The following is a 72,089-nucleotide window of genomic DNA, read 5'->3' on the forward strand; positions in this document are numbered from 1 at the left end:
AAAATTGAAAAATCAATTAATATTTAAATTATGATATAAAACTGATTTATTGGTGATATTGATATTTTATTAATTTAATATTTAGATATTAAATAAATATTATTTTAATTAAAAATCAATTAAAATTAGTTTTATTTAAATTAATTATTTTGAATTCATTTTATAAAATTAATTTAATAAAATGATTTTTTGAAATCATATAAAATTAATGGGTTTTTCCAATCTTTGGGAAAAACCCATTAACTACATTTGATGGAATATCATCAAATTCCATTTTCATTTTGGTGATGATCTTCAAGCTGGAGCTGCCCACCATACAACCTTGTACATTTGCATGGATTCTGCCTATATAAGCTCCATGCATGAAGAACATTTAAGCATTCTGAGTTATACTTTCTCAAGTGATAACCTTAAAATCCTACCGACCCCTCATATTTTCTTCATCAATTCAACTTGATTTGATCTTTCCACCACACGTTCCAGCTTGAGCATAGTAGAGAAGATCTCAGTGGTAGTCTTCTTGAAGTTTCAAGCTTTATCTTGGTGGATTTCAGCTGAATTTGTGAAGGAAATCTTCAAAAGTAATATGTGTTTCAAACCCTCTTCTGAATATCATATGAACAGCATGCTTAAAACTCAAATTAAATGTAGTTTAAGTGCTTATTGATTTTGAAATCTTATGTTGCATGATATTGTATTCCTACAGTTATAAGGGTGGAGAACTATGGAAACTTAGAATTATATTGCTAATCATAGTTGTTCTATAAATGCTATTCAAACTTCTTATAGACAAGCATCTTCATCATTGATTGTTGATTGTATGATAAAAGATTGTAGTCGTTGTGACCGCTTGACTCCGGATGATATTATGATTCACATGCTTACTAAATTTGGGATAAATGTTAGCTACTATAAAGCTTAGAGGGCGAAAGAATATATTATGAAGTCATTGATAGACTTGTTTAACTGATATGATTTATCAATGATGTTGGTTTATCAATGATATATTTTATAGTAAATGAATATATCATTGGTCTATCGCTAATATTTGGTCTAAGTGATAGATCTAATGTAAAATAGAATGTAATTTTTTTTATATATATCTTTTTTCTATCTTATTGCTGATTCATTCACTACATATAAAACTGATTCTGAGGGACATTTTAAGTATTCTTTCATGGAAATTGGATCGTGTATTGAGGGGTGGAAATATTGTAGGCCAAACATAGCAGTTGACGACACCTTTTTGAAATGTAAATATGGTGGAACTCTTTTGACGACGTCAACAATTGATGGTAACAATCAGATTTTTCCTCTTGCCTTTAGTATTGTAAACTCCAAGAATGATGCATCATGGAGATGATTTTTTGATAATATAAATATAAATTTAGGGGATCGAGAAGGTTTAGTTATTATATCCGATCGACATTTAAGTATTCCAAAAGGTGTTCAAAATGTTTTCCAACGGTTGAATATTGTGTTTGTTTGCAACACTTTTGGAGAAGTTTGAAGATGACATATAAGGACTCATCTATTGATAGTATGTTTTTTAGATGTAGACAAACATATACTATTGCTGATTTTGAGCTGAATATGAGATGGATGGAGGCTATATATCCTCACATACGAGACTATCTTAGAAATTTTGGTTTCGAGAAGTGGGCTCGTATATATTGTAGAAGGAGAAGATATCAAATGATGACTACAAACATTTCAGAATGTTTAAATGTAGTTCTAAAAGAGCTTAGAAATTTACCTGTCGCATCACTACTCAATTCAATTAGACAATTACTTCAAAAATGGTTTTATGATAAAGTAAAACTGTATATTGTATGAAATCTATTTTGACTAGCTGGGCTGACGGGAAATTACAAACACAACATCAGATATCAAGAAGCTTCACGGTAAGAGTTACTTGTTTTCATGGGTAATATAGCATAATTTGTCAGCGATTGAGTTCTATCAGTGATAGAATTCTATCATTGATAGACTCAGATAGTTGGATCTTAATTAATTTATTATCTATGTGTCATTTTTCTCAGGTTAATACAATTAATGATGTCAAATTTCAAGTAATTGATGGAAGCAATCATTTTATGATACATTTAGATTTCCAATCATGTACTTGTCGTGTTTGAGATCTTGATGAAATTCCATATACCCATGCACTTGTTGCTATCCATGGATGCAATATGGATACTTACTCATTTGTTCATAAGTATTTTTTGACAAGCACCTTAATTTCATGTTTTGTTGGTTTTGTCTGTCTAGTTGGGAACCATGCTAATTGGAAGCCTATAGGGATTGACATGAGTATATTACCTCTAATTGTTAAGCGTCCAGCAGGCCCACCTCGAAAACAAATAATATAATCAATTGGCAAGCAAAAAGTTAGACAAATTGCAGTTGTTGTTGTCGTGTTGGTTATAATCGTAGAACGTGTAAATTTTCTTCATTTATACAATGATGCAACATTTACTATCAATGTGATCTTTATAGATGTGAACGTGTAGGTTACGAACATTTTTAGAATGTTATAGGGTTTGCCATTTTTACCATTGCTTTGATTGTTATATTGTTCATACGAACATAACATTTTGCTTGAGAAATATATAACCTTTTTTTTCCATTTTTTGTCAATAGTGAAGTAATGTGAAGTAATGTCACTCAAAGTACAAAATTTAGTCCTTTGAACTTTTTCTCAATACAAAGTATAGAATTTCCTATAGAATAAAGATGCAAAATCAAGTACATACAAAAGAAAGTAACATCAATTTTAAGTATTGTCACTGTGCGTTCTATCATTGATATTGGTCTATCATTGAAATTGATCTATCACTGACCATCTATTACATAATACCAAGAGTTTAGTTCTTAGAATTTTAAAATAGAAAGCAGAAAGGGATATAATTTCATATATTTATATGTCAAATATAACTACATATGAAGTTACTGTGAGTAATTTCAAGCAATGTCACTGTGATTTCTATCACTAATATTGGTTTTTCATTGATATCGATATATCACTTATCACCAATTACATAATTACAAGATTTTGGTCCTTACAACTATAAAAATAGAAGCACAAATGGATATAATTTGCACTGATTCAACTAACGATCCAACAATGTCCTATATTTATATGACAAAAATGAATTATATGTGAAGTCTATCATGGATCGTTTCTATCACTGATACTACTAATGTATCCACAAAAACTAGGGTATAATATCCCACATCCCACAATATTAAAGTACTAATAGCCATATCCCGTATTCCACTAATATCCCATATCCACAAAAACTAAGGTCTAATAGCCATTATATTAAACTAAGTCATAACTACATTATTACATTTGAGAGATTTTTAGGTCAAAATTAGGGGCAATGTCCTTGATTCTAGGAGAATTTCTTGTTTGTTTTGGAGAAGCTTTCTTTTCATCTTTTGCATTCTTTTTGTCCTTTGCATCCTTTTACTCTTTTGCAATCTTCTCGTCGTTTGCATTCTCCAACATCTTCTTTGATGATTTTGGTTGTCTTTCGGTCTAACATTTTTCAGCATTTGTCGTTGTATTTTCCTTTTGTTCAATAACTTGAAATGTCAATACTTAATTATAATTTTATAAATATATGATGAGTCTAACAATCATAAAGCAATAAAGGGAATGTGACAATTGTTATACCTTCACTTTTTTTGCTTTTTCATGCACCATTTTTACTTTTTTTCATGTACATTCACTTCTTCCTCTTTGTCTTCAATCTTCTATAATATAATATATAAGTGTAGAAATGCACAAAATTGTAGATGTCAATGTACTTTTTTTATGTTACTATTGGACTCCAATAAAAAGATTACAACATTCTATCAATGATGAAACCTATCACTGATAGTCTTCAATGAGTAGCACACTTCAGTATAAAACAGAATGGCAATAACCTACTATTTAACTAGATGAGTACTTTTTTTCCTTCAGCAATAGTGGTTTCTTCTATTTCCTTCTCTTTCTCACAATTTTATTCACGCATCTGTAGATATTAGTATATCGTCAGTAAACTATATGTACTTTATATAGTACTCTATCATTAGAACAAAAAAAAACAAAAAAAGTAAAAGAACTAAAAGCCTTAAATAATTTTACCTCTTTTTCCTTGGCACAAGTAGTTGCATATTCAACTATTTTGTCAATATTAGCATCAACACTGGCATCTATCATTTCTAGACTCACAGATAGAGGATGATTCTTATCAAAGCACTTTTGAGTTTGTCTTTCACTTTTCTTTACAATTTCCATTAGAGAATGTAATAAAGTGAGAATCTCCATTTGTCCTTTTTAAGATCTTCAACATCTTCTTTGTGTTGCCTTTTAAGACCTTCAATATGTTATTGTAAAGAAAATATTCTTTCACCAATCTTTTTATCTTTTTCTACAACATTTTCTCCTTCCTCCAATATTTTTTTCCTCCATTTCCATTGATAGACTTCTTTATGTTACTTTGTTGTTTCCCAATTCAAGATTCTTGGAAATCCATTTCCTATTCTTTTTGTATATCCCTCAGAAAGTTTAGGAAGTATTTCATATGCCCAATAAGCTAAAACTATAGGGAATCCTTGCAGATAGGCAGCTGGTTTGTTTTTACTCTTAATAGAGTTCTTAAGAAACTCGACAGTAAGACTATAAGACAGTCTTCCCCTTGGATAATTCCTAAACTTTTCCTCATCATTCAACATCTTGACATGGTTCGAATCCAAATAATTATGGCGTTGTTTTGGAATCAACAAGTTTTATAGCAAATAAAGATTGGTAAGTTTTGCTATTTTTCTTTCATCACTGTAGTGACTAGAAAAATAGTCAAATGCACTATTCACATTTTTCCTAGTGATGTTAGTAAAATTTCTAAAAAATTCTATCTTTTTCTTTTCAGTTTTATCTAAAACATCTTCAACAGGGTATTCATCACAACTTAATCCAGTAATCAAACAAAAAATTCCTCAACCCAAATTCTACCATGTTACCTTCATTGTTGAGAAGAATATTGTTATCAGTAGACACACATTGTTTTCTAATCAAATGTGCTAGAAGTTGTAGAGGTACTTTGGACATTTTTAAACCTAGAAAATGTCCAAATGGTCCTTCCTCAAATAAAGATAGACACATAGAATCTAAACCTCTAATATGGTCTATCACTTTCAACTTGACATAAACTGTGACTTTCAAAGTGGAGTTCCAACTTTCTTTAGTGGTTTTTTTTTTTTTTTTTTTTTTTTTTTTTTTTTTTTTTTTATTTAAACAAAAAAGAAAATGTATGTTATAAATATTCTAAAGAAAAACTTAGAAATAGATATATAGTAAATACATAGTTAATACCTTCTCTTTTTTCATCTTTTTTTTTTTTTTTTTTTTTTGCTTGATGGTTCTTCAACTTCTCAGGTTCTTTTTGCCCCCTTTTTTTGTTGTTTGCTTTCCATAATTGTCAATCTGTTAGAATAGTAATAACCACTTCAATTAACAAACTAAACACTTAAAATTTATCACTTATGGAGCTAGTAACTTATAGACTTGAAGTAGTGAAATCTATCAATGTGAAACTTATCATTGGCACATTTTTATCATTGATAGACTTGAAATGATGAAGTCTACTAGTGATAATCTTATCATTGATAGACTTCACCACTTCAAGTCTATCAGTGATAGAAACTTGTCACATATAGACCATAATCAACAACATATTCAAAGTTTAAAAGCAGGCTAGTAATAGTTTATCAACTAAACAATAAATAAACAGAAATGATACTATAATTTTTCTTCATTTTCATGGAAAATAAATCCAACATGCTCAAGTCTATCAATGATAGCAACTCAATGGTAGACACTAATTAACAACAAAAAAATAATAATAACAAACATCAGTGAAATTGTATATTTACTTACATTGCATGAATATACATTTAACGTCCATTATGTATATCAGTGATAGGACTTATCACTGATCAACTTAAATCAACAATACCAAAGAAAAAACAATAAACCAAGCATTTACTTACTCATGAAAAACAAAAACAAATTAAACATTCTTCAAGCTTATTGGTGACAGAAATCTAACACCGATAGACCTCAAACAAAAACACATTTGTTTATCAGTGATGACAGAAATCCAACATGCTCCAAATCTATCAGTGATAGCAACGTATCAATAGAAAACACTAATAAAAAAAAAAAACAAAAAAACAGCAGTGAATATACATTGAAGACAAACAATAATAAAAATTTAAAGCAATAATAACAAATAATAGCAATAATAACAAATAACAGTAGTGAATATTTAAGTTTATAGAGGACAGAAATCTATCACCGATAGACCTCAAACAAAAACACATTTGAAGTTTAAAGCACACAAACAATAATCAAACAATTAAACAACAAAAAGGAAAAAAAACAGTCATGCAACTATACTTTTCGTTAACTTTGAATGTGATTTCACAGTCGTTTTCAGTGAATAATCGTCGAAAATAGTAGGATTATTTTTTGATTTCCAGATTTTAGAAGATAGGGTTAGGGTTTTGAAGAAGATTGAAAAAAGTAGTAGAATGGGTCAATTGAAGAAATTAGTAGAATCATCGATTTCAGTAAATAATCGTCGTTGAAGAAGATCTGAAGAATTTGAAGATCGGGTTAGGGCTGCTACAAATTTCCTTGTTTTTACACTTAACAGAGAACATGGATCGTGGATTCATGGGCTAGCAGGATACCGGGTCGTGGGCCTATTATATTTTGTTGGGTTTTATGTCCTAAAACTTGTGGTTTGTAAATAATAAAACTTATTCTGAAAATTCAATAAGTTGTTAGTTGAATATATGAATTGCTTATTTCGTTTTAGAAATAAATCCAATAAACTAAAAAGATCCATGACTATTACATGAGTACTTGAACTTTATGTAGAGACATAAAAATGGATCAAGTTCGAGTAAATAGTCAAAATGATCTATAGTATATGAATAAGGTTGGATATCTTATTCTAGTAACACTATTGGATGCGGCCCACTCTGTAGTTGTTACTAGGAGTTGTAAAGTGCTACAGACGATGTTCCTGGTTCGTACATGTTATGACATGAAGAGTGGGGGCATCCTGTGTAATGGATTTGTACAAAATCGGACCACAAAATCAGTCACTCTTACTTTATAACGTTGTTTACTGTTTAAGACTAACTATTTCAAAGCGATGACCTAGGTAACTTGACCTTAATCCTGAGCTAACTATGAACTCCTATTTATTCGGGATTATGCTTTGATTTTCATAGGTAAGGGTTGGCTCAATAGTACCGGCTCAATAAACCTCCATTTCAGGGGTAAGAACGGGTAAATCGTTGGGGACATAGGGTGCAAGATGGAATTCACTCCTATCCGCTTTTAAGGATAGTAGAGATGTTGTTCCCTTAAGTGCTGACTCTGAGTCTTGAATAAGAGGCCCCACCCTCTCATTGGCCCGAGAGGGACTTGGTTTGTTGACCGAATCACAAACCAATTGTTCTTTAGAGGATCAGTGGGACTTAACAAACAAGAGGTAATCTCAGGGGTAAAACAGACATTTGATCCAGCCGTTATAACGAACAACTTGTGAAGGGTTAACTTACTAATCATGGTTATATCGAGTGGACATAATATATCTACAATGAGGGGAGTGCAACTATGGGCTTTAGTGGAGTGACCCATTAGTTAAGAAACGAGGGTTAATTCGATGTAAAGAGTTTAACCAATTAATCTCAGATCATTGGAGCCCATGATATGTAGGTCCACGAGGTCCCCCTACTAGCTCGTAAATGGATTAGCCTTAGAGTAGCGTGGTAAGTTAATTTGAAACGTTATAATTAGGATTAAGGGAATAATAACTATATGTGCTATAATTATGCGTTTAATTTTGGAATTAAATGGAAATGGAGAATTAATTAATATTTAAATATGATTTAAATATTAAATTCATGAATTCAGGGATTCATGAGGTGGAATTTGTGTAAAATTAATTTAATATTTGATATTAAATTAATTAGAATTAATTAAATTGTTTAATTAATTATTTATTACTAAGTTTATTAGAAAATTAATTAATGAATTAATTTTGTAAAATCAATAAAATTTTCAATTTTTGAAAGCAAATTTATTTTTGAAATCAATTTGAAAATCGATAAATTGGAAAACTTGAAAAACACAAAATGGAAAAAGTGGGAGAACTCCATTTTCACCGTGTAGTAGCTCACTCAATATCCACCTTGTAGTAGCTCACTCAATATCCACCTTCTTCTTGAGTCAATCTCCAACCATGAGGTGCTCTTCATGCAGCTATTTTTTTTTGCATGATGGTCTTACAATAAATAGGAAAGATTGGACTGAGAATCGTGCATGCAAACTTGTAATTGTTGAGTTTTGCTTAAAACTTGAGAGGTTGAAGATGGTATTCTTCAAGTTGCACCAGTAAGTTTCTTCTCCAAATTTCCTTCATTCAAGCTTATTTTGAGTCCCACAACTCAATCTAAGACTCCAAAAGAATAGTATGGAAGGTCTTGATGTGGTTCACAATAAGATTTGAAGAAGGTTTGCAGCTAAATTCGAGTTTCAAGAGGTTCTACAAAGGTATGTCTTGAAACCTTCTTATTATTGTATGAACATGCTTTATTTATAGCCAAAATTAATGAATTAGAATGCTTATTAATCCTTCTTGCTTCCACTACATGCTGATATACTCCTACATATTTCCATGGGCTTTTTATTCTTTTTGTATGGGTTGTACTTAAATTTGTCTATATTTATAATTTTTTTTTGTTAATGCGATATTTACAATTAGTTTGGCCCAATAGTCTATGTTTGCAAGCAACCTACTTTATCTAATAAAATAATAGGTATTTTATTCGATATTCAGTTGCATTAACCCACAAAAAATCAATAAACTTAGATCCAAAGTTATCTTCTATAACTTAAACATGTATGTGGAAACATACATATGGATCATGTTTAAGTGATAACCTAAACGGTCTCTAGTAGACGGATAAGGTTGGGTACCTTATCCTGGTGACACTACGAATACGGTCTGCTTTGTAGTTGTTATAATTTTTGTAAAGTGCTACAAATGATATAATCCAAATCATTCATGTGGAGACATTTGAATGGGAGTATTCTATACAAAGAGTTTATATAAGATTGGACCACATAATGAATAGTCTCTCTGTATAACACCATTTCTAGAAAAGACTTACATTTCATGAGAATGACCATAAGTGACTTGACCTGAATCCGGAGTGAGTTGTGAACTCCTACCTATGAAGGCGGTCCTTTGATCTGCATGGGTGAGAGTGGACAGTTTCGTCGACTCAATGTACCTACCATTTTAGGGATTCGTCTTATTAAGGAGTTGGGAATGCAGCTACACAAGAAGAAATTCACTTCTTCCCTACTATTAGGGTAAGTAAAGAAATTGCTCCCTTAAGGGCGGATTTTGGACTTGAATAATGTGGCATCACACCTTCTCCTGGCTAGAGAGTGGTTTGGTTATAGTTGGAATATAACTTATTGTTCATTAAAGAGATCAGTGGTACTTAAAGAGTTAGATATAACTATAGGGGCAAAAAGGTAATTTTGGCTCAGTTGTACTTACGAGCAATTTGTGAAGAGTCAACGCACTGTTGATTGGCTATATCCAATGCACACAAAAATATATCTATAGTGCGAAGAATACAGTTGTTGGTCTTTAGTGGAGTGACTAGCAGTTAATGGAAGTTGATTAATTTAATTAAAGAGTTTAAGTAATTAATCAATTACCATTAAGGTTTCAAACTATAGGTCCATAAGATTCCCTCGTTCAAGTAGGATTAATGAGAATCAAATTAATTTTGGATTAATTTGAATTGTTCAAATTAATTGGGAATTAATTATATAAGATATAATTAATATATTGTTTATGATACATTATAATATAAAGTTTTAATGAGAGAAATAAATATTTAAATATGATCCAAATATTAATTATATGAATGTGATTCATATAAAAACTATAGGTTAAAATTAATATGAATATAATTTATATTAATGTTATAGTTTATATGAGAGATTGATAAATTATAGATTATATTATATGTGATATAATATAAACTATAGGTCATATGTTATATATGATATAACATATGGTTGATTATTTATAATAAGTTAGTTATTATAAATTATTTAATTCAAAATTATAGATTTTTAATTTTAGTTTTGAATTTTTGAAGTACGTGAGAGGGAGAGTTAGTTTTAATAACTCCATCCCCATTGCCTTGAATCTCTCCCTGCTCTTCTACAACGTGAAAAATCACAAAGAGTTAATATTTATTACTTCATCCCATTTTTCTAGAGGTTTGAACGATTGCTCTCTGGGTCAATTCTATGTGAATGTTTTTTCCTCTCAACAAAATCCCTTCTAACAAAATTAATTCCCCAGAAGCTCACTCTTCTCTAGTCGATTCTCAACTCTTGAGAATAATAGGGAAGAGCTCCTGGCGGTGTCCATTGACGTTGCTGTGATCATATGGTGTCCATTAATTTGAGGGAGAGTCCGATTTGTTCATGATTGGAGAGGATTCGTGAAATTTTTTTGGTCTCAAAGGGTAAGATCCATGAATCCCTATCTTCCTCTCTATTTTTCTTTAGAAGGCATACTGTACAAATTAGCAATTGTTTTTTATCCTATAAATTTTTGGTTGCTCTCAATTTTCTGTTTTGGTTCTCAAATTGAAACTAAAATCGTATGATGTTCACACGCTTTCGTTGGGGATTCAATCCTTTAGTAGCATGACGTAAGATTTCTCTAGGGAGCCTCGTATTAGTGAGTATGCTGTCTCATGTGTCTGCCATGCTTTATCATAGCTTATATTGACTATAATTTCTCCTTATGTCATCAATAATGTGATTCGGCTTGTACACAAGATCGATACCCCAAATTTTATTCGCAATCATCTTACCAATTAGTGAGGCGATTGCATGCCTGTGATCGTTCCTTATTAGTTGTCGAGAGCATGTGTAGACATTGCAATATTTCGAGATCCCAAATATTTGACATTCGTCCATACCTACGATGCGTAGTCTTCATTGGCAATCGTCACTTTTACATGCAACCAAAAGCAAATCCTTGCACGAATTAAGAACGAAATTAAAAGTTTTCTCTGATTGAAAACATGTACAGTTCCTCCTTCAATGCCTTCTTTGGCAAGAATATTCCCCCTTCTTTGATAACAGTTTCGATTGGGAGCTGTCATGCCATGTATGGATAAGGGTGCGGTGTGTTGGGATGTTGGTGCCCAACTGTGAGGTTGAAGGAGCACTGGTACGAGTGTTTCATCGTGCAGTTGCATTTGAGGGTTCGGGACTCATTTAAGGTGGGATGTGATCTATAGTCATGCGTTGACCCCAACCCACTAGTACCACTCTAATATTGGTATGTATCGTCACTGAGAGGATGGATATAAGCATCCCATGAATTTTCATAGTCGTCTCTCCAGTTGGTAGTTTCTTTGCATTCATCATGGGTTGCCTCATACCATGAATCATGGAAGTCACAGTAGACATGATTATCCAAATTCACAGTCTCATCATACACTGAATCATTGTTATGCAACCCCATAATCATCATCCTCGGCATTTTTTGTTCATTTCGGGTCGTTGTTATGCATATTTGGATTGTCGATAGATGCTCGTGCGCTAGGATGAACTTCACATCGTCATCATCCTATATATATGTAGTAGAGGGGACGGTTGCGCAAAATTTTCCTTAATGGTGATTTCAATATCGTATTCATTAATTCTATACTGGACGCACTAAAATACGAGTTACTAATTCGTTGTATTTTATTGTTGTTGGAACTAGTATCCCTTTCAACGTTCTAGAAATGTAGCAGTTTCTATCGTTGTTCCATTGTCCACCAAACTGAATGTACAAATCTATCCTGCAATACATTATTCATTCAGCTATATCAAATTTAGATTTTGAAATATTGGTGCACATGTTCTTCAAAACGACATACCTTGCTGATGATGCCATCTTGAAAAAACTTAGAGACAGTATTGTTGATGATTGAATTGTATTCTTCAAAATGGTTGTTTCACGATAATATTAGTGGATACAAATGTTAGGACATCCTTGGAGTAATGAGTTATTGTGGTTGGAGGAATAATTTTGTATAATTAATGTGAAATTTAGTTGATTTGAAATGGATGAGGATGTGCGTGGATTGTAATGTCACGTCACGTTATGGGTTAAATTAATGGTTGTTGAGAATCTCACATTGAAAAAACTAAGGAGACTCACACTCTTTATAGGATAGATGAGTTACTCCTCTCATTACCAATTGGTTTTGAGATGGAACCCCATATTATCTAACATGATATCTTCTTTGCAATATGAGTCACTGTTCTATTGCATTTCAATTTTTGTATTTTATTTTGTACTATTGTTATTAACTTATATGCTAAATTTATCTATATCCTAGATTTTTTTTTAAAGAAAAAAAATGTATATTTAATATATCAGCATTCTCGTTTTTTAGAAATATATATATTAAAAAAATATATAAAAAAGTGACGTATCCTTAAATGTATCCGTATCTTAGGTTTTTAGAAATTGATGAATCGACGTATCCGATCGTATCCTTATCGTATAGCCGTATCTATATCCTAGAAAATTACAAAAATAGCTATAAATACAATTTTTTTATACAAAGAATAGCTGTAAATACACAAAATTAATCTTTGTAAAAATAGCTATAAATACAGAAAATAAAAAAAAATGTTCCCTTGTTTTTAATTAAATGTTTGCTTAATTTTTTCAGTGTAATGAATCTTTATAAAAATATTATAATGTTCTAGTTCCATGAATGAATTGAGACCAATTCTGAACGAAAGCTACGTGTAATATTTTCTAATATGGCATAAATTTCATGCAAAGAAAGTATAAGTTGGTACCTTTTCAACATTCTTAACATATAAATAAAATGAAAAAAGTCTTTAAATTGTTTTTAACAAGAATCAAATTTTCAATCATTATTTATCTACCATATAACCATATGTCCCTAAAACCAACTCATAAGTAATTGAGTTTTGACCGTTTTTTAAAAGAATATGTTGAAAAGAATCAGTTATATTTTACAAATTGAAAAAAAAATAGAGTTTTTCCAATTTTCGTCATAAAAAGGTTAAGAAAATATGTGTATAGTTGAAAATTAATCAATAATAGCAAAGCAAAAAAAGCAAAAGAACGAAAAAAAAAATAGAACCAATTTTTTTTTACAAAAACTACACTAGATACTCTAACTCAACACAACTCAACTCTGCAAGCCAAACACAAACTTTCATACTCAATTAAATTCAATGCAGCACCCCAAACACAGACAATAATTATCAATTCAATTCAACTTTGTACACGAAACACAAACAATTTAACTCTCCAGATAATAATTATCAACTCAACTCAAGTCAACTCTCTGCTTTTATCGTGCACCAAATGTCTCATAAGTGTTTAATTTTGAAAATAAACCATTTTGGAAAGAAGTTTGAAGTGTTTGGCTACAACCATAGTATTAAATTTCATCAACATGTTGCTATGTCCAGTGATATTCTACGTTTTGATGGGTTCGACATTGACATGAGAGAGAATCGATATTTTCATTATATCGTAGAAAAATCTATGAACCATAATAATTAAGCAATAAAATATCACTAATGTAAATATAATATAAATAATAGACATGTTAACTTGTTTAAAAGTCATAAAATATTTAGAAAAATTTTCACAGATGGAAAAAATGTCAAGTTATTTACAGAAATAGCAAAAAAAAAAAAAACATTGATAGACACTACTTCTACCAACCTACATCAAAGAAGATTAAAGTTTTGCTATTTTGTGTAAATAGTTTCACTTATTTTTCTATTTTTTAGAATCCTCCAAATACTTATTTCATAAATTTAAATTTATTTTTTTACTTTTTTGTTTTTATAATTTTTTTTTTCGAAATATCCATCAAAATAGAAATTGTATTGATATTTTCATCAAAATTTTCGTAAAGTTAAGACCTCGATATTTTTGGCAATATCGACACTTTAAACATTACATACAACTCAAAATAATTTTTTAAACACTATCAAAATGTATTTTAAACCGTTTTCATCAAAAGAGTTTAAATAAAAATGACTTTTTTTCAAAACATATTTTTTTTTTCTACTACTAGAGAGGCCCTTCATCTCGATCACAAGTCCCAAATCTTTTCCATTTTTTTATTATTAAAAGACTATTTTCAAATATAGTAAAATAAACCAAAATATTTACGAATATACTAAAACATCACATGCTACCAGTGGGATAGACATTAATAGACATCTATAAGTATCTGTTAATGTCTATCATTGATAGATAATAGTAATCTATCGGTGTCTATTAATATCTATCAATGATAGATAATAGTAGTCTATCAGTATCTATTATTGATAAACTGTATCATTTTGCTATATTAAACAATATTTTCAACTGTTTTCATTTAAAACAATTTCCTTTATTAAAATCATTTTTTAAGATTACATCACTCTTATACTTAACTCAATTAAATTTAATAGCATAGAATAAAACAAATGAACTACATGACAAAACCAATAAGAAGCAATCAAATTGTGTCCACAGACTCAAATCCATATATAAAAGTTAAAATAGTTGGAGAAAAGGAATATATCATTTAGCTACAAGAAGGCAGTTTGGATGTTTTCTTATTTTCTTCCTTTTTTGTGAAAGAAGTTTGGATGTATTCTAAATTAGGGAAGAACTAACTAAGTAAATAAATTGAATTAGGAATTTGTTTGATACAATTCACGCGTGTGTTGCTTCTTTTAGGCGTCATTTCCCCACCAATTCGATAACTTCTTGAGCTGATGGAAACAACTCATAAATACTATGGAAGTGTACAAGTTTATCGAGTAATTAATCTTCTTCTTCATTTTTATTTTTTATATTTATTAAAGAATTTTATCTTTCCTTCTATCTCTAGTTTGTACACTTATCCAGTAACTCAAAATTTCTATTTTTTTTTTCTATTTTTCACATTTATCGAGAAACTCCATATTATAACTTTATACCTCGAACATAAACTTACTAACTTCGATATATAAACTCCAGACTTATTAATTCCACTTAGTGGGCCAAATGACTTTTAGAAGGTGTTTGGCACACCAACATAGGTTGAGTTGAGTTGGTAAAAATTATCAACTCAATATTTGTCCCATCAACTTTAAATGTTGGTAGAGTTGAGCTGGTTTTTTTTACCAACTTACTCCAACTCACCCTCACTCTCCCCCCAACTCTCTCCTTGTCTGCAATGTTTTCAATAGCTATACCCATCAGCCACCGTTGACGACTACCGCAACCACACTGCAACGACTAGCTTTGCCAATCAACTTCGACGACCAACTCCATGCTCTGGCAACTACCTCCACGATCAACTCCAATGACTTCACACAAGCAACTTCGATGACATACTACGACGACTATCTTCGCTCGACCAACACCGATGACCAACCCTAGACTCTGACAACCACCTTTAGTAACTAACTTCGGGCTCCAACAACAACCTTTGACTACAGCTCCGATAAAGACCATCTTCGATGATCAACTTAGATGAACACCACACCTATCAACCAACACTAACATTCACCTCAGACAACCAACTCCGATGAAGACCACCTCTAATAAGACCTTTAATAAGAACCCTATTTAGTCTTGGTGTTGGATCTAATTCATTCTGAAACTTTGAAAGTATGTTATAATATGCTTGAGTTTAATTTGCATTTAACTTTTATTCTAACCTAACTATAGTTTGTTATCTTACTTGTAGGGTCCAATCTAATTGCACAATTCCTCCAATAATTAGTTTGATGTTCATTAGTTTTAAGTGCGGAGTCTACTTTTTATAGTCCAAAATTTGTTTAATTGTTGGGGAACAATTTGTGGTGTATCGAGTGTTATTCATTGTTATGCATTTTTTTTACATTTACATAAACATTTTTGTGGATATTATTATTTCATCTATAAGTGGCAAATTAGACTTAACCATAAAAACCAACTATAAAAAATGTTTGCAAAAAATGAGTTTGCACAAAAAAAAAAAAAAAATTAGTTTCGTTGTATTAGTGTAAAATGTAAAGAATCAAATGTTTGCACAAAAAAAAAAAAAAAGAATAAAATCATTGATCATATAAATTGAAATTCATATTTCACAAATGGACAAAAAGCAAGATAAGAATTTGTTTGTTTGTATGTTTTTTTTTTTTTAATTAACATTTATGTTTGAGTTAAAATTAATTTAGAGTTAAAATTGAGAGTTAAGAATTAGAGAAAATGTTCATTTTATTGGAATATGACATGTCTTGGGGATGTAGATAAAATTTCTATGCAATTGAGTATTCAAGTTGTGTGGTGAAAATATGTTACATTTTTCAGAAAGGAAAAATAAAAAAATTGTTAAATTTTTAAGCTTCTTAGTGTTCATGATAGAAGGCAAAGTAGTCGTGAAAAGTTTTCATTTGTTTGGAATATGTATGGTGTTTAGGAAGGGAAAAAAATATGTTACGTAATTTAGTGTTCAAAAATTGATTTCAAAATTTTTGTTTAGCATATGTTTACTTTGTAAGAATTTGTTATGTTTAAGAATGGGAAAAAAGAATAAAACATTTTTTAGTGTTAAAATTTTTAGGAAATATGTTTTTAGTTGAAAATTTAAAAAAAAAAATAGGGGAAAAAGTTCAAAACAAAATCAATTTCGTTTAGAAAAACTGTATTAGATACTCAACTCAACTCAATTCAACTTTGTACCCTAAACACAAACTTTCTAACTCAACTCAACATCCCAAATATAGACATTCCAACTCACTCAACTCTACATCCCAAACATAGACAATTTAACTTCATAGATAATCTAACTTCCCACATAATTATTACCAACTCAACTCAACTCTGAGCGCCAAATGTCCCCTTAGTTCCCTTTATTATTAGCTTTTTAATTTGAAATATTATATTAATTTTCATATAAAGAAAAATAAATCAAGTTATTTACAAATATAGCAAAATGTCACTATTTATCAATGATAAACCACGTATCAGTGATAGAAGTATAATAGTGATTTGTCACTGGTAGATAGTGATATTTTGCTATACTTGAAATTAATTTTTAGCATTTTTACCATTTAAAATGATTATTCTTAATTTATTAAAATTATTGTTATATCTCGTCTAATTACAACACGTCTTTGATCCTCTCAAAAAATAAATAAATAAATACATACATGTCTTTGATTAAAAGAACAGAAATGTGAATGTCTCAAGTATTTAATACTTTCTATGTCAAATACTTTAAATTCAACACATGAAATTAACCAGAAGAAGACAATTAGAAGAAGAAGAAGAATCAAAATAATTGAGATTTTCACTCAAAATTTAACGTTATTTAGAAAAAGACCAAAATACTCTTACATATCTTAACTTTGATACATGGTTATCACTATCTATTGACATCACCACTATTGGGTGCCACGCTGAGTAGTTGACTATTTTCGTGCTCACCAACGACCCGTGTTACCTCTGAAGGAAATCGAACATGAGGATTTCCATGAGTAGCAGAAATATCATTCCAAATTACAATCATGTATGAACATTACAATTACAGTCATAAATAAAAACAAACGGTTATGCATTCATTACAAAAATTACAGTATGATAATACAAGTAGTCAAGGAGAAATCTACACACTTTTGTAGACTCGTCGCCAATGCTCCTGGATCACGAACGCTAGAACACAGCAACCTCGAACACTCGTCCAACACGACCGCTACACAGTAGGAACACCGCACACTCGAACTCAGCGATCGCCTCAGTCACGAACATCCCAATAGCACGAACGACCTCCACAGAACCTCGACGGTGTCGAGTTGAGTATGACACCACCAAGAAGGCTACCTTGGTATTCTCGATGTGAGAATCCAGAGTGTGGGCTCTGTGTGGACTTGGTTTGAGGCAGATGACGGAGGATACAATAATCGTGTAAACGATTGAGCAAGTGAGAGATGTCTGAACCTATCTATAGGTTGATGGCGATCGTCTAGCAAAAGCTAAGCGATCGTTTAGCTCATTGCTTAGCTACGTGCTTGTTGTCTACAAACACTACACGATCGTTTACCTTTGTCAAACTGTTGCTTAGTAAATCCTATTTACTTGACAACTTCCGTGAGATTCTTTTTCCTAGAGAGAATTCACAAATTCAACATTACTAAAGTTAGGAAAACAATTTTTCTTTTATCTCACGGTTACCATGAAACCACCAATAACCTCCCACTTAATTTATTATTAGAGAAAAAGATTTAATTATCCAATAATTAATATTATTATAAATATAAATGATAACCAACTTATCATACTATATTTATAACCTATAGTTTTAATATTTCATCTCATGAAACATATAAACCATAGTTCTTTTTCTATTCCATGATATTTAATGTAAATCTCATTTACATTAATCCTTCAATAGATGTATCTCATACATCATACCGATTATATCATATATAATCAAATTACCTCTTGTCAATTTGAACATTTCAAATCAACACCAAAAACTGATCCTCAACTGAATCCATGAGCTACCAAGGGGACCTTATAGACCTGTAGCTCGAAGCTCCAACGGTATGTAAATAACTGACTAAACTCTTTAGTCACGGGATCCACCATCTATTAACTGCCAGGCACTCCACTAAAGACCGACGGCTGAACTCTCCTTACTACAGATATATTATGTGTCCATCTTAACCAATCAGCAATGCAACAACCCTTCACAAATCGCTCGTAAGTACAGCTCGACCAATAACCGTTATGCCCCTGTAGTTACATCTAACTCCTTAAGTACTACTAATCCTCTAATGAACATAAGTTATAGTCCTACTATGACTGAGTCCTCTTTTCCAAAGAGAAGCTGTGGCCACTATGTTCAAGCCTTGGAATCAGCCCTTAAGGGAGCAATCTCTCTATTTATCCCTGCTTCGGGAAAAGAGTGAATTCCATCTTGTGGATTGAGCTCCCATCTTCCAAATCAAACAAGTTCCCAAAAAGGTATGCATGTTGAGTTGGCAATTTGGCTACTCTCACCCATAATAATCAAAGGACCGCCCTCAAAAGCAGGAGTTCCCAAAATACTCAAGATTGAGGTCGTGTCACCTATAGTCGTTTAGATGAGATGTAAGTCTCTAGTATCAATGGCGTTATATACAGAGTCTAGTCATCTCGTGGTCCAGTCTTATACAAACTCTTTGTATAGGACACCCCCGCTCGCACGTCTCCACATGAATGGTCAGGATCTACCATATGTAGTAGTTTATAATACTTGCAAACTTCTACAAAGTGGGTCGTATCCGTAGTGTCACCAAGATCAGGTATCCAACCTTAATCCTTATACTACAGACCTATTTAGGTTATCACTTAAGTCATGATCAATTTGTAGATCACATATACATGCTTAACCTCACATAAGATAACCATGGAGCTTTGTTTATTGGATATGAGTAAATGTCAAAATGAAATAACAATTATTTTATTCATCAAACAATGTGTATCATTACAAACAACGAGACTTCAGGAGAATTAGGACATCAATCCCAATGACCTCAATATCGTTCCTTGTCAACAAAATTTGTCATCACTTATTGCTAGAGACCACTCTGTATGGTCATATTAATCCATAGTGTTAATAATCATGGTAGGATATTTTTGTCGAAACATTTTATTTTCTAAAGCTAATCAAATATGAGCATTTTGATTAAAGAATTTTTACTAACAAAAAATATTACCTTTCAGCGACAATTCAAATAGGTCCTAAACATCATCAACTATATATTTGAACAACCACTCTATACATCAAAGAACCCACCAATTTTTTCCTTCAATATTTCAGCCAAAGACACTTCTTTTCACCAAGTTTTGTTCACCTTCACTCCATACACTTTCTTTAATCTCTAAATTATATACCGACATAAAACAATATAAAATTGATTAAATTTTAGTCAAGCCGTTGACATTTAGATTTTTTATACCCATGAAAATAAAATCATAAAATAGATAGAAACTCCTTGAGTATTAATAGAATTAGTATTGTCTCAAAAGAAAAAAAAAGGGTATGAAATTACTCTAAGCTTACGAATGCATTGACTTTTGATAAGGACGAATATGAAAGTATTTATGCAACTATTGTATTATGTGTTATTTAGCGCAATGCATGTACCGTACTCGAATTAAATAATAATGAAAAAGTACACAATGCAATCTCATAATTCTAGATATTATCCTATTTTGTACTTCCACACATAATATTATCCAATATATCGAAAATATGTAATCTTACAAATTGCTTTTGAATACAACTATGTTTTTCATACCTCTAATTAAGAATTAAACAATCATAAAAAAATAATCGAACATTTTTATAGATAAAAAAAAATGTCAAACTATTTACATAAATAGTAAAAAGAATACTAATAGATATTAATAGATTTTTATCAAGTGATAGACACCGATAGACTCCTATTAATCTCTATAAAAAAAAATTAAAATTTTTCTATTTTATGTAAATTATTTCCTTTATTTTTTATTTATGAAAATCTCCCATTATGGAAAACAAATAAAGGATAAAGAGTTCCTTTTTTTTTTAGCAATTTCTTGATAGATCAATATTTTTTGTTGATAAAAAATTGTCCAAATATTTCATCAATATTTGGTTATATGAGGTATGCCATGGTCTCTCTTCTCTCCCTATCAATAAATATGTCAGCTTTTCTCGCTTAAAAAGAGATGCACAATAAGTTTTTTTCATAAAAAAAAGAAAAATAAAAAGAAAAAATTAATTAATTAATTAATTTGGCAAGAGTTGGAGTCATCATTACAATTCACACTCATATACAAATTATATTTTTTTTAAAAAATGTCTTGACTTATTATTCATCGTCTTTCTTTATATTTGTCAATAATATACCAATTAGTCATAATTTTCTACTATTTCAAAAAAAAAAAAAAAAAAAAAAAATCTACAACCCAAAACAAATCCTCAATTATGACTTAAATTAGTTGTTAAAGTTTTATTAAAAAATGCACAAACTTTAGCTTTTATTTTGTTTGAAATTAAACAAGTTGTGTGGTGTGATATATCCACGTTATTAATATTAACATCAAAATAACTATGTTAATCTTAACAAACATAATATTCATAAATTTTTAGGCATCTTAATGGCTATTTAGAATCTTTTAACCCACCAATATAAAACCATTCCCACAAAATGTGAAAAGAAATAATATGAAACTAATTCAACCTCACAAAATTCTCTTATTTATTTATTTATTTATTAGTAATAAAAGATCTCTCTCAATTGGTGGTGGTGGGGGAGTAAGTTGACCATTGCTAGGAGTTTGATTAATTTATAAAAATAAAAGTGTGACGCTGAAATAGTACACAAACAAAATAGCATTGGCTTTTGCCTTTTCCCTGTCTGTAAAGCTCACCTAAGCCCCCAACATCTCCTTATTTTCATTTTTTTATTTTCTTGTTCTATGCCTATTGTTAAAAGAATCCATCATGACATTGATAGTATAAGCTAGGGTCGTGAGAATTATGCTCAGGTTTATTACATTAAAGCATCGAATTCTATTAGAGTAATTACGGTTATATTTACCGATTCGTAATATAATTGGTATAATTAGAATTGGATTGCATCACTAGATCAATGAAAATGGGCCTCAATTATAATCGTTATTTGGTTGCAATTGATCACATATACCTATGTATTTTATAAAGGTAATCTAGTCCTTATTGAGGTTGTTTACTTAGGGGTTATAAGTGAAAGGACAAAGTAAGATTATGAAAATACCCTCTATCGTAAGAAAATGTGATATGATACTAACAACAACTTCGACTCATATGAGTACCCATCAGCTTCTCTATAGTCGAGTTTGGAACCAGAGAACCCACCAACAGCTGCAATCACACCAGAGTTATCCATGGATGACTCTCCGTACTTTGCTACACACGAGGGGATTGGAAGCTCAGACAATGAATCCCCCCCTCCCATCTATCACTAGGGGTGTATATAGTTTAGGTTGGGCTAGGTTGGAAGATTTTTGTGGACCAACCCAAAAATTCGAATTGACTAATAATGAACCATATTAGTTCTTTTTTGGAGGGTCAACCCAACCCAACCCAACCCAACTTAAAATTTTCGAGTTGGGCCGGGTTGGGTCACCGGTTCTATTTTTTTTTAAATTTGACTTTTTTCTAACCCGAGACCCAACCCGAATTTAATATTTTTTAACATTTTTAACCTAACCCAACCCAACCCAACTCTTGCGGTTTGGGTTGGGTAGTCCGGGTTGGTCGGGTTATCGGGTTTTTTGAACACCCCTATCTATCACTCGCTTTATCTCCAAAAGGGTTGGCTCCTTCACAGCCAAGTGTGAACAAGCCTTCCCTCTGCAAGGCATCCCTTAGCTTTGTCAACGATCCTCCACTAGCACGCTGGATTGAGGAGAGAAAAGAGAAGAAAAGTCGAATGGAGGAAGGGAGGAAACATCATCGTGCTGAGGAAGGACCTTTTGATGGGAGAAAGTGGCCAAGAAGAATAACAATGCCCGATGTACATTGGTTATCATCTCCAGTGATTCGGAGTAGGTGTATCCTATTTTCTTCTTTTTTGTTAATGTGTTTTGGAGACCCACCATCCGCCATGAAAAAAAAAATCTTTTGGAAAAAAAATGAAAACCTACATATTTTGTTTGTATGCATATGATCAATCTTCCCAAACAGACAAATGAATATTTCATGTAGTGGTAATGAACGAATTCATACAAAATATGAAGATGAATAACATGAATTATAAGCTAAAATTTTATCGTTAAGGTTTTCGATTTCATTTAACAGTAGACCGAAAATCCTAAAAATTGGATGAATGATAACAGTCATTTAGGTCACTCACTATTATCAATCAACTCTAGTAGTGCAACAATAATTGATGACATGTGAGGGTAAATCTTGGAAACTCGGACAAAATTATCAGTAGAAAGGGTGTGGGTCCCACTCAATATTCAAACACAATTGATTGATCATCTCACGCTCGTCATTCAAATTACAATACTTCATTACAAATTTTTAATTGGAGCCCACTTGTCACTACAAATAAGGAACACCCGTAAACATTAACAAATGTAAAAAAAAATGGGTTCCACTTTCCAAATTACTTTTCATTTAATGCAATATACCTTCTATAAATGTGGCTTAAGTATACTTAGACAAGAGTAGTGGTAAGTTGGATGACTCCATTAGCATTATAAATTATAAAAATAAAAAATAAAAAAAAAATCATTTTGACTATAGTGTAATTTTATCAAGTTGTATCAGTTTTGACAATTGTTGTAGATTTTACATTCGGTTCAATTTTCACTATTTCACCTCTAATTTTAACAGAAAATTGTATAAGAATTTTCTTAAACTCATTAATTTCAATAAAAATGAAGGTTTGACAAAAAAAAAAAAAAAAAAAAAAAAAAAAATTGAAATGCATAAACTAACTTTTGTATATCTTTGCCGAAATTCATAAACTTCAAACAAAAGAAACTTAGCTCTAATGTCATTCTTCTTTAAGGTTTTGTCAATTTTATATCGTAAATATGTTTATAATTCATTAATCTAAAATGTTTTTTACACCACTTTTGAAGTGATATCTTGTTAGAAAGCAAAAGTTGTGATACGTCTTGAAGTTAAACATTAAATTTATGTTCAATTACAAATTTGATCATTGTGATTCAAAGAAAATTAGAATTGAATCTTTATGATTCAATAATATCTCATAAATAGTTCTTATGGTATGATAAACTTTATTTATAATCAAATTTTAATTATAAATTATAAAGATTAAATTGTAACATTCTCTAAATTTTAGGAAAAATTTCGTAAAATAACCCATAAAGCAAAAACTTTTCTATGGATGACCTCTTTTTAAAAACTTATCTATGATTGATCTTTTGCCCTTGTGAAATACCAATTTACCCCCAATTTAAAAAAACTCTTCAAACTGTGCTACGAAGCATCGTTCACCCCACTTTTTCACTTACATCTTCTCTCATCGATTTTGGCTCTCGTTTTCCCTCGTTTTTGCTCTCATACCTGACTTGTCGTCTCTCACCTTCATTTGAGCATTTGGTCACCTTCTCGTTGGCCATTTGTATACATTTTTCACCGTCGTCGATCTCTAAAAGGTATGTGACTCTTCTCCTTGAATGCATGTTGATATTCGTTTAGGATTCTCGCCGGTCGTTTAGAGTTTACAACGGGTTCACGCCTACCATTTGTTAAACAATCTTTCAACTTTTGTTAAATGATCGTGTATGCGTTCTTAAGAGATCACTTAGATAATTCTAGGTGAGTGTTTAGTATTCTTTAAACGATCAATTAGAGAAACGTAAACGATCGTTCAGAAAAAAAAAAATGTCCGATCGTTTAGTGGTGTTTACGCGGTCATTTAGGTATTTGTAATGCGATTGTTTAGTTATTTATTACACGATCATTTAGGTATTTATAATGTGGTCGTTTAGTTGTTTGTTACGCTATCGTTTAGTTGTTTGTTATCCGATCATTTTGTTTTATGTTACGCGATTGTTTAGTTATTTGTTATGCAATTGTTTAGTTTTTATTATGCGACCGTTTAATTATTGTGGTAATGTATGCATTTGTTACAGGTTTTTAAGATGGTCAACCCTGCTGAGAAATATTTCTCTGCTACAGTTTTTTGCCAAGTCCACAAAATTGCATCCGTTATTAAGAATAAGTTGACAGAAGAGTAGATGAGAATGTTTAGAACAACGACCTTTGGTCCACTGTTGGACGTAGATCTTGTATTTAATGGGCAACTTTTTTACCATTTTCTATTAAGGGGAGTAATGGATGCGAACCCAGATGTTATGTCATTGAACATATTGGGGAAGAAGGTAACAGTCTCCAAAGATGATTTTAATCTGATAACTGAGTTGTGGTCGACCAAGGAAATTGTAGAAAAACTAATAAATGGTGAGAGACTGCGACAACTCATTCTTGGACCGAAGGACCCAAATGATAAGGATAGTTCTTGCAAGGACGTGGAGAATGTGTTCGAGAAATTCACTTTTACAAACGATGAAGATATCTTCTAGGTTGTATTGGCATTATTCATCAAACCGATGATGATTGGAAAAGACAAGAAAACCCAATTTGATGTGAAGATATTTGAGATTGTTGATGACCTTGAATTCTTTAGACATTATGACTGATTGTCCTTCTTTTTCAAACGTAACTTGAATAGCATGAAGACTTAGGCTTAGCAAAATTCCTTGTAGGGTCGAGTCGCTGCGAGACCCCACCCCAATCAAGGTGGGGAATCCTCGGTTTAACCAAGGATGGGGTCAAATTAGAGACCCCTTTAGAGTCCCCAAATCAAGGATGGGGAGGGTATCCCCACCCGTCCCTGTCCCCGATCCTGCTCCGATTAGGTTTTTAAGTATATGTATATATAAATAAATATATTAGGTATTTAACTTTTTACATTTAGCCTAGTTTTTAATTTATCCCAATCTAAGCCTAACTAAAGTATCCAAGCCCAAACCAAATAGAATTTTAGGGAAAAAATTAAACAAAAAAATCTCCAAGGGAAACAAAAGAGAAAACGGGGAATGGATCCCTGCGGGGACCCATTTCCTCGACAGGGAATCCTCGTCCCTGTCCCCGCCTTCAAATGGCAGGGATGGGGGTAAAATCTCCCAATAAGGATGGAGACGGGGACGAGGACGGGGAGCCCTCCCCTACCCCACCCTGACCCTGTTGCTAACCTTATGAAGACTACCATGCGCGATAAGAATGAGGCACATGAGACAAAGAAAGCAGAAAATGCTCATCATGCCTCATATTATTGTATAAAGAGATTTGCATATGCATTCCAGGTATGTACTTTTGTTTTCATTTCACTTTAATCTGTGTGTTAATACTGTATGTGTAACAAAAGCTCCCATATTATAGGTTTGGGCTTATGAAATTTTATCCACGTCAAGTAAGTTCATAGCCACCAAAGTTGCAAGGTTACAATTTCTAGAATTCTTAGATGGACTTGTACTCGTACTCCATCTTATAAATTGTTGAGTAAGAATGTGTTTTAGCTAAAAAAAAGTAAGTAACCGATCACTTAGTAATTATTGGTATCTATCATAGTTTCATGCATTCTGACTTACTTATTTGCTTATGTACAAACTATTGTTTTGATGAGACTTGTACCGAGAGCAGAGGAAATAAGGTACAAGGAGGACTGGTTGGAAGAAAGAAGGATTAAGAAGGTGATCCATGATGTGAAAGAAGAAGGATTGAGGAGGTTGAGAGGCATGATCACTCTCTCGATACCTATGAGTCCTTCGAGGGGCACGATGAGTTGGACCAGCATGTTGTAGAGCAAGAAAACCCTCTATCTGATAAACCCTATGTTAGTGAGCAAGATCAATATATAACTAAGCATCTTTTCACAGAGCCCAAGCCATATAGGCCTATTCAGATTAATCCTGCGATCGTTCAAGATTCTCCAAACGATCGTACAGGATAATCCAAAGGATTGTTTAGAAAATCTTAAACAATCGTGTGGATATTTATATACGATCGTGTAAAAATTCTAAATTTTTAAACGATTGTATAGAATATCTTAAATGATCGTGTAGAATATCTTAAACGATCGCGTAAAATATCTTAAATGATCTGTAGAATATCTTCTTTACTTGTATGTTTTGTGTCATTTATTCAGGATAACAATAAAGGGACTCATGACAGTAATAATAATGATGGTAATGATGAAGGTGGTGGTAATAATGAACGGACTCACGATGATGGTAATAATAATAATAATGAAGGAACCCTCCACAATGAGCAGTCTAAATGTATCAGTGATCAATGCGTGGTTGTTGAGCACAATACGACAGAAGCAATAGTCAATGAAGGACTTGAACTTCCCATACAATTGTTCAATCTTAGAAGCCATTTTGATTTGGATCCAGCCAATGTTATGGTGAGTGCAACTAAAAAGGAAGCCATTAAAATGAAGGTACGGTCGTTGTATGAATTGATCATCTTAACATTGAAATCAAAGTAAGGCCATTATTATCTGACTGATTTACAATTTAAATGTAGGAGAAAAAGGACATCCCCAAGTGCGAAAAAAGGAAGAAACCAACTAAGTTTTCACTTAAGGATGTGAAAAGGAGGGAAAAAGTCACATGCGGTTGGTAAAAAAGAGGGAGAAGCTCAGCCACCTTTAAGTGATCATCAACCATCTCTTCCAAGTGATCCTCAACCACTTTCAACTGATCCACACCCTCACCTTTAAAATCTTATCAAAAAGCTCAACCACATGTAATTGAGCCTCAGCCATAAACACCTGCAGTGGAATTGAATCTAGCAACAGGTGTTATCAATCCTAACCCCTTGGCCCCGATACTGAACTTTCTTATAAGAACCATTACTGAATATAACCCATTGTTCCTAATCCTAGATGAGCTGCATAATGCATATAAAAAATGGAAAAGCCATCCAAAAACTAAAAATGAGGAGTGAACGGCTGTATATACATCCCGAACCAAGGAGTTCTTTCAGGACACTTGAGCAGAACATATGGGTGATTGAGGACGTGAGTAATTCTGTAAATCTTATAAAATTTCTATACGATCGTTTAGAAAATGTTAAACAATCGCTCAAAAAATCCTAAACAATCATTTAGCAATTACCAAATGATTGGTTAGCAAATATTATACGATCATTTAGAAAATCCTCAACGATCGTTTAGAAATGCTTGAATGATCTTGTAGTAAATCTTCAATGATCATTTAAGAACAGCTAAGTGATTATTTACTAAAACCGGATTTATATTTATATTCTTTTTTATCATAATATGGATCTCTTATTGGTACACATGCATCATAAGTTGCAGTCGAGACTTGATCTGTGCAAGTATTGATTCACAATGGTTAATTCCAGCTTCACGGTATGCAAAATTTCACATCAATAATAACTTTTCATTCAACTTTATATTTATGTATTTCTTTGCCCCAAGATGCAATAATGTCACCATAAGGAATTGCTTCCAAGATTCAGCTAGAAGGTATGGAAATGGAAGATGGAAAAATTGCAGGTTGGTTGAATCAAGAAGCACACATGAGGTTTTGGGCAAGGTTGTCTTACTTCATTGACCACATACTTGGACAACACGAATAATATAAACCGTCATGGACAAAGATTGAATTCATATTTGGGCCAATCAACATCAAACAACATTAGCTCATGCTTTCCATCAGCTAAAAATCGTGCACCATCTATGTATTTGACTCAATGCCTAACAACATAGGTAGTGATATACTTGATGGTTATCGTCAGCTGGTGGCCAGATCAACACCTTCGACGTTGATTTCCATCGGATATGATAAGCGACATAGAAAATTCAAGTACGGGCCATGGAAAGTGAAGAGATTGAAAACAACTTCCAACAAAGCAAGTCTCTTAACTGTGGCATTTTTTGTGCTAAGTTTATAGAATATCTTGTAACAGGTACAAATAGGGATAGCTTAGAATAGAACAATATGAAATTGTTTAGGAAATAATATGTTGCCCAGTTGTGGGCTAATCAATATGTATGGTAATCTATACTTGAATTTCTTGAAGTTAATTTGTACAAAACAAAAAATAACATGAATAAACGATCGTACAAAAATATCTAAAACGATAATCTATAAGTAACTAAATAATTGTTTATATAATACTAAACGATCGGTTATAAATAATCAATCGCGAATATATAAGTAAATGATTGCATATATATATAAGTAAACAATCGCATATATATAAATAAACGATCGCATATATATAAGTCAACAATCATTCAAAAAAAAGGTAAATGATCTCACAGAAATAAGTACATGATCGTATATACACAAGTAAACGATCGCCCATAAATTACATATCATCAAGCCTAGATGGGCTAGTGTCAGGTGTTATTAAATTCTTTCTACACGCTTTCTTGTTATGCCCTCTCTAACCACATCATGTATACCTGTGGATTTTTCATGGTTCCTCTCTAATAGAAGGTATCCTAACGGTTTGACGTCAACCTACACTTGGTACCTTTCGTGGTGGTAGAAGTTTGAAGTTTTCAAAGTCTGATCTTCAAGTCCATTCTTGTCTACGTCTAATAGGGAAGATCGGTTTTGCATAAGCAGCAAGCACACATTCAACTGTAAATCATTTTACACATAATGTGTGAACATTAATATTTCTAAGGGTTACCGCAGATATTGCATGGGAGCATGGGATCTCTATGCAATTGAACTCCATGTAAGTACATGTCTGTGAACGGAGATCAACCAACCCCCCTAAATATCCATCGTCCACATTAGTTATATGCATGTCCACCAAAGAAATATGATATGTTCTAGACATCAATATCGATTCCTTAAGAATACTCATTGCGCAATCAGTTACAATGTTTGTGCTATGTCATTGCATGCGTACGTCGGACATATAACCAACCTTGTAGCCACTCATGGATATACTTCAATAGCTTCGTGATTGGTAGTTCTCGTGCATCTTTCAACACTCCATTAAGGCATTTTACTATATTTGTCATCGTCTTGTCATACCTACAATGGACTTGATAAACCCTTATCCACCATTGTAATCCAATCACCTCAGGATAGGCCTTCATCCCAGGATATTGATGGAGCTTAGCTCAAGACATCTAAAACTCAGACATTATATAATCTTTTGTTGCTAGGTAGAAGTGTGGAATAATGTCCTTGTTGAATTTGTCCACCAATTTGTTCCAAACATGGTATATACATAGGGCATGGAATGCATCAGGGAATATACTTGAGACAGCCTTCACAATTGAGATATCAACGATCTGATATAATCACTAAATTCGGAATGTCTCCTATCTAAGCCTTCGAATGAGTCATGAACCAATTCCATAATGCATCGTTCTCCATATCTACAATGCTAAAGGCAATAGGATATATGTTGTTATTGTCATCAAAATACGTTACTATTAACAATGTACCTTTATATTTCTCGTACATATGTGTCCCATCAACAACGATTACTGGCCGTATACAGTTCAAGAAACCCCTAATACACGAACCAAGTGTCATGAAGACATACTTAAAGTAATGTTCGTCCTCAACTTCAACCTCAAAGATCATACCCAGATTTGCAAGCTTAAGTGCCTCGCTATATGCCCTAACAATAGCATATGATCCTTCCGGCGACCCTCGTGCAAATACCAATCCATACTCTCTAGTGCGATAAGCCTGTCCGTAACTTATTTTCACTCCAAAATCTTGTCGTACGTCCTCAATGATATCCCTCGGGCGGTATGTTCAACCAACTTATTCGTATTTGGACTTGATTAGGTGTCCAATAACCCAACTTTTTGCTTGTCGATGATTACCCATTCACATTTCAAGAGAACATGTATGTTCACTTGGATATTTATTCACTTTGAAGGAATCACCTTCTTTTAATTTTTTTGCATGGACCCTCACTTGTATTCCTCCACTAAACATCATACAGTTAGCAAGCTCTTCGTTGATTTCTTTATACGGTAGTCGAAGTTATTTTTTATTGCATGTATTGACAATTTAACTGATAAGTCATATTTCGAAAAGAAAATCTAACCAACCTTTATATCATCGTCATTCAGACAGTCATGAGGTATTATGATGGGGTCATCATACGATGGGCTCTCTGATGATCTGGGTATATCTATAAATGGTTGGGTTAGAACAGTGGAATGCATTTGAACCGAAAACATCACAACTGATAAGATGGGAGCAAGTGGGGTTGGAATATGAATGTAAGGTGTTGGAGAAGTTTGTGGTCCTAAAGATTGTCCATACCCATGCTCAGTATCAAACTGTGGAGTACATTTGGGTTCATTGTTGTGACCAAACCAAACTTTACTTCGATTTTCCCTTAAGTTACATGGTTCAATATGATCATCCATTGAAGACATGGTGGGAATATTACGTGTTGGAATTGTTGCATATCCAAAGTTTTGATTAGTTGGAATGGGTTGATTTATTGGATTGCACTTTTGGTAAATATTCTCAGTGTGTACTCCATGAATTTTGCAAGGTGTAACTGATACAAATAACGACATCCAGGATGCATCACTGCCTTCTAAAAAGAAGTTAAGATTTTTATCGTTGACTATGTCAGTATTATATATACAATCGTTTATATAATACTACACGATCATGAAGTAGAATATAAAAAATCGTTTATATAATACTAAACAATCATTGGGTATTATATAAATGATCGTTTAAATAATACTAAACAATCATTCATAGAATACTAAACAAGCGGTTATATTGTAATGAATGATCGTCTATATATTGTTATATGATTGTTCATTCAATATTAAATGATCTGGGATACAAGAAATATTGTAAAATATCGCTTACATTCTCTCCATTTCTGGATCTGACGAATGAATCTTCCTCTATATCCAAAGACACAATGAAATGAACAAAGATGAAAGTGATCAACAATGGGGATGTTATACTGCAACTCTGAAAGAATAATGAGAGAATGAAAAGTGCTTGACGGAAAATGAATAACTGAGAATGACCTTTCATTCTCCATATCAATGTTATTCAATGCTATTGATAAAATATTAGTTGGGAATAAATGCGTTGATGGAATGTTAGTGTTGCATTGAATACATATTGAATGAAGAGTTGAAAAAATCGTTGAAGGAAGAAGAAATGTGGCGTGGTTTGAGAAATTTTTTAAATTAGGGGTAAAGTTGTTATTTCACATATCAAAAGGTCAATTATAAATAAGTTTTTAAGAAGAGGTCATTCATAAAAAAAAATTTGAAATTTGGGTTATTTCGTGAAATTTTTCAAATTTCAACTACAATGTAATGAAATTAAAAGTTGATACAACACAACAAATTTAAGAGTTAAAACCATATCATAAAAAAAAGGCAATAGACAAAAAAAGCATTTTTAAAAAAAAAAAAAAAAAATCGAACATGGCGTGTGGCTTTTCCTTGTCCATAAAAGCTCAGCTAAGCCCCACCATCTCTATATTTTGCAATCTCTCATTTGGTCTTTCCAACTCCACAAGTGGACAAACCACTAAATTCTGAATATTCTACAATGAACAACCAACCTTCTAATTCTGCCCAATCTTTCCCTAGCAAACAATAACATGTGTTCAATAATATAGATGTGTAAATCCAAAGTCAACCCACAAAATTAAACCCTAATTCCCCTTTCAATACTATTTTAAACCTAAACCCTCTCTCCTTTCTGTCTCTTCAATGCACTTTAGAGCCAAAGCTTCCTTGATTCTGATTATTTAAAGTATATTCTTCCTTTTAACCAATTATTTTCTCAAATTCCCAACTTGGGCTTCTTTGACTTGTTCTATTCACCACCATTTCTATATAAACCAATCCCAACCCCTTAGCTCTGTTATCAATATCATCATCATCAAATCTGAGATTCAAAATTCACTTTTTGTCTTACAACTTGGAAAGGTTAAATCAAATCGATATGGCTTCAAATGGGTTTCTCTTGGCTACTCTGTTTCTGTCCTGTTTCTTGGGATTCTCCCATGGAAATATCCATCTCTCTTCTCTCCAAAGAACTTTGGAGGTCACTGCTTCACCAAAACCTGGACAAGGTAAGCCCCTTCAATCTTCCATGGAGATCTGAATAAAAAATTCGAACTTTACCAATTTTAACAAATGGGCTGTCCTTTTTTTTTTTTTTTTTTCCTGCAGTTCTTAAAGCGGGTGTTGACAAAATCAGTGTGACCTGGATTTTTGTTGGGACTGACAAAGTCAAGTCGGATTCGGATTACAAGAACATCAAGGCGAAACTCTGTTACGCGCCGGTGAGCCAAGTGGACAGAGCGTGGAGGAAAACAGAGGACGATCTTTCCAAGGACAAGACTTGTCAATTCGACATCGTGGAAAAGCCGTACAATCCGGCGAACAAGACGGTTCAAAAGTTTGAGTGGACGGTAGAGCGTGACGTTCCAACGGCGACTTTCTTCGTCAGAGTCTACGTTTTAAATTCCGCCGGCGATAAAGTAGCGTACGGCCAAACCACTGATGATAAAAAAGGAACAAACTTGTTTCAAATTGAATCGATTACTGGTCGTCATATCTCACTTGATATTGCCTCTGTTTGCTTCAGTGCCTTCTCTGTTGTGTCGTTGTTTGGATTCTTCTTCATCGACAAGAGGAAGGCCAAGAAGGCGGCGGCGGCGGCGGCGGCGCAAGGGCATTAAGTTAAGAAAAGGTGGGAACTTTTGCTCTGTTTTGAGTTTCCTTCTCAGCTTGTGACAATGGCGATCTGCTTGATCAAGAGTAGACTTTATTATTATTATTTTTTAAAAGTCTTTCTGCATTTTGGGTTTCTCTAATGCTGTAATTTTCTAGGGGAAAAGAAAAAAGATGTGTTGAGAAAAAGAAGGGTATGGTATGATCTGATATATGGTGAAAAATAAAGTGTACTAATGTGTTTAAATGTTGATGTGGAAATTTTAATGACAATATTTGAATATTTCGACTTTTGGGGTTTTATTTATTGTGGGTAGATTCATAGTTATTAGAACACGAAAGGTTGCAACTATTAACTCGTGATTATAAAACATTAATTACTACTACAAAGCCAATAACTTGATCTTAGCTTATAACCGTTAGATTAAGATAATTACAATTGATAGTACTTTTAAGTTTAATAATTAAAAGTATAACCATATTTGAAAAAATCATAAATGTAGCAAAATCTAATCATAATAATAACCTTTCATGAGAGATATAATCAATGATTGATAGATTCCGTGAGCTAGATCGAACTCTGCTATATCTATTGTACTATATTACTAATATTTAAGTTCTACTGTTATATTTAGAACTCCGGTAACAAAATGTCATATATTTTTCTCTGAGTCAAACCTTAAAAAGATGGTCGAAGATGAAGACAAGTTGGGTATTGGTGTTCGGTTCTTTTTTGGTGTGTTTTCATTTTTCTACCATAAGTTTTTGACCTCTTTTATGAAGTTTTGCTAAAAGAAGAAAATTTTATTGTTTTTAATTTGAAAGTATGTTAAATCCAAAAAATTGTTCCGACGAATTTGATCCTTTTTTTTTTCCTAATCAATCTTGAGTCTTGTCAAGATGAGTATTCAAGCCAAAGGAAATATATATGTGGTTTACAAAAATTTAAAAAAAAAAAAAAAAAAAAAATTACCTTCTTAGTCCTCAAATTTTGAAAAATATGTGCATCTGATCTCTTAATTTTAAAAATGTACCTTTTTAGTCTCCAAATTTATAAAAATAAATCTATTTGGTCCATGAGTTTTAAAACGTACCTTTTTAATTCTCAAGTTTATAAAAATAGGTTAAAAATCTCTTTGAAGTATTTTTTGTTTGATTTTTAAAAATAATTATATGATACTTAAAATCACAAAAAAAATAGTTTTAGAGATGATGTGATTTTTAAAATTTATTCTTCTACTTATGAAATAATAATATAAAGTTACTTAAAGGGACTTTTTAAATCTATTTTTAAAAATTTGGAGATTAAAAAAATACATTTTAAAAACCGAAGGGAAGACCAAATGAGTTTATTCTTCTAAATTTAGAGACTAAAAGGTTACATTTTTAAAATTAGGGATCAAACACATATTCTTCAAAACTGAGGGTCAAAGGATAATTTTTTCAAAAAAAAAAAAAAAAAACCATCATGAAATTGAATATAAAAGAAACAATCATGAAATGGAATGTGAAAGGATAGGGATGGTATTGATGGTAAAGATAAATTTTAAAAGGGAAATTTTCATACCTAACTTTTTGGTAGTAGCATTTATCATTATTGCGTCTACTATCATCTAATTTCTTTCAATACTTCTCTATAGGGGAAATTATGTGTATATAAATATTTAATTTAGAACAAATTTATCCTTCATTCAAAATGAACACCTAATTTTAAAGCATTATTTAGAGATTCAATCTATTTTCAAAATTTATTATCATATATATCCAAAAAATTGTATATTTTCATATATAAGATTTAATAGAATATTCACACAAAATAATTCTTGTGGTGGACGGTTGGAGAGAGAATATATATTAAAAAAATCTTTTCATATTTATGAAACATCATTAATGTTTAAGAGAGAAAATATATTTATTATTAGTATTAATTAATTGAGATTTTCTTTCCATTTTTAATTGGAGAGAGAAAATACATTTAATATTATTTTATTTTTCATTTAACACATTTCACATATCAAGCAACTAATTTTACTAGCGGATTCATGTTATTTTTAAATATACCTTGAACATTATATTAGATTTTTGCAAATTTTCTAACCATATGTAAAGTATACTAGTAATTATATTTGATATATATTCAAACACAACTGGTTTTATGGCAACTTATTGGGTTTTCTAGAGGATTCGTGGTAATTTTTAAATATACTTTAGAACATTGTGTTAGGTATTTGAAAATATTCTAACCAATATATGAGATATATTAAGATTTTGTTGATATATTTGAAATGTACAATATGGTTGTACCATTCAAAAGTTTCGATATAACAATATCTATATGACAGTCCAATATATAAATTAAAAGTATATATTTTTAACCAAATTTCTTAATCATATATACCACAGTTTATAAACCACAGATTGACTTAATATTCAACATAAATTATAGTATATATCATATATCACAGTATATAGACTCATTGTTCAACATAAATCATAGTATATATATCATATATCATAGTATAAATCATACTTGGTTATATTTATTTATGTGTTTAGGGTTAAAAAAATAAAATAGGCTCCTTGGTTTGTGTGTGCAAGAATCTCCCCATCTTTATCTCTTCTAGAAGCCATTGTTTCCGTCGTCCATCCCCATTTGTCGTTGTTCAATCGTCCGTTGAGTGTCCACCGTCGTTTGAGTTGCACCGCCATCCATCGTCAAGCCGAGTCACACATCATCCATCATCCAGTCGAGACACGCACTGTCCGAGTCTGTCGTTTGTCTTCTGGTACTAACCGAGTTTGTCGTTTGTCGTCCATGTCCATCGTTTGTTGTCTAGTTTTGCACCAAGTCTGTCGTTTTTCGTCCAGTTCTGCTTCGAGTCCATCGTTCATTGTCTAGTTTTGCTGGTTGTCCCCCATTCGTCATCGAGTTCCACTCGCCACCCGCCACTCATGCACCATCCTTTGCTTGTCAATGTGGTTGTTGGTGGGTAGGGATGGCAACGAGGGCGAGGTGGGGCGAGGATGCACTCCCCATCCCCATCCCCGTCCCCGCCCCATTCCCCGTTTTGGGGAGTCGGGATCGGGGAATCCCCGTGGGGAAAAATCTCCATTTTTATTTTATTATTTTTATTATATAAAATTAAATAAATTTAATATTTATATTGAAATTATAATTTTTATATAGGAAATTAGTATTATTGTTATATATAGTTGTTTAAAATTAGACATTACATATTTTTTATTATAAATTAATAAAAATTAAATTTATTATATTACATTAAAAAAGAAGAAAAAAAACTGAAACAGTATGTTTTAGTAATTATTATTATTATTATTATTATATTATTAATTATATATATATTAGCAATTAAAAAAATCGGGGTGGGGACGGGGATCGGGGTCGGGGACGGGGCGAGGATCCCCTCCTTGTCCCCGATCGGGGACCTGATTTAAATCCTTGGTTTGACCCCGTCCCCAATCAAACCGGGGATTTTCCACCCCGATCGGGTCGGGGACCTGCAGAGACCCAACCCTAGGGGGAATTTTGCCATCCCTAGTGGTGGGTTGCTATGAAGGTGGACTAGGGATAGATAGAGAGTGGGTTTTTGAAAAAGAATTTTGGTTAAAATAAAAAAAAAAAGGTGTGTGAATTAATGAAACTTTTGAGTTTCCTTTTTTGAAAGATGTGTAATTGATTATATGTTAGAATGGATACTTCAACTTAATATTTGTACCTGTTATTTATTGTTATATTAGAGCTTTGTATGAAGAAGAGTTTAAAAGACACCAATACACCATATTAGACTTAAACATAAAAAGTAATTAGACCCTAATATTTTTGTAATTGAACTTTCAAAATCATTTGTTTAATCCTTAAACTTTTAAAAAGTATTTATTTTAATCCTTATTGTTAAGATTCTATTAACTTTTCAAGAATGAAATATGTTGAAGGATGTCAACAACCAATGTGAGACCAAAATCTTGATCCCAAAATAACTTTTGAGATCTCCCATAGGAGATCACCTTTACCCCCAAATTGAAGATTGAAACCCTAGATTTTGTAGGATTGTTAACTGAAACCCTAATCTTAATAACAAAGACCAAAGTTAGCATTTTTTAAAAGTCCAGAGACTAGATGAATATTTTCTAAAGTTTAAGGACCAAAATAGAACAAGATTTAAAGTTCATAAGATTTAAACTTACATTCTTCTAAATAATAGAAAAGTTGGACACAAATATAATATAGGGTCTATATTAAAATCTTATGTGTTGTTATCCTAATTTTAAATTTAAAGAATAATTTTCAAATTTAAATGCAATATCTAACAATTAGGATATCATAACAACTAACCCTTGTAAAAGGGGTAGTTGCTTGTGTCATAAAAAATTACAAAATCATTTTTCAATGGCTCCTCATCCGTCTCTACAGGAGAATCTAACTTAAAATTTCATAGTTATCCCTTTTTGAATTGCTATATACTTTATGACCATGAAATATATACGGCATAAATGATTTATGATGTAGATGTTAAAGGGTCTGTAATGCAGCCATTCTCATAGTCACAAGTTTGATCGGTATCGAAAAGCATTTTCGAGCTGCTCATCCGATCTGTAGCAATAAGATATAAACCATCATTGTACACATCGATGGATCCGAATGCGTCGCTGCCGGGGGGACACTCGAGGGCGGCTTCAAGAACCCTATGATGTATTCCATGGGAATCAATTGTATATCCACCTGTATGATTATGTCCAGCCAGGCAAACTTTGACACAATTGTAGTTGTGTATCAGGTCCATTACTTCGTCATAGTTCCATAGAAGTGCTGCAAAAGATGTCGCCCCAGGATCAAGGGGAAGATGACAGCAAACAATCACTTTTTGCTTCAAATGTGTTGCTTCCTGAAGTATACCATCCAACCATTTCAGTTGTTCTTTACCAACTCCTCCATTGAACATAAGGTATCTTCTTTCTAAGCCAACCAGTCCTGATGGGCTATTCTTATCTGCATTTGGGTTTCTCTGGGATAGGATTTCAAGGGCCTCCAGTGATTTTGGATGATCCTGAGGCCAACCAATAGCACTTATATCGTAGCCATCGAGTACGACGAATCTGAAATTCGGAATAGGTGAGAAGTCGAAATAAGCACGACCTTCATCAAATTTTGGAATCTTCAACAATGGAAGTAATTCTTTGCGAGGAAGATTGTAGAGGCAATGATTTCCAATCATATGATATACCGGACCATTAAAATTATCAAATTCACCAACTACTTTCTTAATAGAGCTGAGAGATTGGTCCTTGGGGCAAAATCCATCCACAATATCTCCAAAATTTAGGACGAATTTAAGCTTTTGTTGGTTGTTCCAGTTTTGAACTGCCCTTTTCAGCACAAGAATACTATGTCTATAATAACGAGGAGTACCAAGGAATGAGCGACCATCAGGAATATCAGCATACTGAACATCAGAGATAACACCGAAAGATAATAATGGCTGCTTTCCTTGAATACTTCCTATACCATTTGCAGACGCCATATTGTTGTAGAAAACAGTCGAACCCTATCACAAGAACATGAATGATAAGAATAAGATGCCATAAGAGAAGTGTTCTTGAAGAAACAAATAACAGGTTATTTGGCCAGACGTTCCAAAAAGGAAAATTGCATTGTATGCAAATACATTTTAAGAAACTAAAGTCATGACTTCAACTTTTTTGTAATTGTAGGTGACAATCACATACAAATCCGATAGCATTTAGATTTTTAGGCGAAAGTTTTTTTCCATGTTTACAAAAAAAGCAAAACTTAAGGACACAAGCCAAATTTTCAATTTATTTTTTTTTATTGAAGTTGCAATTGTCCCTTCCAAAAATGGTCACCATGCACTACCAGTACCAACAAGGATCGAGTTTCCTATGACTGTGAACTTCTAGGAAGATAGAAAACAAAAGAAATAAATAGGTCTCGCTGACAAACGGAACTCTACATTTAATAAGTAAAATCCTACATGGAAAAAATGGAAAGAAAATTATTGATAAAGCATAGTACGGTAAAGCTTTTCATTTATTACCATGGTACTCTTCCACTGAAAAAAATGTTACCAACTTATTATGACTGGCATATGTTCTGACATCAAACATCAGGCAACATGTGCCTTTTCTATGGCATGGCTGTTTTAGTAGGCCTGTTTGATTTGATACCAAAGCAGCCAAGCCTTGAGCATGCTACATTATCTAGGTTTTTCTTTCTTCCTTTTACCTGTGGGATTTTGTTTCTCGTTTGGGGTGGGGGTTTGAATAAAAGAACAATCATAGAAAGAAAAAAAAAGAAGCCTTTCTTTTCCTCAATGAGCTTTCATCTGTTTTTAAAGATAAAAGAAAGAAGCATATAAACTTGGTGAAGGGGCCCTATTCTCAAATCTCCAGACTTGGCATAACAATAAATAAGAATTGGAATAATACCATATCTTTTAAAAAAAAAAATTCCAAATGAAATTTCACGGCACAAGACACCAAAAAGAAGGAAATGGAGGATACATGTTACATGAAAATCTCCCGGAGAAACTTGTCAATACTCTTCTCTCACACAGAAAAAAAGGAGGGAAAACAAAAGGTTAGAGAAAGAGATAAAAAGAAAAAAAGTATGGATCCACACTATGGTGTAATATTCAAAAGTTTTCTGATACAAGAAGTTGTCAGATGCAACACTTGTGGAAGAAGAAAAAGTTATGAACTAGAAGCTTCCACGCCATTTGTCAAATCCTAGTATAAAGCCACCAAATCCTCGATCCAGTTTTTCATGGACTGATTTTCAAGGAAAAGTAGACACAAAAGATTTCTTTTAACTTGATAAAATAAATCAACATCTCCATGTTAGATAAAATGAGGTTCAATCTCAAAACCAATTGACAATAAGAGAAGTTGCCTATACATCTGATAAAGATTTAGGAGGACTCTTGATTAATATGGGATCTCAACATACTCTCTCAAGATGATGTCTCTTTGGATTCGTCATTCTTAAATCATATTTCAATTATTTTTAGACCGAACACTCCTTTAGGCTTGCCGATGCCATATTAGATAATATGAGGTTTCATCTCAAAATAAACTGACAACAACAAGAGTAGTACGGGGTTTCTTGATTAACGTGGGATCCTCAACACTCCATGAGAATAGTCTTGCTATCCAAACTACTACCTTCAATTCACTTGAATATTGTACATTGGTTAAAAATTAAACACCAATCATGAATGAGAGACATCAGACATAAATAGCCCAACTAATAACTAAACAGAAAAAATAGAATCCATATCGTGAAAACACTAAAACCTAAATTAATTAATTAAAAAAAAAAAAAAAAAAAAAAAAAAAAAAAAACAGCAATCATATAGTAAGTCAATAACCAAGGTGTTTGAACTCGAGAAATTTCCCAAATGTAACAAAATGTATCGATCAATAAACCATTCAACTCAAAACTCGAAAGCAGAAAAAAGTTATTTAAGAACAAAGAAAGCGAGGGAATAGTCAGGCATTATGTCTAAAAACAACTACAGATTAGCAAAAAGTTGTGTGAATAACGAAGAACGAGAAATGCAGATTAGAGAAGATAAATCAAAGTCATGAACGAATGGAGGAGAAAGAATGAAAAATCCGGAGGGAAATTCGTAATTCAAATTACCTGATGCTTGAGAGATTTGAAGAAGAGAAAAGGAAAAATCGACGATGAGTTGTTTCAGCCAAATTCGGAGGAATTGAAGAAACTGAATGGAGAAGGTTTTGAGTTATATATATATATTATAAAATGGTGGAATTTAGCTGGTGAGGGTAATTGTTAAATATTGAAATGACCGAAGTAGACTTAAATAAATATTGTAATGACTACATTGTCCTTTGACTGCTCACGCGTGTCGCTTGAACACGTGCTTACGTGGTCCAATGGGAATGCAGGTTTTTGTTCTTTTTTTTTAATTTAACCATTAAACCTTTGACTGACTCACGCGTGTCGCTTGAACACGTTCTTTTTTTTTAAAACAAAAAGATTAAAATTAAATTAATAAACAAATATCCTGTAAGTAAACAAGTTATAATATTTATTATTTATGTTATATTTACATTGGTGTAATTTTATTGCTTTCTTTTTACATTTCATATTTTTTTTAATACTATAATAGAAAATGTCGATTCACCCTTGATGAATGTGAATCCATGAAAATATTGATGGAAATGTCGATAAAGTTTTAATACCTAATTGTATCAATCAATTTTCCATTTGTCAAGGTGTGCTTAAATCTTGTCTAATTTAATCCTTGTATGCAATTTTTTGATCATATTTTCGATTTAAGCTAAATTTACCCCCTAATTATAATCTAAATAAACATAAGAGTCCCTCAATACTCACTAATTATCTGAAAATTAAGCTTAACACAAAGTTCAGCTTGATTAATGCAAGACCAACTATTGAATAAATATTTCAAAGCTTACAATATCAACCAAAAAAAGAAACCTAAGAATTTTGGGTTTATGGTTTAGAATTTAGGGGTGTTTGTTTCAAGGGTTGGGATTGGATAGGTTAAGACATCCTAAGTCCAACCCTTATTTGGGGTATGGATTTAGGAAGCCCATACTTTCCCTATGAGTTGGAATAGTGTTTACTATTCAAACCTATGGGTTACTCCATTCATTTTTTTTTCCTTCCTTCTAATTTAATCTGGAAGTATGTCAACTAACCTCCGAACACCAATTTTGGTGACCACTGCGGTTAACTCTGGTTGCCTCCCTCTGACGATCGTCGTCGGCCAACTCCAGCTACCACCCTCCCGCGACCGCCGCTGGCCAACTTTGGCACCACCTCCGACAATCACCACGAACCAACTCTGGCCGCCACTGACCAACTCTAGTCACCACCTCCTATGACCTTCATTGGCCAACTCCAACCACCACCTTGGCGACCACCACTGGCCAACTTTAGTAGCCGCCTTGGTGATTGTCGTCAACCAACCTCAAGTCACCATTGATCAACCTCTGGCAAATCCCTTCCCCCCACACTGGCAAAATTTCGCCCACCAACTCCGTTGGCCACCTCCGGCAACCACCACCAACCATCCTTGAAAAATATTAATAAAAATACTCTTAGTATATAAAAAACTAGACAAATTTGTATATAAAAACACTTTTAAGAAAGAATTGCGATGATGTATGTTTTTTTATTTTAATGAGTTTTTATCAAAAGTGTTTAGTTAAAAATGAATTTTTAAAAGATATTTTTTTTATAAGTCATTCCAAACACGCTAATAGACTCCAATTGTATAGTTATATTTATTTAGGTTATATGTATAGAACTATATATGTTTGAAAGCTTTAATTTAATTTAATAACATTTTAATTTTTTTTTGTTAGTCAATTTAACTAGCTCGAAACTTATAATCATTTTCTAAACATAAAGATTTAAAATGTTTAAAACAACTTAGCGATCGAATAAAAACTAAAACTTAAAATTTATGATTTTTTATTCCTCAAATGTAATTTGATAAGGAAAAAAAATATAGTTTTTCAATAATTGAATTTAATATTAAAATATTAGTTTATTTCAATTTTAAGTCAGCGAATTTTGATAAAAAAAAAAAATTGATCATTTTCAAATTAATTAAAGTGACAAAAGTCTATGAAATTTTATTTCAAAAACTAGTAAAATTGAAATATCAAATTATTAAAACAATAGATTAAATACAATTATAATTTTAGTCAAAATCTCTATTTCAAATTTTTGTAAAAAAATATTCTTCTGAATTTTTAGTTTATTTTAAACTTAACTATATTAAAATAATAAGATGAAAAATTTAAACTAATCTAAAATCTAACTAATGATTAAATACAAGAAAATATTTCACAAACTAAATTTTATTTATATATACTTCATTCCAAGCTACTTAAACCTGAACTCTAAACATAGGCTTCTTAGACCCAGATTTTCAATACCTGCACTCAAACATAGTTTTCTTAAACAAAGCTACCTAAACCTCCTAGCTTAATCGGGTTTTAGGATTTAGAATTTTAAGGTCTAGGGTGTAAGGTCTAAGGTTTAGGATCAATCCTAAACCCTAAACCTTAGACCCTAGATCCTAACCTTTAATCTCTAAACTCTCACATCTTTGAAACTTCATTAGTTTTGTATTAGTTATGCATATATACTCAATTAAATATACATGTGAATATTTTCGATGAAAGTCTACCAGAGGGTAAAATTTGGGAAATTATCAGAAATAGCCCCTTCAAGTTTTTACTTTTCAAAACTAGCACACTTTTTGAAAATTCGTTCAACTAGTTTTTCTCGCTCAATCTCAAACGAGATCGACTAACGAGATTTAGATAAAAATTAATTTTTTTCTAGCTTATCAATTATTTTGGGTCTTGGTACCAATCTTTTCAAAATGTTCCCCAATTTTATACCAAATTTAATATATTTTTAAATTTTCTTACAATTCGGTTATCTTTACCGAATATACATAACTTTTCAAATCTTTAACGCAATTTATAATTTCCAATTCAATTTACCAATTATCCAAATTGATTTTTTTTTTTGAGAAATTCAAATTATTTTTCTAGATGGATCTTAAGTGATTTTTTAAATTTTGAAAAATATTAAATTTTGCAAAAATAAAAGGAAAATATATTAAATCTCAGTATTAATCTCAGACAGATTAACACCGAAATTCTATGTTTTTGGACTTTTTCGGTGAATTTTCGGATAGATTAAGAACAAGATTCTATATATTTCTCATACCGTACTTAAATGTTTTTTTTTTTGTTGCAAAATTTGATATTTCTCAAATATTTAAAACCACAAATCCCATCATTTGAAAATTAAATATAATTGCAAATCCATTATAATTATGAAAACAAAAATTGGATTAAAGATTTGAAAAGTTAAATAATATTTGATATAATATTTCTAATTAATTTCTAAAAAAATTGAAATTATATAAGATTTAATACAATATTTGGGAGTTTAAATAATATTTGAAGAAATAACATAATTTAGGGAGGTTAAATAATATTTGAAAAGAATAAATAAGTTGCAAAAACTTTTTTTTTTTTAATAACTAAATTGACTGATCTCACCCGAACTAAGAAAAACTATTCTAACCAATTTACAAAAATGATGTTCATTTTGAAAGGTGAAAACTTGAAAGGTTATTTTCGACAATTTTCCGGTTATTTTCAACAATTTTCCGTAAAACTTACTCATGCTTAAGGTAAAAGATCAATACATTTTTATCAGATATTTGTCCTTTTATTTAATCTCAAAATTTGAACATTTTATCTTAATCCTTAAATTGATAATCTTTTATCATATTCTTGACTTTTTGATATATTATGTTAGAAGGGATGAAAATATTTGTCATCACATCAATATATCCATATTGTATGGTTTGAGTTCAAAATTAACATGATATCTACAATATCTTTTATAAATGCTTGTAAGATATAAAAAAGTCAATTTGGTCAAATATGAATAGAAATACTTTTAGCTATTAACAATATTTATAATTTAGTTGGGAGGAAAAGCAATTTAATTATTAATCCAAATAAAGTTCATAATTTTTTTTACTTACAGAAATATTCGTCAATATTGATATTTTATCAATATACCCGTAAAATTGAAATCTTGATATCGATATCGACATTTTAATCCTTGTCAAGTAGGTATGAAGATTCAAAATCTAAATAAAATTTAAAAAGTCACTTGTATCTTATCTTTAGAGACATATCGTTAAACGATTATACGATAACTTATCCCAAAAAAAAAAAAAAAAAAAGAAGGATTATACAAGAACATGAGAGATTAAAATGTTAAAATGGATAAAAGTGTCAACAATACAAATATTAATAGACAAAATGAACTTAGCTCACTTGACATCAAACATGTACTATTAACCTATGGACCATATTGAAACAAAACTCAAATCTTAAAAGTAAAATTGTAACATTTTGAACCTCATGGATTAAATTGAATCCATACTCAACATTTGAGGACTAAAAATATAACATTTTCAAATTTAGGGACCATATGGAAACTAGACTCAAAACTCTTATATCAAAAAGGTTTCTCTTTTTTTTGTTTCCCCCATTATATATTTTGCCCTTTCTCCTCTAGAATTTCTCATGAGAACAAATAATATCCCTCCATGAACAAGGTAGATAGAGCTCCAGAAGAAAATCAATAAATAATGCACTATACAACCTTACTTGAACGGATCTCTACTAGGTTGTACAAATGTGTCCTTTGAGTTCTAAGATGCACTATAATATAACACAGTCAAGAGTTGTTACAGATCCATATAAAAAATTAGATAAATCATATATCGTATACTATATCATCTAAGCTACTAGATATAGTATCGATTAAACATTTATTTGAGGTGATGTATAAATGGTTGTTATTGCTATACAGTGGATTTCATTTCATTCCACTTCAAACACTAATATGATATGGTAAAAAATATTGAAAATAAACACTCGAGCCTTAAATATTCTATACTAAAGTTAATTTTGCCATTACGGGAAGAACTTAGCTCAGAGGAGAGAATCATCCTTGGAAGAAAGAGTGCATATTTTCCAGGCTCAACGGCAGTGGATGAGAAGAAATTATGGTTTGCTCTTCATGTAAAGCATGGATTGACTTGCTAAAACCGTCCCCCCATTGTTACCGGTTAACTATCTGATGAACAAGTCTCTCTGGCAGCTGTTTTGCAGCCTGAAAAAAGATCCAGTGAAGGAGAATCCAATATCAAGTAGCCCAGACAATGATACAAGTGAATAGAGGAAAAACAAACCTGGAAATCTCTCATGTGCAAAATCGGCTCGCAACCGATATCTGCAACTGATTTTCCAGTTACTGTATGCAGTTTGAATCTCTTGGCTTCATAAGCTGATATTGCACTTTTGTTATCAGGTAGATCGTGACAAACTTTCATAAGAGAGCTGAGGGAATTCATCTGGATAATCCCAAATGAGACGATGTAAGAATGAGAATTTGAGACAAGGTCTCATTTCAGAATGATTATGCTGTAGGTAAGATTTCTTTCTTTTTTAAAGAAAAAAGATGCATAACTTTTGATTAAGGGAATAAAAAGAGACTAATGCTCTGAGATATGAAAGATACAACAAAACATAGCATAAACAAAGACTAAATCGAAGGACATAATCATGAAGTTAAGTCAAAACAAACTAAGAGCTTAAACAGACTTAAAACAAGAAAGAAAAACTCAGAGAGAGGTAAGATTTCCTTCTTGTAAACGGAAGAAAAAATATGTTACTCAGAGTATACAAGTTTGATCAGATTAAATTAGCTCAACTTATGCATGATTTGCCTTCTGCCAATTCTACTAATAAGAAAAAGATATATATTTTCATATCAATAGTTCCCTTTTGAAACAATTGTTAGTCGTGTGGCCTCTTAGTTGCAAGAGAGTACGAAAGCTAATGAAATTTGCAAACTCCCCCAGATTCAATTCCTTGTTCCTCCATAACTTGATTTGCAAACTCCTCCTTGCTCTAGCATGTACATTTGCATCCCAACCTGTCTCTTTTTCCGACTCATTAGCGTTGGACCCATGTGCATTCTTACAATTTTTTTTCCCATCTCATCAGTCATTTCAGGCTTTTTTCTGAAATGAGTCTGATGACTCTGTTTTCGTCAAATCATCATGCCAAATTCAATACCTACAAACCTCCAATAATCTAAAATTTGGATCCATTTCAAAAACGATGTTTCGATACCATGGTTCCAGCCAACCAAAGTATACCAAAAAGCTAAATAAAACATAGAAATACAAAAAGAAACAAAGTTAACAAGATAATTCGAGAAGCTTAAAGGCCTTTCCCTGAGCCAAACTCAATACGAAGCCTCGATGATAATAATACTACCAAGTCCTCATAGGCAAATTCTCTCTAACTCTAACGGACTCTTAACTATTCCACATGCTGAAGCCCATAGGCAATATACTAAGTACACTCCAAATGCTAATAAATTCTCAGCACCAAACTCAACTATATTAGTGAATCAACCTGTAATTTGCAAGCTTCCATGGCATAAGCACACTCATGGATGAGAAGATGACAACCAACTGATGAAAGAAAAATTTGACAGATCAACTAAGGGCATCATTTAGCCTAAGTTTTCTCCCTTCAATCAGTTTGAGGGAAAACGAACTGGTTTTAGTCAGGAATTCCCAATTTAAAATTGAAACATGCAATATATATATCCCCTTCACAAAGCTATCCAGATTGAATGAGACAATGATTCAGTAGTTGCTAAAATAACTATAAATACTAACCTTCATGTATGGACAAGAGGCACATCCACCGTGAAGAGAACATCCCTCCCCACTGGAAACTCCAGGTACTACAGGTAAATTGATCTCACCAAGTACAACTGATTTTTGGCCTGGAGATGAACTTGATGATGTTCTTGTCAATGAATCTGATGACACGGGAAAGACAATCTCCACATTGATCTTTGCTCCTCCAGAAGTGCATTTCGCAGAACTTAATAAGTTACGAACAGCTGCCACAATTGAAGTTATCATTCCAGATTCTGTTCCCAATACGAATTGTAGATGTTCATTTACATTTCTGTCTAAAGCTTCTTGCACCCTTTGTTTTATGAAATCTAATATATTTTGGGTGGAACCTACAATTCCCATTCCTCTTCTTTTTGCTTCCATCGCTAAAGCAAACATTTCTCCAGGGACTTCAAAGTGGGCAGTAAGAAATGCATCACAATACATTTCATTTATCTTCTCCACAACTTCATGGCCGAAAAGATGATGTACAATGCACGTACCTTCCTGAAATTAGAAGACATCAATTATGTCAAATAACAATAATAAATCTAGAGGTCAAATAGGTCAGTGAAGGTGCGGCAATCAACACAATCTGGGATAAAAGGAATTAGAAAAAGGTGCCAAAATCTGTGAAGATATCATAATCTAGCAAAACACTTGAGAGGTACAAGATTTATACATACATGCTCAATCAAAGCCTATGGTTAAGAGGAAGGTGTAAAGAGAGCAAGTACAAGTTCAAAAAAAACCTGATAATAGTGCAGACGAGGGAGCAAAGATCTAATTGAGTCCCTATTATGTTTTGGATGAATCTTTGCAATTTCTTCATCTGTCATCTTGGTCATCTGCTGCAACAGTTCTACAATATTTGCACCCATGTAGGAATCAGGTCCATACCAAACGTTTAATTCTGGTACTTGAGCAAAAGCCTGTAATAAAGCAAAGAAAGGATGAACATTAAACAGTTAGGCAGACTCCCAGTGTATTTTGAAGTTGATTTTACTTGCTGCTAAAAGACTAATAAGTAATAAGAATCAGAATGAATAAAAATGAGAATATTTTCTACCTGCAAAATCGTTGGCATGACATTCGAAGAAGTACAGGTAATTGTTGGCACAAGCTCATGAGCATAGGCTTTAGTTTCCAATGATGTATTTATGTAGATAACATGCAGGGAAGGAGAGTCCTTTGAAGCCATTTCAAGATAATTCATATAAGAAGGAGTAGCTGCAGCATCGGCCAAAGAACAACTGATCAGTTCATCAGACATCCTGTACACACCTACCTGCACATATGGAATCATTATTGGTACCTTAATTGTTCCACCACTAAATACTTCGAGCAGAATAAAAAAAGTATTGTGATGTAAAGTGAACGAGTTTCATCCATACACTGGAAGGTTAAAAAGCAACTTCTTTTGGAGAAAATTCTTGAATTAGAGATGATATAAGACTATTATGAAAGCTTGAATAGTTCATATAAAGGGATCTTGTAGAACATGAGGCACGGGATGGTTCAGATATCGGGAACAGGTAGTAGGCTTTCAAATGAATTACAGCCTGAATTACTTTAACTGTCAGTTCATCTAGTATCTAAAGGTAACAACGAAAAGTTAAGAAGAAATTTGAGAGGAAGAAGATGCACCTCCCCAAAGCCAGCTTGATCAAGAATTGCACGCACATTTTCTGACATGAAATCTACACCAAGTACTGTTACAAATTGGCATCCATCTTTTGCCATCTTGACAGCCATATCTGCCATTACCAATGAATCAGATATATAAATATGGGGCCATTCCTTCTGGGCAGCAGTTAAGACCCCTTGGACTTCAGGATCCATGTAAAAATGTGCAACAACACCAATTTTTTTCTCCTCTAGCACTTTGACAAGCTCTTTCACCGTAGAATCATTTGGGAACAAATATCTTGCCTGGAAAGAAACTGAATAAATGTATTGCTACCATAAACGAATTTCAAGAAACATGATAAGATTCCAACTAATGACAATGAAAAACTGATATTCTAACATCCAACTCTGCCACCCATAACAAACCAAGTATCATCAAACCAAACAAAATTCCAACTTTCTCCAAAAGTCATGACACACAAACCCCACTATAGTGAATCATGTCTAATCCACGTTCTCAAGGTGTGCACGTGCTCTAATGTGCTAAATATATGTTTTCTATCTCCACAAAATAGGAATGCACAGTGAACGGAGTCTAAGCTCTTATTTTTTTGAACTCCAAGAATATTGTTTAAAGATTTTGCACTCTTATACTTGAACTTTGTTTTTTTTTTTTTTTTTTTTTTTTTTTTTTTATAGTTAAATGACCTTTTCCCTTTCCATTCCCCATTACATAAAGAAGTATTTAAAGTTTAATTAATCCATAATCCATAATTTATATTAAATGTCCAGTAACCTGAGCTTCGGCATAACTTCCTTTTGCATGAATTCCATCAGCAGTCACAACCAGAGATGGAAACGGCTCAAATGGCGACTTCCCTTCAAGCTCCGCAATCAAAGCCTTCGTTCTCTTTTGCATACTAATCAAAACATTATACCAAGTATTTACTCTCGATCGCTCTCCACCCGTTAATCCCACATTCAAACCAGCCAAATCGTCAGTCTTCAACCTCAGAACTTCCTCAGGCATCGCACCGTCAAGCACCGAAACTAAACACGAACAAAACCCTTTAGAAATCTCCGAATCACTATCCGCAGCAAACCTCATCTTGCCCTCTTGATCCATTCGCACCTCCAACCACACCTGCGCCGTACACCCCATGACTCGATTCGAGTCAAGTCTCGCAGTGGCATCTAAAGGAGGAAGAAGACTCGCATACCGTAACAACCGCTTCATTCTATCGACCGGCTCCGATATGGACTCGAACTCCTCAATAAGACGCTGTAGCTTAAAAGAGACGAGCTCCGTAGTAGACGAAGGAGAGAGAGTCGTAGCAGAGCATGAGAAAGAAGAATTGAGATTTCGGGTACTGGATTGAAGCGACTGAACATATCTAAGGGTGTCGAAGAACGGTAAGGGAGTCTTTTGAGCGAGAAACTTAACATGGGCACACTTAAAATTAGGTTTCCGGCAAAGAGATACAACAGAAGAAGGGGTAGCTCTACTTGCCTTGATCGCAGAGAACTCCATGGCAAGAAGAGAAGTAACTACAAAGAGGGTCGCAACGAAAAATGCAGAAAAGTTTGAAGAGAGGAATAAAGGGGCAAGCGGTCAACTAATAGGTTGGGGGATTAAAGCGCGAATCTCGAGGGAAGCAGAAGAAAAGTCCGACACGAAAAGCAGAGAGAGAGAGAGGGGGGCAGGGCCATTAATTAAATGGAAGGTCGAAATCGCAGTTCGCAGATGATGACAATGGCTGCTGCTCCACTGGTTTTGTTAGCCAATATGGCTTCAATGTTAATGGGTAATCTTCAGATTTGAAGTAGTTGAGCAAGGGGAAGACAAATTTGAAGGTAATGAAGTGAAAAATGTATGGAGATGAAGAAATGAGAACAGATTTTTAATCTGTAATCTTCAGTTCGTTAGGATTAAAAAGGCTCCACAGTTGAGAGAAAAAGGTAAGCCTTTAGCTTAATAGTGAAGAGAAAAAGACGCCATGAAAATGGAAAATGAAACCGATGGCTGAAAAAGTAGAAACAAATTGTTCTCGTGAATGAAAAACAATGGCCCACTGCCACTAGCCTCCCTCTACCATTCAATTGGCTTCTGCCACGTGACATTCACTTTTCCATTGGCTTTGGGAACCAAAGTCTTTTGGTCTCTTATATTTAGTAGGGCTAAAACTTTCAAATGTGTGCATATTTATTGTTCTTTTCCTTTTGCAATATGCATTGCTTTAATGTCTAATGATGAGTTTTGAGAAAAGAATATTATTATTATTATTATTTTGCATACATCACGTACCATTTAGATTGTGTTCACTACTTTCTTCATCCCTCTCACTCATGCTCCTTCTTCTCCTCGTACTCACATTGTCTTCTTCCCTCCCTCTCCTACTTGATGTGGAGCCACCATTTGACCGTCATCACTCACTTCGATAAATATTCATGCTCACGCTCTAGGTCACCGATTGATCATTCGACTGGCATTCAATTGAATCAACAACAAATGCATCCATGGAAGCCGTTGTGTTTCGGTTGTAGTTGTTAGTGTCATGTTTGGTCTCGCCGTTTTCGAGAACTCAACGACTAGTCTAGTCTAGTAGTGGTTCGGATAAAAAGGATTCCATCCGCAGGGCACAGACAAATGAAGGGAAAGCATGTAGTTTTTCCAAGGTTGGGTTTTGAGATTCTATCTCTGAAAAATGCCTACACCTAATGGCTTAAGCCACTGTTCCCATTGTCTCGCTCTCACACTATGCTTTTAACCATCTTCTAATAGTTTATTGCAAGCACAATAATGATATGGGAAAGGAACATAAGAATTTGCTCTACTTCCAAATATTGGAGTGGAGAAAGAAAAACAGGAGTCTGATGATCTAAGGGAGGAGCATAGGCAAAAAGGACAAAAAAAAAAGTAGCCAAAGAGATGGGTCATCCTTAAAAAATCTCATAATTTTTAATAGGAATCTAACAAGTCTTTCAATTTTCGATTTTTTGTTCAACTCTGAAAAATTTCAAAATTTTAATCCATCTATTTGTATTTGCATATAATGATATGGGAAAGGAACATAAGAATTTGCTCTACTTCCAAATATTGGAGTGGAGAAAGAAAAACAGGAGTCTGATGATCTAAGGGAGGAGCATAAAAAGTAGCCAAAGAGATGGGTCATCCTTAAAAAATCTCATAATTTTTAATAGGAATCTAACAAGTCTTTCAATTTTCGATTTTTTGTTCAACTCATATATATTCAAAAATTTCAAAATTTTAATCCATCTATTTGTATTTGCATAAAATTGAGGTTAAATTATAAAAAATAGTCTTGAATAATGGAGTTGGTTTCAATTATATAAAAAAAAATACAAATATTTCATTAAAGATATCCAAAAAATTTGTGGGACTGAGACCTCGTCGGGACTTATCCCGAACAGGGGAGGAAGTGGGAACTTTTTTTTTCATTTACAATTTGAGGCCAGGGATGAGGATTATATTCCTCATCCTTGGCCTCGCCCTGCCCAAACTTTTGTGTATGTATATGTATACATATTAATACTATAGATTTTGTTAGGATAATTATGGATGTTTTAATTATTTAAGTTTAAGACCTCATTACTTTAATTTTTTAGATATTATAATATTTAAGATATAATGTTCTAATTGTTGAATTTTGATTTTTATAAATTAAGAAAATTTAGCATTTTAATTATATATTTTCAAATTGCATGTGTATTATTGTTTTTATTAACAAAATTGATAATATTTTTTATTTAAATGAAAACTGTATTGAAAATGTTTAAGGAATTGTAATATATATATATATATATACACAATTGAAGTAAAAAATTTGTTCGAAAAAAATAAAGGCACGGAATTTTTTCATGGGGGAAAACAATCCTCGTGGAATCCCCGCCCCATTCCTTGCAGATAAATTTGTGGGGATGCGGAATGGAATAACGGGTGGGGACGGGGAAGGGGAAGATTTCCCGGTCCTTGCCCCGCTATGTAGACATCTCTATGTGTCATGTCTTTATTTTTTATTTATTTATTTTTTGATGTATGTGTATATTTGTTCACAGATAAACTTTCACCATCTAACACTTTGTGTTAAATAAAGGTTAAATTATAACAAATACCTCTGAACTTTTCTTTTTATTTGAAAAATACTCATATACTTAAAAAAATTATAATATTATCCCTAAACTTTCATAAACGTTTCAAAACTACCCTTGGAGTATAGATTCTTTAGAATTTCGAATAAAAATCAGGAATTAGAATTGTGTGGGATGACCTAAAATGATGGAGTGATCCAAAATTTCGTTCTATGTCACCTACTACACTGTTTCAGATCTCAATTGTTGTCCAAATTCTGATGAATTTCTACTTCAAGGATATTTTTGAAACGTTTACGAAAGTTCAAGGGTAATATCCAACTTTTAAAAATATAAAGATATTTTTGAAGCATATGATAAAGTTCAATGGTATTTTTTTATAATTTAACCTTCAATAAACATGGAGTTCCAACATGTCCTCATTGGTACCTCCTTAAATTTCCCTTTACAGAATCATACATTTATTTTAGATTGAATATCTATTTGGCTCTATAAACTCTAATAGCTTATTTGATATTTGATCTGTTGGAATTTCTATATTTGTATATGAATATGTTTTCTTTTATTGTCTTTATTCTTTCCATATTTGTAAAAGGTCTTTCTCCTGTATAAGAAGACCTAATATGCACATATTGAATAAGAGAAAAAGGAGATTAATATTCCTATTTCTCTAATTTCTACACAGTATCAGAGACAACCAGGAAGTCTTAAAAACCTTTTTTTTACAAACCTAAAGAAAATAAAAAAAAGGAAAGAAACTTTCCATCTTTTTCGTGAGAACCCCTAGCCGCCAGCTCTGAGAGGAGTGCGTGCAATCACTTCGCTGCTATTCGCGTCCGTCGCCGGCCTCGAAACGTTCTGCAATTCGTCCCAGGTACAGTCGTCCTCAACTGTTCGGGTCGTGGGTCAGACGCCGGCTAGCTAGCAGTCATGTTCGTTCGTGGGTTTCGATTGACGCTCGCCTCAATCGTCGCCCATCGACGATCTTAAAAAAATTGCAGACCTTCTCCCCTAGGTTTTCTTCTTCAAGCAGCTGTCGCCTTCACGTAACGTTTAGGTTTTCTTCTTCAAACAGCCGGTGCCAGCTACTGTTGCTGGAACTCGCGCCGCCGTTAATGCCTAGCCGCCAGATTTGAAGTCGTGCCAGCCACCGCCCAGTGCACTAGTCTGTTCCTCTTCCAACAATTGGTCTGGTTTGCTTCAGCATTTGGTCTGGCTTAGTCTACTGGTTTATTTAAAATCTGGTTCATTTGGTTTAGTTCACTCCTGGTTTGGGTTACTTCTTTTGGATTTGGTTTAAAAACTCTTTCTTTTTTGGGTGGATTTCAACTATTTGCTAAATATTTTACTATGTTACGAGAGCAAATTCATAAAATCCTACCACTATCAACCACCAAATTTTCATCTAATAATTCATGTATTTCTTTGCCTCGCACAAATTCCAAGACATTCTCATGTAATAACTCATTTTCGTGGATTATTGATTGTGGAGCTTTAGATCACATGACTAGTTCTTTGTTTGCATTTAATTTGTACTCTCCATTATATTACAATAAGAAAATTAGAATTTCTAACGGTAGTTTTTCTTCTGTTACAAGAAAATGAACTATTAAATTGACTGAAAATATTTCTCTTCAGTCTGCCTTACAAGTTCCAAAATTAGCCTGTAATCTTTTATCCGTTTCTAAACTTTCCAAAAATTCTAATTGTCATATTACATTCCTTGAATCTCATTGTATTTTTCAGGATCAACATTCAAGAAGGATGATTGGGAGTGTTAGGATGCTGGATGGTTTCTACTACATTGATGAAGGTTCTTTTAGTAATAAAATAACTCAAGGTCTTTAATAGTATCAGTTCTCTTTTTATTAAAGAATAAATTATACCCTAGCATCATAAACTAGGGCATCCCAGTTTTCCTTATCTGGAAATATTTATTTCAATATTTATTTAAGGGAATTGACGGTTTATCTCTGGATTATGAAAGTTGCATTTTCGCAAAAAACCATCGGTCCATATATTTTCCAAAACCCTACAAAGCTTTAAAACCTTTTTATTTGGTTCATACCGATGTTTGGGGTCCTTCTAAAATTATGACTTATAGTGGAAAACGATGATTTGTTACTTTTATTGATGATCATGCTCTCTTATCTTGGGTTTACTTAATGTAATAAAAATATGAGGTGAAAGACATTTTTAGACATTTTTAGAATATGATTGAAACTCAATTTCAAACAAAAATCTGCATTTTACACTTTGATAATGGAACTGCGTAATTTAATAAGTTCTTTAATGAATTTTTGAAATACAAATATATCATTTATCAGTCTACATGTCGGGATACTCCCTAACAAAATGGGATGGCTGAAAGAAAAAATAGACATTTGCTTGAAGTGTCATTTGCTATAATGTTTGCTATGCAAGTTCCAAAATATCTATGGAGGGAAGCAATTCTTACAGCTACTTACCTAATAAATAGAATGCCTAGTAAGATCTTGAATTTTAAGATTCCCATCGACTGCCTTAAAAAAGAATTTCTAACATCCCACATGTATTATGAATTACCCCACAAAGTTTTACGTATGTTCACATACCAGATCAATTCCGATCCTAACTTGATCATAGGGTTGTTAAATACATTTTTGTGGGTTACTCTTTAAATAAAAAAGGTTATAAATATTTTGATCCTTTGACAAAAAAAAACTGTTTATGAGTATGGATGTGTCTTTTTTAGAAAATCAACCATATTTTCCCCAAAGTTCTTGTTACCTCTAAAAAAAGAGTTATTCTTAGCTTAATTTAAGCTTGTTAATGGATTTTATGTGTTTATTATCTTATTTTGTAGGTATCATGCACCGAGGAGGTAGAACCAAGAAATCGAAGATAAATGGGGCTAATTTGAAGCAATTTGGAGGTGATTTGAGTAGTCAGGCTTGAAAACAGTGAAAATTACGAAATTATCACTGCACTGTCACAACGTTGCAACGCTCTACCCTGACACTCTAAGGTAGAATGTGTAGCATTGTAATGCTCCAAATTTGCGTAACGTCAGCGTTAGCATTGCGGCGATGCGATCTTTCCTATAAATACTTCCCTTCGTCTTTAGGTCAAAATATGCCAAATCTGGGAGGCTAAATTGATGGAGGTCGAAGTAAAACTCGTTCCTTCGTTCATTCCCTTCAATTTTCGGTATCTTTAAGTTAGTTTTGATTTTTATTTTGGGTTATAATCAATGGAACAAATGTGTTCTCAGATTCGTCCATGAATTGAGAGGTAATCTCTATCTAGTTTCTTTGAGCAAGAACCCCGTGTTTAATTTCTTGAAGGTTTCTTAATTAATTTAACTACAATCTTGTGAATTCTTTGGTTGGACTTGTTTAATCTTAATGGAGTTTTGATAAATTCTTCTAACAAATTAATTTATTGAAATTCTTGTTTGTAAAATCATTCTAGCCTATGTATCATTGATCGATTAAGTTGCAAGTATTAGGATTGCATGTTTAGGGTCTAGACTTTTTCTGGCTAAACTCATGTATGCCTTAATACAATCTTTCTAAATAAATCATGCTACAAGATATGGCTTTCTGACTTGTAGTTGTTGATTTTGTGTCCTGAAACTCGTAGTTTGTAAATTAATAAACATATTCTGTTTGTTTTTTGATAGAGTTGTTATTGAAATTGTAATCTTGAATCCAATAAACAAAGGTCCTGAGGCTATTTAATGTAGTTTGAAATTTATGTAGTGACATAAATGTGGATTAAGTTACCTAGGTCATCAATTAACGAAATAGTTAGTTTTATACATAAAATGACATTTAGAACATAAAAAGTGACTATTTCATGGTTCAGTCTTATGCAAACTCATTGCATAGGATGCCCCCACTTACATATCTCTATATGAACGATTCAGGATCACATCGTTTGTATTAACTATAAAGTGGGCCGCATCTATAGTGTCCCCTAGAATAAGACGCCCAACCTTATTCATATACTATAGACCATTTTGGCTATATATTTGAACTTGATCCACATTTATGTCACTACATAAAGTTCAAACTACATTAAATAGCCTCAGGACCTTTGTTTATTGGATTCAAGATTACAATTTCAATAACAACTTTATCGAAAAACAAAATGGAATATGTTTATTAATTTACAAACTACGAGTTTTAGGACACAAAATCCAACAAACTCCCACTTGGACTAAAACTCCTAGTGGAGTATCACAATGTTAAATTTAATTGAGATACATATGAGTACAATAAACATATGAATACAATAAACTAGGGCATATACCCAAAAGTTCTCCCACTTATCCTAGTTTACAAACTTCGTAGACCTAGACTCTGTAGGTGACCTTCAAATACTTTAGCCGTGAGGGCCTTTGTAAAAGGATCAGCAATGTTTTGCTCAGAAGATATCTGGATTAATACAACATCTCCACGATGTATAATCTCTCGGATCAGATGGTATTTACGCTCAATATGCTTGCTGCGCTTGTGGCTTTTTGGTTCTCTTGAATTTGCAACTACACCACTATTATCACAATATAGGGTGATAGGCAGATGCATATTTGGAACGACTTCCAAATCTATCAAGAATTTCCTCAACCATATTGCTTCCTTTGCTGCTTCACAAGTACCTACGTATTTAGCTTCCATTGTGGAGTCCGCAATACAGTTTTGCTTCACACTTCTCCGCACTATTGCTCCTCCATTCAGAATGAACATTGATCTCGATGTAGATTTTCTTGTATCTTTATCGGTTTGAAAATCAGAGTCAGTGTATCCAGTAAGGATCAAATTCTTAGTACCATACACGAGCATGTAGTTCCTTGTTCTCCTAAGATACTTGAGAATATTTTTAACGGTAGTCCAATGATCATATCTAGGATTGGATTGATACCTACTGATTTTCCCTACTGCGTAGCATATGTCAAGTCTAGTACATAACATTGCATACATCAGGCTCCCTACTGCGGAAGCATAGGGAATGCGTCTCATATCCTCAATCTCTTGAGGTGTCTTAAGACATTGATCATTTGACAAATGAGTTCCATATCTATAAGGTAACAACCTCTTTTGGAATTCTGCATCTTATACCTAGACAACATTTTGTCTATATAAGTTGCTTGAGACATGGCTATTGTTTTGTTCTTGCGGTTTCGAATAATCTGAATCTCGAGAACATACTGCGCATTTCCTAAATATTTCATTTGGAACTACGTTGCTAGCCATTTCTTGATGTCAGTTAGGTAACCTACTTTATTCCTAATGAGTAGAATATCGTTAACATATAAAACTAAGAACACTATAGTAGAATTAAAGATCTTCTTGTAAACACAAGGCTTGTCAACATTCTGTTCAAAGCCATAAGATTTGATCACAGTATCAAATCTTATATTCCAAGATCTAGAAGCTTGTTTCAACCCATAAATGGATTTTTTAAGCTTACAAACCTTTTATTCTTGACCTGTTCAATAAACCACTCTGGTTGAGCCATATAGATACTCTTCTCAAGATTGCCATTTAGAAAGGCTGTCTTGACATCCATCTGCCAAATTTCATAGTCATAAAAGGTGGCAATGAATAAGAGTATTCTAATTGACTTAAGCATGACAACAGGAGAGAAAGTTTTTTCATAGTCCACACTCTCTCTCTGGGTATAACCTTTTGCCACAGGTCGAGCCTTAAAAGTCTGTACTTTACCGACTTGGTCTCGTTTTCTTTTGTAGATCCACTTACAACCAATTGATTTTACATCATTTGGTTGATCTAAAAGTTTCCAGACAGAATTGGAGTACATAGACTCCATTTCGAGGTCCATGGCTTTGACCCATTGATCACACTCCACATTTTTTATCGCCTGTTTATAGGTTGATGGATCCTCTATGTCGTCATCAGGTATGACAACTTGTGTTTTTGTTAAACCCAAGTAACGATCAGGCTGATGAACAACCCTCCCACTATGTTGAGGCATTCTCAACTCTTGAGAAAGATGTAATTGTCCAGATATACTAGGTTTATTTACTACTTTAGTAGATGAACTAACTCTATCTGTAGCGTCTTTGAAAATTTCATTCAATACTAGTCTACTGCGAGGTTGATGACTTCTTATGTGGTCTTCCTCTAAGAATGTGGCATTATCGATACAAATACCTTATTCTCTTAAGGATCGTAAAATAAACTACCTTTTGTTTCTTTTGGATAACCTACAAATAGGCATAGTTTTGAACGACGTTCCAATTTTTTAGGATTTTGCACCAACACGTGTGCCGAGCATCTCCAAATCCTAAAGTGACATAAACTGCCTTTACGCCCTTTCCATAGCTCATAAGATGTTTCTGAAACACTTTTAGAGGGAATGTTATTCAAAATATAGACAACAGTCTCTAATGCATGTCCTCAAAAGGAATCAGGTAGCTTAGCAAAGCTCATCATTGAGCGAACCATGTCTAACAAGGTTCTATTTCTTCTTTCAGATACACCGTTCTGCTGAGGCATATTAGGTGCAGAGAGTTGTGACTTGATTCCGTGTTCTATCATATAGTCTTGGAATCTAAGTCCATGTACTCCCCACCTCGATCTGATCATAGTGTCTTAATTGTTTTACTTAACTGGTTCTCAACCTCAACCTTATATTCTTTGAACTTTTCAAAAGAATCAGACTTGTGATGCATTAGGTAAATATGACCATACCTTGAATAATCATCAATAAAATTGATGAAATATTCATAGCTACCTCGAGCTTTGACATTCATCGGTCCATAGAGGTCTGAATGTACGAGCTCTAAGGGTATTGTGGCTCTGAAACCTTTTCCAGTAAAAGATCTCTTAGTCATTTTTCCCTCAAGATAAGACTCACATGGAGGTAAAGAATTGTCTTCTAACTGATTTAGGAGTCCATTCTTAACCAATCTCTCAATCCTTTTGAGATCTATGTGGCCAAGTCTTAAGTGCCATAGATAGACATTAGAAGAAACTTTTTGTCTTTTATTCTGAGTTTTGGCTGTTTTAAACATCTCAGTATTTAAGACAAATTTTGCTTTAGTTACTCTTAACTTATATAAGTTGTTTTCAAGTATAGCAAAATAAATTTGAATACCTTTTCTGAAAATGAACACTTCATTAACTTCAAAAGATATTTTATACATTTGTTCTATATACATGTGATAGATATTAAATTCCGTCTCATTTTAGTAGCATACAAAACATCTTTAAGTATGATATATCTATCGTTGAAAAACAACTTCAAGTCTCCCACTGTTTCGGTCGAGACGACCTCTCCTGTTCCAACCTTGAGGGTGATCTCGCCTTCTTCAAGCTTTTCCAAGAACTAGTTTCCTGAAAAGAGAAGCAAATATGTTTAGTGGCTCTTGAATCTAATATCCAGGTTGAGGTATCATACTCTACTAAACATGTTTCAGCAATTAGTAAATCATATTTACCTTATGCTTCTTTCGAGGCAGGGGCCTGAGAACATTCCTCAGTTAAGACAAATCTCAGGTCATCTATTACTATTGTTGAATTCAGATTGTTTTTCCATGTTGAGTAGTTGTCGCCGTTAAGTTTTTCAGAAGCTAAGAGTTGATCTAAAGAGCTTGTCATGTTGAAAAGAAAAACATATCATTTTTAGTGAAAAATCTTTTAAATCCAATCAAGTTTAGCAAAAAAAAAAAGAACTAATAATGTACCCTTCATTATATATTTTGCAACAATATTTCAATGGTTTAGGATAACCTTCACCGAGGGGTGATCGACTATTCCTCCGTTGAACCAAGAATATCTTGACTAGATACTATCACCAGAATAACTCTTATCCCTATAGTAACTCAGTTATCGCTACTTTGATCAAGAATTTATTAACACTTAGTAATTCTCATAAGTGTGACCTTCCATTTTCAGACCTCAAAGATGGTAATCATTATGCTCCCTAAGTTGGAAAGACAAGAATGAAAACCAGACCTAAGAGACCCTATCAATTTCTAGAGTTCATGGAGTTCCGAATCCTATAATACAGCCCTCCGATTGGTAAGGTCGCTCTAGGGTAGACATGCAGGCGTATTATAGGAATCTCACGGTGCGACCTAATGGAAGAGACCGTATGATGTATTGACACACTTCCTTTTCCCATTTACTATGAATAACTTCCCCTATTCACCTTGGTATTGACTCATGCAAACACTCTCCGAATGGAGTCCGCTCCCAGGGCGGCCCAAAGCCAAACATGAATCTCATGATGTGAACTCTTAGGGACACTAGAGCTAAAAGTACATTACTTCTCTCCAGCTGAAGTGTTCTAGACAGTTAGGGTATAAAATACTTAGCGATACATTTCGGCTAACTAAACATATCCTAAGTCTAGGTGATTCATCCGAGTATAACTTTTATACTGGATTTTTAACCTATGATGTCTAGGTGATAAACAAATTTTATTACCTCACACCGCTCACGCATGCTCATAAAATCGGTTTAACCTAACTCAGATGCTGGCTCGATCTCCAAGTAGTAGGTGTTCCATGAACCATCAACTTAAAAACCTTCAACCTTAATCATCTTATCTGACTTTTTGCCAAGATCTTGTCGAGTGAGTTTTCTTGTAACTTCAGTTTTATAAGATATCGACCTATTTTCTATGAAAATTAGGATTGCTCGATGGTTAACCCTAAATGAGCAGGCATCTTATCTTTGTTATAGATTTTAGAAGTCTAGGTTATTTTATAACAATTATAAAATAAATTATAACAATTAATAACCCTAGAGCATTCATCTCTAACATTCTTCCTTCAAACAAAGATGCTTTAATATAACACTTATATTAAAACTAAGCATGCATAGTATATATTTTATAACACTAATAAGATATAACAAATGCATGTCACATGCTTTTCCTATGGCGGGGTTTTAAAACTATATGGCATACTATATTCACACATAATCAAACAACATTATACATCACATGCATAATAGGTAAACAACACTAAAGGGGACCGATTTTGGCATTTAAAACAAACAAATAACTAATTTATTACAAAAAACAGCAACCATCTTCCCGGAATTGGCTTCAAACACTTTGAACCATCTGGAGCCACTCAGAAACCACTCGAACCGGCCCAAAAACTCCAAAAACCAAGTTGAACCGGTCAAACCGACTCAACCAGGTCAAACAGACCGGTCCAGATCGTCTGGACCGGCTGGTTAACGAACGCTGGCACGGTCAATGGAGGCGTGGGCATGCGGGTCACAAAGCAGGTCAGCGCATGGGTGCGCGGGTTGCAGGCGAACGACGCATGCAAGGCAGTTTTGAAGCAGGTAATGGAGCGCGAGCAGGTGCGCGTGCGAGAAACCGGGCAACGAACCGGGTTGGGTCGGGTCTGGGAGCCTTCTCTCGGGTCTTGTGGCCAAATTCGGGTCTGTAAGTATTTTTTCTCCAATTTCGTTGTTGTCCTCTCTCTTGAAATCAAGAAATTACAACCTAATTTCAACTCTAATGACTCCAACAAATTTACATAACTTTTTTCACACATTAGTGCTCATAAACATGTGAGCAATTACAAATTTCCACAAGAAATTTATAGAAAAACAATGCCAAAATCATAATAAATCCACTTTAGTCCATATTTTATTCAACATTTGAATCGAAAGGAAGAAAACACCCACCAAAAGCAATTGAGCGTAATTAAAGCATGCTTTGATACTACATGATAGAACACAAGACATACGTAGCGGAAAAATGACCTAATTACACTCTAATTGTTTTTAATTTAAAGGAAAAAATGTATGTAATTGAAGGAAAAACAGTAATTAAAAATTATCTTTGAAGCTCCCGAAACCCGCTTTTCCTTGTTGAATCTCGACTCAAACACGAACAGACCACCACTAGAGTTGACCTACTATTCTCTGGACTCAGAATTGGATTGTAGGACCCGATGAATGAAGAAAACCAAGAGAGAGAAAGAGATGGAAAAAGATGGAGATTTTTTGGGTTGGGTTTTTAATTACTGTTTTTCTTTCAATTGCATGCATTTTTTCCTTTAAATTAAAAGCAATTAGAGTGTAATTAGGTCATTTTTTCGCTGCATATGTCTCATGTTCCATCAGTAGTATGTCTCAACAATTGAACCTTTTCTTAATGCTTTTCAGTTTTAACTTGTATGTCGTTAAGAAGGAAAAGTTTTAAACTGAATTAGTGCTAGTTTGGATTTTTAATCAAAATTGGCTAATTGGGCTAGTTTTAAGAAGGAAAAGTTTTAAACTGAATTAGTAATGATAGGAGTAGTCGGTATTTACAAATTTCTTTTGTTTCAGTTTGGAGTCGAATTAATGACATCAATTCTCCGAGTTAGAGCAAAATGACACCGTTGCCGAGGAAACCATTGATGTTTCATTAGTTAAATTTCTAGTTAGAGTATTCTTTTGCTTTTGATTTGTTTTCTTTTTGTGTCTATTTGTTCTTTTATAGTAGAAAATATCGACAGGTATGGTTTTCCATATGCGGAGCAATGGGATTCACCAGAGGTAAGAGAGATTCGTGGTCTTTGAGATCAAATTTCTGAACTAACCTCTGTTATGTAAGCTTTGGCTAATATGCAGGTTCAAAATTCGAACGGCCCTGAGTGCGGATGTCATCCTCCTTGAGAGTTGACTGACCAAGCATTGTTGCCAATGCTATATCAGTCTGCCCACGCATGTATTTCTTTACAAGATATAGTTAAGGAACTTTTTAATCGCTTTGGTGAGTATGTGCAGGAATGCCCCAACTATTTTCAAGAACCCATCAATTTCCAACAGGACGACATCTATTTCAAACGTGAGGTCAGAGCTAAAATTCAGAGTTTGAGTGACCAAATCACTCAGATCACTGAATTAGTTAGGAAACTGGAGGAGTCTTATGAATCACCTTCCAAGGATGCTAAGGTGAGCAGCGACGATATGAACATAGATGATCCCGCATAACAAATGGTTCCTCAAATTTGATCAAGGTAAGGCATTGGATTATTTAATGTGTGAATGTACTAATGATTTTTCTAAGCGCGTAGGAAATCATTTAGAGCCATCCTGTATCTATGGCACTGAGCTCGACCTTGTGATGTAATAAGAATGGACCGATTCTGATGACGTGGCTTATCTTCTGCCACAACAAGAAGAAGTCAATGAGGTTAAGTCTGAGTATGGGCTTAATTTAGAAGAATTTCAGGTAAAAGAGTTAGAGGCTCCCAAGCCTCGCCCTATTCTTTGTACTGGTATTCCTCTTATTTTTGAATTTTTCTTGCCTTCATCTCACAAGTCAGTTGAGTTAGAGTCTTTATTTTCTACAGAGTTAGTTCTTAAGTCTTTTCTTTTATTTCCTTTTATTAATATGAAAGATACCAAATTCGACCTGTCTGGTTCTCTTCAAAAGATGAAGAGCATTGTAGTCTTATTGGGCTATATCGACTCATCCAAGAAGGGACCAGAGAAATACGAGAATTTCTTTGTACATTGACAGGGGACAGATCATGTCGAGGAATCGACGTTAAAAATTTTTCGTTCTTGGAGGGAGCCAGGTGACAAAATTTACTGCTTTCTTTATTTGTTTTCTAGATTATGTTTCTTTTTATTTTTGTTTCGTAGGGATGACTTAGAGGAGATGAGCATCTTTTTTAGGCAAGCCTATGACCACCACCATCTTGTGTGCGACTATGTTTTCAGGGGAAGTTTTCTACTCCCTTGTCTTTATTTTCATTGGGCTTAGATTAAAGATATATTGGGGACAATGTATCGTTTTAAAGTTAGGGGTGGTAGTTATATATGTATGTCTGACAAGTCCTTGAGCACCTGAGCTTGGACGTTGTGGTTGAACTGTTGATATGATTTTTATGATACATGTATTATGATGATGACTTTCTGTGACAGGATTTAGATAACTTTTTCTTCAATTTGTTTAGGGTTCACAGAATGTATGTATGATTTGGGCTAAATCTAAAAATTTTTCTTGATTCCCTTGCATATTTTGAGAAAATAGCCATTTTATTTGTGGATTTGAATGCTTAGGATTGGATTATTTAGTCTCCAAAAGGTCTAGGTGAGGGTTGTTAAGTAACTGAAGCTCAACTTAGTAATGCATGCTTAGGTTTTTTTCCAAACTCTTGTGTTGTAAAGCAAAAGCCTGTTGTATGCTAATTAAAAGGCAAGCATGTTGTGGAGTAAAAGAAAGTTTGTATGATATTTTTGAAGGGGATTACTTTTCTTTCTTGGGTTAGGATTAACCTGAGGGGGTTATGACACCCATAGTTTTCCCTCTGAGATAAAGTACCCGAGGAATGAGTAAGCTTTGACACCTTGTTAGGAGACATTGCTCGTAGTTGGATGATTCGTATGACACCCGTGTGGGCAAGGCAAAACGAAGCTGATGTGTCTAGATAAGGTTTCCTCTTTCTTGTGTATAAACATGAAATAAATAAATAAATAAAAGGGTTTGATTCCCTTAAATGTTTCATTGCCACCTTGAGTCTAGGGAGCTTAATTCTTGATCCTCTGAGCCAAAGTAGGGGAAAACGAGTTGAGGGCTGAATAAAACTTTCCTAGGCTCGTAGAGACCTAGATAGGATTGGCTAAGTAGACACACACGTGGGGGATAAAGAATTAATTTTAAATTTCTTGATTAAGTGTATGCATTTGAATGACCCTTTCTTTGAGAAGAGTTTGTTAAATTTAGCCTTGAGATCCGAGTACTCATTTACATCATAAGTTTCATACCTATATTTTGTTTTGCCTTGTTCGAGACGAGCAAGAATTAACACTACAAGAAAAAGAAGTTCCCCATGACGCTTAAATCCGCTGCTAAGAGATCGGTCATCGGGAGATAGGGTCTCTCCCGACGACATAAGGGATCGTCAGGTGATAGGACCTATCTCTAGACGCGGTAAGGGACCGTCGGGAGATCGGTCCTATCTCCTGATGCGGTAAGTTATTCATCAAAAGTTCCTTAGGAACTCCCAGCGGATCTCCCGACGGTTGTCGATAGCCATCGGGAAATCAGATCTGGTATATACTCATATCGAGCAGCCTCTCTTCTTCTCCAATAACCCCAATCTAAAAAACAAACCCTAGCCGATGACGCTCCCTCTCAATCCTTTCGCCGGTCGCCTGTCACCGCCGCTCACCTGTCGCTCGTGTGCCGTCCGTTGTTCATGTGCCTTCGCAAGCTCTCGTTTCCTTTGCCTTTCGTCGTTCAATTCATATCTCCAGTGTCTTTCCGATCACCGTTTGCCATTTGCTCCGATTCAGATCTCCGTTCACCTTCCAGTTCAGATCTCTGTTCGCTGTTTGGTTTAGAATTCCGTTTGCTGTTCGCTTCGATCTATTCGCCGCTTCGGTGTCCTTCGCAAGCTTTCAACAGGTTCGCCCTCATCCCTTTCATTTCTTTTCTTTTATTTTGCAAATTCAAGCCATTGTTTCATTTTCTATCACTTTGAAATTCGATTACTCTTGCTTTGATTTATTGTCATCATTTAGCATCTATCTCTCTTGTTATGCTTTAAATTAAATATAATGTTTCTAGCATAGGTTTTTTTTTTTTTTTTTTGCCTTCTTTATTGCCCTAATTGAGATTGACCCATTTCATTACGTTATAATTTATGAAATTTTATGGATTGTGGATGTTATTGTGAATTGTGGATTGTGGATGTTACAATTTCTGCAATTTTGTGGATTGAGTTTTTTTTTTTCCTTTTAATTCTTAAGGTTAGGGATTTAGTGACTAAAACTAATTAAAAATATATTTTAAATTTACCATGATGTTTGTGTATATGACTAAAACTTCTATTGAAAATTCTATGAACATTTAATCATCCCTCTTCTTAAAAGTTATCTCATGGTTTCTAATGATGAGCATGAATAGGAAACTGGTTTTAAAAGTTGATGATTTTCTTGACTTTTCATTCTGAAGCCTAGAATTTAGAATGACAATTTATTGTTTTATTTAATGAGCTATATTTGATATCTCATAATATCCTTTAATAGTGGATGTCCTAGAACATTGGTTCTTTCAGTATAAAATTAGACATATTGTTTGAAGTTAGCAGTTATTGTTGGTTTGTGCAATTGTTTCAAGTTGGAAGCTATTGTTTGTGCAATGGTTACTATTTCTGCAATTGTTGTCCTCAATCCCCGCCGATAGAGATGTTTTTGGAAGCTATGAAAATCTATCTACAAGTTGTAAAAATTATGGTCTAGAAAAGCTTGATCTAGAAAACATGATCAAATTTGGCTGTGTTCTTTGTCCTTTGATCAAATTGTTTATTAAATCAATCAAAATTCATGCTTAATACAGGTTATTGTTTTGGATTACAAGTTGGTCAGAAAAGATTTATTTTTAAGGATGAATAAAGAATGGATTAAAATAAGGAATAAGTTATTAGTGGAGTATAGAGAAGGAGTATCCGAGTTGGATTAAAATAAAGATTATGACATTTGAATGTTTTTGTTTTATTGTAGGATGTTGTTCGGAGATGAGGTTGGACGATTATTCAAGATGCTGTGTTCTAGACGTTGTTTTCTTTTCTGTATTTATTGACATTGTTTTCATTTTATTTCTTCCATGTATTTTTGAAAACAAATTTCTTTTATTTAGTATCGACTTTGTTTTATTGTAGGATATTGTAACTTTTCCTTTATTTGTTATAGTATGTATTTCGTTTTCTTTGTTTTATTTATTATGTGAATCTGTTTGAGTTGGATAATGATGCTTTACAGGTTATTCAGACCAAATTTAAAAAATTACAAATTATAAATTAAAAAAATTTAAAAGCCAATATTAAACTAATAAAGGAACTCCCCACGCATATTTTAGCGCGTCGAGAGTTCCCATAATTCCTGACAAATAAAACAAACCGTTGGAAGAACTTCCGACGCATAAGATAGGGCATCGGGAGTTTTTGAGAACTCCCGACGCATAGAATAGGGTGTCGGGAGTTCCTAGAACAACTCCCAACGCCCTGTTTTATGCGTTGGGAGTTCCTCTCCAGATGGATTTTTCCTGACCAAACTCCTAATGATCCATCTTTCATCAGGAGAGGATCTCCCGATGCATTTTTCACCCTTTCCCGGCGATTTGTGGCATCGGGAGAAGTGCGATTTCTTGTAGTGTAAGTTGGGGGTGTTTGTTACCTTTTAAAAAGAGCTATTATTCTTAGCTTAATTTAGGCTCGTTAATGGATTTTATGTATTTATTGTCTTATTTTGTAGGTATCATGCACCGAGGAGGTAGAACTAAGAAATCGGAGACAAACGGGACTAATTTGAAGCAATTTGAAGGTGATTTGAGCAGCCAGGCTTCAGAACAGTGAAAATTACGAAACTGTCACTACACTGTCATAGCATTGCAATGCTCTATCCTGACGCTCTAAGATAGAATGTGTAGCATTGCAATGCTTCGAAGTTGCGCAACGCTAGCGTTACAACGCTATTTTCAGTGTTGCGACACTGCGATCTTTCCTATAAATACTCCCCTTTGTCTTTAGGTCAAAATATGCCAAATTTGGGAGGCCAAATTGATAGAGGTCGAAGTAAAACTCGTTCTTTCATCCATTCCCTTCAATTAATGGTATCTTTAGGTTAGTTTCGCTTTTTATTTTGTGTTGTAATCAATGGAACAGATTTGTATCTCAGATTCGTTTATGATTTGAGAGGTAACTCTATCTAGTTTCTTTGAGCAAGAGCCCTGTGTTTAATTTCTTGAAGGTTTCTTAATTAATTTAACTGCAATCTTGTGAATTTTTTTGTTGGATTTGTTTTAATCTTAATGGAGTTTTGATAAATTCTTTTGATAAATTCTTTTGATAAATTAATTAGTTGAAATTCTTGTTTGCAAAATCATCCTAGTCTATTCATCATTGATTGATTAACTTGCAAGTATTAAGATCACATGTTTAGGGTCTAGACTTTTTCTGGCCAAACTCATGTTTGCCCTAGTACAATCTTTGCAAAGAAATCATGCTACAAGGTATGACTTTTCGGTTTGTAGTATGTCTCAACAATTGAACCCTTTCTTAATGCTTTTCAGTTTTAACTTGTATGTTACTAAGAAGGAAAAGTTTTAAGCTAAATTAGTGCTGGTTTGGATTTTTAATCAAAATTGGCTAATTCGGCTATTAGAATTTCTAATAGGTTCAGGGATTGACAGATTCAGGATAATTAATTGGTGCCTAATGAAAGAATTTGCATAGGAACTCTCTCTTGTTTTAGAAATTATATAGACTCCTTTCCTAGATTGCATTTACCCTTTTTATTTCAACTTCACACATATTATCTTTTCCACACCAAAACCCCCGTTTATCGCTCTAGTAAGAAAATTAACACAATGAAACCAATCGCGCTTCTCTGTGGATTGACTTGGACTAACCACTGTTATGTTTTAGTAGTGATAGTAGTAGTTCGGCATTTATAAATTTCTTTTGTTTCGGTTTGGAGTTGAATTAATGATATCGATTCTCTGAGTCTGAGCAGTTCTCTTTAGGGGGAGAAGTCAAATTTGGAAGAAAATTTTTGGGATGTTTGTATTTCTTTTTCCAGTCCTAATTGTATAGATGTTACTAGATCTATGATGTTAGTAGAAACTTCTCAATCAAGGGGAGAAATATTACAAAATGATCATATTAATCAAGTGCCTGAGTTTAAGTTTTATACTAGAAGAAAATTCAATCAAGGGAACCAAAACAAGATAGTTGGTCCTTCACATTACCAATCTGAGACCCTAACGACTGAAACTGGTAATCTTTTTCTATTCCTACTCCTTCAACTACTCAAAGTACTTTTCCAGTAATGTCTGATCTCGATGTTAATTTTTCTTCTATTCATACTCCTTTAACTACTCAAAGTAATTTTCTAATAGTGTCTGATCTCGATGTTCTCATTGCCCTTAGAAAAGGTATTCACAGTTGTACCAAACATCTTATTGTAAACTTTATGTCATATAAAAAATTGTCAGATAGTCATAGATCTTTCACATCAAAGATTGATGACTTATTTGTCCCAAAGAATATACTGTTGGATTTTATGTCCTAAAACTCGTGGTTTGTAAACAACAAACTCATTCTGTTAATCGATAAAGTTCTTATTGAATACATGAATTACTTATTTGAGTTTTATAGAGAAATACAATAAACTAGGGCATCACATACTCGTAGTTTGCCTTTAGGTATCACATACCCATCACATATCCATCCTTAGGTATCACATATCCATAGGTGGTCATCTAAATAAGTTAGAAGACAAATCTTTAACTTTATGTATGTTTTATCTTGAAGATAAGATGATTAAAAGAACCAAAGAACCCTTAAAAGCTTATACATTCAAATTTTTATGGTCTGGTGAATGTTAAAGCATAAAGAAGGGTATAAATACTTCAGTAGTTGCACTCTTCTCACTGTAGATATATTGTGTCCACTTGATATAACCATAATTAGTAAGTTAACCCTTCACAGGTTGTTCGTAATAACGGCTGGGTCAAAAGGCTGTTTTACCTCTAAGATTACCTCTTGTTCCTTAAGTCCCACTAATCCTCTAATGAACAATTAGTTTTTGATCCGATCATCAAACCGAGCTCTCTCTTGGGACAATGAGAGGGTGGGGCCTCTTGTTCAAAACTTGAAGTCAGCACTTAAGGGAACAACCTCTCTAATATCCCTGAAAGCGAGTAGGAGTGAATTTCATTTTGCATCCTATGTCCCCAGTTATCTATTCGGTCTTACCCCTAAAATCGAAGGCTTATTGAGCCGATGCTATTGAGCCAACCCTCAAATATGCAAATCTAAGGATAATTCCAAATAAACAGGAGTTCATAGTTAGGTCAGGATTAAGGTTAAGTTACCTAGGTCATCGCTATGAAATAGTCAGTCTTAAACAGTAAACAACGTTATAAAGTAAGAGTGACTTATCTCTTGGTCTGATCTTATGCAAACTCATTGCACAGGACACTCTCATTCCTCATGTCACCACATGAATGAATTAAGATAACTTCGTTTGTAGCACTTACAACTCCCTGTAACAACTACTGAGTAGGCCACATCCGATAGTGTTACTAGAATAAGGCACCCAACCTTATTCGTATACTATAGATCATTTTGACTATTTACTCAAACCTGATCCACTCTTATATCTCCACATAAAGTTCAAGTACTTATGTAATACTCATGGATCTTTTAGTTTATTGGATTTATTTCTAAAACGAAACAAGCAATTCAGGTATTCAATAACAACTTCATCGATTAATAGAATGAGTTTATTATTTACAAACCACGAGTTTTAAGACATAAAACCCAACAAACTCCCACTTGACTATAATTCCAGTGGTAGATACATATGAATACATTGAGTTTTTGAGTTTTACAGAGAAATACAATAAACTAAGGCATCACATACCCATGGTTTGCCTTTAGGTATCACATACCTATCCTTAGGTGTCACATACCCATCCTTAGGTATCATATACCCATGGGTCTTTCTCCCACTTTCCCTAGGTTATACAACCTGTAATCCTAGTCTCATAAGGTGATCCTCAAATACTATAGCCGAGAGAATTGCTGTAAACAT

General features: G+C 33.2%; 3 protein-coding genes, 1 long non-coding RNA gene and 2 pseudogenes across 4 annotated transcripts; 3 read left to right on the forward strand and 3 right to left on the reverse strand.

The window, feature by feature from the left end:
* LOC150034650 (uncharacterized) overlaps nt 1–1,819 on the forward strand; it is a 3,561-nt pseudogene extending 1,742 nt beyond the window's left edge.
* A 2,669-nt stretch (nt 1,820–4,488) lies between these two features.
* On the reverse strand, nt 4,489–5,155 carry LOC150034651 (uncharacterized; annotated as a pseudogene).
* A 27,085-nt stretch (nt 5,156–32,240) lies between these two features.
* LOC120083240 (high-affinity nitrate transporter-like protein) lies at nt 32,241–33,724 on the forward strand. Its single transcript, XM_039038907.2, has 2 exons — nt 32,241–32,829; nt 32,930–33,724. Exons 1-2 carry the CDS (start codon nt 32,700–32,702, stop codon nt 33,439–33,441), a joined length of 642 nt encoding a protein of 213 aa, XP_038894835.1. The 5' UTR covers nt 32,241–32,699; the 3' UTR covers nt 33,442–33,724.
* Nucleotides 33,725–37,736: 4,012 nt separating this feature from the next.
* On the reverse strand, nt 37,737–41,252 carry LOC120082712 (manganese-dependent ADP-ribose/CDP-alcohol diphosphatase-like protein). Its single transcript, XM_039037992.2, has 2 exons — nt 41,115–41,252; nt 37,737–38,997 (listed from the first exon to the last, which is right to left on the reverse strand). The coding sequence occupies exon 2, from the start codon at nt 38,971–38,973 to the stop codon at nt 37,951–37,953; it is 1,023 nt and encodes a 340-aa protein (XP_038893920.1). The 5' UTR covers nt 38,974–38,997; nt 41,115–41,252; the 3' UTR covers nt 37,737–37,950.
* Nucleotides 41,253–45,718: 4,466 nt separating this feature from the next.
* On the reverse strand, nt 45,719–51,428 carry LOC150034652 (quinolinate synthase, chloroplastic-like). The gene is made up of 7 exons (XM_090316535.1): nt 50,204–51,428; nt 49,426–49,710; nt 48,848–49,066; nt 48,531–48,710; nt 47,773–48,285; nt 46,270–46,431; nt 45,719–46,190 (listed from the first exon to the last, which is right to left on the reverse strand). Exons 1-7 carry the CDS (start codon nt 50,936–50,938, stop codon nt 46,140–46,142), a joined length of 2,145 nt encoding a protein of 714 aa, XP_090172661.1. The 5' UTR covers nt 50,939–51,428; the 3' UTR covers nt 45,719–46,139.
* A 2,825-nt stretch (nt 51,429–54,253) lies between these two features.
* LOC120083872 (uncharacterized) lies at nt 54,254–56,919 on the forward strand. The gene is made up of 3 exons (XR_005483563.2): nt 54,254–54,705; nt 55,264–55,330; nt 56,363–56,919. It is a non-coding gene; the product is annotated as an uncharacterized LOC120083872 (long non-coding RNA).
* Nucleotides 56,920–72,089: the final 15,170 nt, after the last annotated feature.

The sequence above is a fragment of the Benincasa hispida genome, chromosome 8 (assembly GCF_027475165.1).
Source record: "Benincasa hispida cultivar pf3 chromosome 8, pf3_genome.v1.1, whole genome shotgun sequence".
Lineage (NCBI taxonomy): Eukaryota > Viridiplantae > Streptophyta > Magnoliopsida > Cucurbitales > Cucurbitaceae > Benincasa > Benincasa hispida.

What these genes read in the sequence shown, in the direction of transcription:
- LOC120083240 (XM_039038907.2), top strand. Translation starts at nt 32,700, where the DNA reads ATGGCTTCAAATGGGTTTCTCTTGGCTACTCTGTTTCTGTCCTGTTTC. An exon ending in TTCACCAAAACCTGGACAAG is followed by an intron (nt 32,830 to 32,929) that starts GTAAGCCCCTTC and finishes TTTTTCCTGCAG; the next exon opens with TTCTTAAAGCGGGTGTTGAC.
- LOC120082712 (XM_039037992.2), bottom strand. Translation starts at nt 38,973, where the DNA reads ATGGCGTCTGCAAATGGTATAGGAAGTATTCAAGGAAAGCAGCCATTA.
- LOC150034652 (XM_090316535.1), bottom strand. Translation starts at nt 50,938, where the DNA reads ATGGAGTTCTCTGCGATCAAGGCAAGTAGAGCTACCCCTTCTTCTGTT. An exon ending in GAAGTTATGCCGAAGCTCAG is followed by an intron (nt 49,711 to 50,203) that starts GTTACTGGACAT and finishes GTTTCTTTCCAG; the next exon opens with GCAAGATATTTGTTCCCAAA. An exon ending in TCATGCCAACGATTTTGCAG is followed by an intron (nt 48,711 to 48,847) that starts GTAGAAAATATT and finishes GCTTTATTACAG; the next exon opens with GCTTTTGCTCAAGTACCAGA.